Below are 52376 nucleotides of genomic sequence, written 5' to 3'. Positions count from 1 at the left end.
CCGGTGTGAGTTCGGGAATAAAGAATTGCTGATGAATCTACAAAGCTGTGAGTGGCTCGTGTTCTTGTGCCCAGCCAAGACTGCGGCAATATAATATAGGTTTGTAAAATTTATACAAAACTTTATATAACAGAAAGTATTTTTTAAATGTTTTAATATTTAGGATGCCAGGATGAAAATAGTTTAAAGGTAAAAAAAAAAAATTATACCCAGCGAATAGGGAGGCTGAAGCAGGAGGATACCTTCAGGCCAGAAATTCCAGACCAGATTGGGTAACATAGTGAGATCCCCCATCATAAAAAAAAAAACATTTTTTAAAGGAATTTATCAAAACAACACAATAAAACTACATCTATGTTATAAGATGGCATGTTATAGCAAGAATATATAGGCACAAAGTTATAAAATTTATTTTTTTCTTTTTTTGCAGTACTGGGGATAAAGTCATAAAACTTTTTCCAATATTTCTTTCTTTTTTTTTTTTTTTTAAAGAGAGAGTGAGAGGGGAGAGAGAGAGAGAGAATTTTTTTTTTTAATATTTATTTTTTAGTTCTCGGTGGACACAACATCTTTGTTGGTATGTGGTGCTGAGGATCGAACCCGGGCCACACGCATGCGAGGTGAGTGCACTACCGCTTGAGCCACATCCCCAGCCCCACCAATATTTCTTTCTTTCTGTACTAGGGAGTGAATGCAGGGATGCTTAACCACTGAGCATCCACTTAACTCCCCCTTTTTTAATATTTATTTTTTAGTTGTAGTTTGACACAATACCTTTATTTTATTTATTTATTTTTTATGTGGTGCTGAGGATTGAACTCAGGGCCTCACATGCGCTAGGTGAACACTCTACCACTGAGCCACTACCCTAGCACCCCAAGCCCTTTTTTGTGTTTTATTTAGAGACAGGGTCTCACTGAGTTGCTTAGGGCCTCGCCATTGCTGAGACTGGCTTAAAACTCAAAATCCTCCTGTCTCAGCCTCCCAAGCCACTGGGATTACAGGCGTGTGTCACCACACCCAGCTCAACTTGTATTTATTTCTTAAAACTATGCTATTTCACAAGTAATAGAAAAGATGGGTAAGCTTTCTGTCCTTAAGTAAGCATGTAATACCAGATTTATATATAACTGGTGTATGACTAAAACTGGCTTTTTATCCCCCACTGAATTTATTTGTTTGAATTTTATATGGATACAGACTGAAGAACCTTGATTTTATAAAAGACTTCACAGAGTAAGCTTGGTTAGAGACTATACTATGAAGACTTAACCATCATAATTAACTGTGTACTTTGGATTCCTCCAAAATACTGGCATTTCCTAGGTAAGGATGTATAGTTGCTATCTGGGCTTGAAGTAGAAAATTACAATTTGAAATACATGTTTATGCCAAGGAGTCAGAGGAATATTCTAGTGGGAAATGTCCAGGACCCCACTGACAGTCATCCCTGAATTTATCAATATTCAGAGAGAACCATGCTTTTTTTTTTTAAATATTTATTTATTTTTTTTAGGTGTAGATGGACACAACACAATGCCTTTATTTTTATGTGGTACTGAGGATTGAACCCGGGTCCCGCCCGTGCTAGGCAGAGCGCTCTACAGCTGAGCCACAATCCCAGCCCCTAGAACCACACTTCTTGTATTAGCGTATCTATCGATTGCTCATCTTTTTGTTACATACTGCCATATAGAATTATACTTTTCAATATTTTTTAAAAACAGCTTAGGCAAATTATTAAATATATATATATAATTGGAGTAAATAAATGCTGCCGGGCTGGGGATGTGGCTCAAGCGGTAGCGCGCTCGCCTGTCATGCGTGCGGCCAGGGTTCGATCCTCAGCACCACATACAATCAAACATTTTGTGTCCGCCAATAACTAAAGAATAAATATTAAAAAATTCTCTCTCTCTTTTTTCTCTTTTTTTCCCTCTCTTTTTTTTCTCTCTCTCTCTTAAAAAAAAAACAAAGATGTTGTATCCGCCGATAACTAAAAAATAAATATTAAAATTCTGTCTCTCTCAAAAAATAAAAAATAAAAATAAATACTGCCATTTCCTCTTCAAAATGTGCCTGTTGGCGCAAAAAAAAATTACTTTTCCAATTGAATTGCCATTATAAAATGTCATATTGGGCAAGATGCAATGGCATATGTCTGAAATCCCAGCAATTTGGGATTGAACTTGCAGGAGGATTGCAAGTTCAAGGTCAGCCTGGGCAATTTAGCAAGACTTTAAGCAACTTAGCAAGACCCTGTCTCAAAATAAAAAAGACCTTTGGGATGTAGCTCAATGGTAAAGCACCCCTGGGTTCAATACCCAGTACTAAAAAAATGTCATATTAGAGAGAGTGAGTAGAAAGGGATTGCTGATAAATTACTGTTTTTCTATGAAAATTCTGTTCTCACTAAGGTAGTTTCCAATAACAATACCTCTTAGAAGAATTCTACAATTTTAAAATGGGGAGGCATATTATCAATTTTCTAGTCTAACTCTTTCATCTGACAGAATAAACTAAAGCCCTAGAGTTTAAATGAAATATTGAAGGTCAGATAATTTGTTGACAAGATAACAGTGTTTTCTTCTTGTTCAGAACTTTATTTTGTTTTACTCTGATTATTTATTATTTATTTTAAAAAATTTATAGTACTGAAGATTGAACCCAGAGATACTCTACCACATACTACTTCCCCAGCCCCTTTTTATTTTGAGACGGAGTCTTGCTAAATTGCTGAGGCTGGCCTTGAATTTACAATCCTCATGCCTTAGCCTCCCAAGGCCCTGAGATTATAGGTGTGCGTCACCATACTTGGCATTATTATTTTTTAAGAGGTGGGAGTCTTACTTTGTTGCTCAGGCTGGCCCTGAACTCTTGGGCTCAAGCAATTCTCTTGCCTCAGCCTCCAGAACAGCTGAGATTATTGGAGTCACAGGCAACTTTGTCCAGGATTTAAAATGCAAGTTTTCCATTTTAATTGTAACATACAGTGTTTCAATTTTATTTCTTTTAAAAACATAGCAATTGAACACAATATTATTACAAAAACTATTAATATTTCTCCTTTATTTTTAAGATAGAAAGGAAAATCAAATGTAGAACAATTATGTTGGACTTTTCAAAGAATAGACACTACAGATTGGGGAACCAATTCTATCTTAATGCCAAAATGAGTAAATGAGCTTACTCAATCCTAATTGAACAGGGAAATATGTTGACAGTTTCCTTTTTTTATTTTCCCCCAAAAAAGGAACATTCAACAATCAAAAACAAAACCACTCACTTTGGGGTAAGAGACTTTTCCTAAATAAGGTAAGTACAGCCATTTTGTTTCAATAATTTATAATCAGGAATAAAGAATAAAAACTTTCTATCTATTTCAATTTTTAATTAAAAAGCTAGGGGCTCAGATGGCATGAGATAGGGAAGAAATAATAAATCTTAAAAACTCAAATGACAAATTTCTTCTGGCCAGAGAGTGAGACAAGGGAAACCACACAACCCCAGATTGTGAAATCTGTAAAAACACTGATAAGACAGGCAACTTGAACTTGCTCTTGAACTTAAAAGGGAACGCCTGTTTGTGGTGAAAGGAAAGAAGGTATTTCAGCTTCATGTGCAGTAGCATTTAGACCTAAGGAAAGGCTACCCAGATGGATTTCTGAGCAGTTTTCCACTTTAATGAGTCTACATTTCAACTTTCTGTATTCTCACCACGCTCTCTCTACAGCTCAAACACATACAGCATCTGCCAGCCATGCCCATGAATTCCTGATGTCCCAGTGAGTGCCTCTGCCTCTGCCTTTGCCTCACAAAGCCCCTTGTTTGCCAGGGGTTAACCATGTCCGGAAGGCTCTGGAAGAAGTCTGCTGGGCAGCAGGGCTGCTGTTGTTGATAAGAGGCCTCTTGTTGGACTGGAGACAGGAGCTGTGGGAAACCAGAAACAAAAAGGCTCAGATGGGAACAGCAGCAAAGGTCTCAACCACTGGTCAGACCAGGAAAAGGATTTGGAGTTCCTCCCTCCTCCCTGCCAGATTCCACAGCTGGGAAAAATGGACATCCCCCCCCCCTACAAACCCCACCCCAAGTAAATCCATTTGTTACCTTATCATCAAGTAAGAACGAGTCATCCATGAATTAATTAATACAATTATGCCAGTATGGTTGTAAACTACTCTGCTGGCACATAGAATCGTTTTACCTTTAATTGCCTGGATAAAACGTACAACTTGGCTGCGCACCTAACTTGAAGAGGAAATTAGGAAAGAATAGTTCCTCCCTGACATTCACGTCACTCCAGCCCATCCTATTTTAAAATCCTGTGCATTCTGGGTTTATTTTTAATTTCAAAAAACACATTTTAAATTAGGCTCTAAAGAAAGAAGCTTGTGTTTCTTATTCTTTTCAGAGCAGTCCAAGAAATGCTGCATCCGTGCATCTGAGAAATAAATAGGAAAACAAGCTCTCTTTTCATTTCATTTTTGAATCAATACCCAAAATAATGACCAGAAGCAAAAATCCACCGGTGCGTCAGCAAGCAGGATGCTCGGCCCTTCAGCTCCATTCTTCCCCTCTGAGCTGTTCTCCCGCAGGCTCCCGGCAGCAAATCCGGCCACTAGAGCAGATAGATAATGTAGGACAGAATGACCAAGCCTATGATGGCAAAGAACATCAGGATGAAAATATCCAGCATTGTGCAGTCCTAGGCCAAAAAGGCCTCTAGGTTCTGTGAAATGTGAGCTGGGAGCGCCAAGGTTGCGATCCGTGCAGAGAAATGGCTCCTCTTCCCTTGTTCCTGTCCCTTCCCCCTCCTGGGAACCTGAGACTAAGGGATGCTGTGGCTCCATCAGCAGTTTACACCCCCCCACACACACACACACCACAGTCAACCAATCACAAAGCCGGGGGGGGGGGGTGACCAGGGAACTGCTAGAATTAGACCAGGCAGAACTGAAGAGGCTCACTTTCTTCCCAGGAACCCAGACCCACTTTGTACAGAAATGCTAACTGCATTTAGATACATGGTATCTCTATGGAGCTTACCTGCTGGGGAGCCTGGAGGGGATAGGAACTTTCTCCAGATCACCTGAGAATGGATTCTCCTGCTTCCTTTTTTCCTCTCACATTTCTGGCAAATTATCTCAGAAAAATAATGGCTAGCAATGGGTGGTCCACTGACAAGTTCAGAAGGTCACCACAATGTGGATGGGACATGGACAATGGTCTCATGTGAGTCTCAGATGGCATCCCTAGGGATGGAGCTAGCTTTTGAGTCCTACACTGTGGCAGATACTGCACTGCAAGGTGTAATTTCAACCTGCTTCAAGTCTTTTATGCACAGCTGGGAGCTTCCCTGATGTTGAATAGTCTAGTAGCAGCAGGAGTGAGACTCACACCAGGCTCACAGACTACAGAGTCCACACTCTCCTCCCCAGACTGGTTGCTACTGGTTTGGGCAGTCCTTCGACCCTGACTGCTCATCCCCATTTGTGGTGCATTTTATTCACATGGCTCCATTTACAGGATGAACACGGGTCTCTCCATCTGTCCCTTTACTCCTGTGTCATTGCCACCGCTTTGTTTTCTCTTCAAAGCTCAACATGGTGTTATCCACAGAGAGGACACTGAAAAATTCTCAGGCTCATCCCTACGTAATAAGTGTCTAGAAAAGCAAATTCAAGTCATTTCTTCTGAAGGAAAAAGGATTAACGTATTATTATTGTTGTTGTTATTGTTTATTTTGATACTGGAGATTGATCTCAGGGGTATTCGACCACTGAACCACATCCCCAGCCCTATTTTGTATTTTATTTAGAAATAGGGTCTCACTGAGTTGCTCAGCACCTTGCTTTTGCTGAGGCTGGCTTTAAACTCACGATCTTCCTGTCTCAGCCAGTTATGACTTTTGTTGCTTTATGCCTTTTTATAACTTGATTTCCTATTAAAGTGTCCCTGGGGTATCTCTGAGGCCTACTCTCCAATTTTTCAAAAAGTTTGGGGGTTAAGACATTGGTAACCCCCCTCAGGAATTTAGGCTGCTTCCAAAAGGGGGTCTATTCCCATCTGGGGATGGATCTAGAAACTCCTCCTTGGAGGAGTTTGGCCCATTCCCAGGAGGCAGAGCACAGAGCCTCTGTGAGGATGAAAACAGCACTGATGCCTTCCAAAGCCTACAGCCTCCTTCATTCACTCTGAAGGTAAAACCTCCGGGGGAAGAACCAGGGGAGGGGGCGCTGCAGCTCTGCAGAGGGATCCAGCCAACAAACCAGACTTCCCAACTCATTTCCTCCTACTGGGAACGTATTAGGCAGCTACTTCATTTAGGGATGAGTATCAGTATTGCCTTTAATTGTAGCTCATGGGGCAGGGGCACAGTGTTCACCACCAGAGGCTGTGTGAGACCCAGCATCCCATCAAAGTAGTTACTTCCTTTACAGGCTCTAAGGAAGATCAAAGGAGAACATGCTAAAAATCACCTTCCTATGGCTCTGAGAAGAGGGCCTTGAGATGCTAGGCCACCTTAGTTTTATCCCAAGTCTTGTACCACCATGGGACAACCTCTGTCATTTTACTCTTCAAACCATGCTGAGGTCTTACCACCTCCTAGAACTAGAACTGCTCCAGGGCTCATTTGTTAGTTCAGTATTTGTTGAGCAGCTCCATGCGGGACCCTGGACTGGTACCAGGGATTGAAAGATGAATTTGACCCATTATCTGTCCGGAGGGTCACTGGCTGGTGGGGAGACAGTCATCACTAAGGAAGCTGGACAGTATGAGGAGGAAACCAAGAGCTCAGGCAGTGTCACCACGTCAGGTAGAGAGGGATGAGTGGAAAAGCCAGGAGTAGGCTGGGAAGAAGAAAATTCTCCACAGCAGGAAGCAGATGCCAGAGCCTGCGTGGGTAGCAAACTGCCCCTTGGCTTCCAGATAGTCCTTCTCTCCCTACGGGCCAGCAGGAATCCCAGAGGGCACAGGGGCCAATGGCCCCAAGCTCATAGGACACACACACCAGCACCTCAGAGCCAAAGACGAAACCAAATCCGCAGGTAAAAATTATACTTTTATTTGAGTCACCAGGAGAAAGTTTCACTTGTGGTTCAAGTCAAATGTTCAGAATCACAACAGGCCAGAAAGATTTGATCCCAAGCACAAGCCCATGAGGGAGGGGACCAAATAGACCCAAAAGACAACAACCCCATATAAAAAGATGAGTGGTTTCACACACACGCACGCATACACACACACAAACAAACAGATGAAATGCTTGGACAGGCGAATTTCACAGGGTCACTTGTTTCTTTTTAAATACGGGTTTGTGGGGTGGTGATTTGTTTTGTTCCAGCTATTTAAAAAAGGCCCAAAAGTGCATATCTGAAGGGAAAAAGGCAGAAATGAAGCAATAAAGGAGTTTTCCCTGGAGGGATGGGGCGGGGGAGGCAGGAAGCACTGTTGGAAGAATCCACACTTCCCACAGTGGGCTTTTGGGCACAGTAGGATTGGTCCACAAAACTGATGTTCCCAGGTATTATCTTTCCTGGATTAGACTGGCTACAAGACCTCTGTGAAGGTCAAAGATCAGGGGCTCAGCGCAGCCCTTGGGGTTCTGTGCTCTTCTAAGGGTGGAAGGTTCTGGGAAGGAACATAGGCTCTAACTACTCTGGGTCCCCTCAGCACCAGTATGAGAGTGCCTCCTCTCTCTGGGGGTGTGTGAGAAAGCATCCCCTATTTTTAGGACTTCAGATGGGAAGAATAGGAGCTGGCTTGCCTTGTTTTGGAAGTCCAGCTAAGTGAAATAGGCTGCTGGCTCCTCTTGAGGGAGGTGGCACCCCCTCCCAACCACAGTCCCTGCAACAGGATGTGTCCCTGACCTCTGGTCCCCAGATCCACATTGTGCTTTGAAATCAAGAGAAAACAGAGTGGATCAGCACCACCCCCAAGGCTGCTCCCCAATATTCTTCCTCTGTCCAGCTTGTCCCCAAATCCCCCAAAAGGACACTCCACCTGCCCTTACTTAAATGACACAGAAAGGAAAAGGAACGGGTCAGGCAGGGGCTCCTTCCAGCTGCTTGTCAACCTCTGATCTGGACTACATGTTCCCAAATCAAATGTGAGCCACTGACAGGACACTCATGCAGACCTGATTGCTTAATAAGCTACCATCCTGGGGTCCTCGCCCTCACCTGCAGGGCTCAAGTGTGCAATAGGGCAAGATGCCACCTGAGGGGCTGGGGGTGTGGCTCAGTGGTAGAGCACTTGCCTAACATTTAAGAAGCCCTGGGTTCCATCCCAGCCCTGGGAGGGGGGAAAAAAAAAGTCAGCTGCAGGGCCTGATCAGACTAAGGGTGACAATGTGGGGAGGGGGAGACACACAGGGAGGTGACAAGAAAACCCAGAGATGAATAAAGCCAGGGGAGGGGTATCCCGACCCTCACCCAGAGAAGGAACTTTGATGTAGCACCGTCTTGCCCTTCCTCCTCCCAGAGCCTGTGCTTCCAGTTTTGGAGCCCTGGGACCCTCTGTTGCTTCCAGTAGACACAGGGGGAGGCTTGAGGGGAGACTGAGGCACCACAGTGAGTGACCAAGAACCTTCTGGTGCCCTACTCAGCAGCTCCAGGCACAGGGAGAGAAGAGGCCCACACCAAGTCTTCGCCTTTCTCAACCCAGCGGACAACAGGCCCAGCAGCAGCCCCCAACTCCACAACCACCCACACGGTTGCTCTTCACCCTGAAAAGGGGGCATGGAGTCTCCTCATTCAGATAGGAGGAAGGAGGGCTTCCACCGCAGAGAGAACCTAAAGAGCTTCTCTCCACCAGGGTCCTCCCTCTCACTGTCGGTTTAAGGAAAACATCAGGGGCAGAGGGCTCTGCCCCCTCCCCCCTCTTTCTCTCTCTCTTTCTCTCTCTCACACACACACACACACACACACACACACACACACGCAAACACACACATATACCTTGCACACAAGCCCAGACACCAGCAGACATACACCTGGTTCCTCCTGTCACCTTTACATTTTCCTGTTACAGTCATCTGCACACACGCTAGCTTGGGTCCCAGCAAGCCAAGCTGTGGAGACAGAGCTGGCTTTGCACAGCTCCAGGCCCACTTGGCACAGAGCAGGACAGGGGAGGCTATGGGGGCCCCAGACCTCTACCCATGAGGAGGGAAGAGCATGGCTAACCCAGAGCCCAGGGGAGGTCTCCACGCCCTCAGCACAGCTTCCAGCCTGGGAGGCAAAGGAGTCCCTGGAGAATGGGGGTGGAAGTGGGGTAAAAGGGAATGCCCTGCTCCCCTCCTTCCTGCGGCTGCCCCTAAAGCTAAGAAAGGCAAGAGCTTCACCCAAGCTGTGCTTCCTGGGGGCTCTTGGTCTGCCTGCCCCCCCAGGTGTGGGGGTCACAGTGCAGGGAGTACATGGGGAGGCAGAGGGGAGGGAGGGAGGTCCCTTGGTGAGTTAGCAGCCCCCACATTGAGAGAGGGGTAAAGCCCCCATCCTGGTCCCACACACAGCGGAGCCCCACCCCACCCCAGGGATGTATAGAGTCCTGCCTGGGGGTCCTGGGCATGTGGGGCTCACCTGGCACTGGAATGTCTGGGTGTGTGAGGAGCTGGGCAGGGGGTGTCCGAGGGGTCAGAGAGAGGGGAGGCTAAGCCGGGGGCCACAGAGGTCTCTGGTTCCAGCCTGCCCAGCCCGTGGACCTTGCCCTCCCCCAGAGTGGCCATGCCGGTTCCATCCAGAGAGAAACCAGAAAGTCAGACAAGGGGAAACCTGCCAGAGGAAGGAGCCCGCGAAAGTGGCAGAACAAGGCTTCAGTTGGCAAAAAAAAAAAAAAAAAAAAAAAGCTGGAGGAGGGATGGGAATAAACAAGCCATCGCAGATCTTAAGAAACAGAGACACTGAAGGGTGGATGGGTCACGCCCCGGGACGGATGCGATGTCATGGAATGCACTGAAGACTGGGTGGGGAGGGCACCGCGGGGCTCAGATGGCCTCCACGTAGTTGGCCGGCAGCATCCCCGTGTCGCCGGTGCGCTCCACGGTCCCATACATCCAGCCGTCGTCGATCTGCTGCACGTTGACGATGGTGTCCCCATCCTGGAAGGAGACCTCGTCCTCGTCGGCGGCGCTGTAGTCGTACACCGCACGGTACCGCTTCTAGGGGTGGGGGTGCACAGTCAGCCCGGCCGGGCCAGCGGGCTCTCGCCCCGGTTTCTTTCTTTTTTGCTGGGACTAGAACCCAGGGCCTCGCAAATGCCCGGGGAGCGCTCCACCCTGAGCTTGCTCCTGACAGCTGTACCTCCAAGTGACTCTCCAGGACTCCTGAGCACACCCAAGAAAGCAGTCACCCAAGAGATGGAGGACCTGGGCTGTGATCTGCCATCATTTTTCTTGTGTCCTACTTTCTGAAAGTTCCCCCCCACCAGCCTTTTTTTTTTTTTTTATTTTTTTAGGGGCTGGGGTTGTGGCTCAGGGACAGAGCGCTCATCTCCCACGTGGGAGACCCTGGGTTCAATCCTCAGCACCACATAAAAAAATAAATAAGTAAAATAAAGGTATTGTGTCCAACTACAACCAAAAAATAAATATTTAAAAAAAACTTTTTTACGTGGTGCTGAGGATTGAACCCGAGCCCCAGGCCAGTGCTCTAATGCTAAGCCACGACCCCAGCCCGAGTTCCTGCCCTTTATGGATGTACTTGGCACTGACTAAAGGCCAGGCACAGGGCAGGCTGGGGATACATTCACCCACCTTGCCTCCCCCACCAGGGATGCAGGAAGATCTCAAAGACAAGATGTGGAGATTGTGTTTAAAATTTTGACCAAAAATAAAATAAAATGTGACAATGGCTATTCACTACTATTTGGATTATTATAAGCACCAATGGTTTCCTTTTGACGCCATGACTAGACTGGTTTTACTCCCAAGTTGGGAACAAAAACCTTTCCTTGAGGGAAAAATCTTGAGTGGTCATGAAATGTGTATCACGCTCCACCTTCCAAACCTCAGTCACAACCTGTGTAAACCCCATCATAGATGATCCCTGACGTGACATCTATCCGTGGTAGATGGCCATCTAAATTCCTTGGTTCTCACTGTACCCTGTCCAGGGGCTTCAAAAAACAAAGTTTGAAATCTATAACCCCACAGGATTAGAGGCCACACCCCTCACAAGGTGAGGTGGACTCTTATCACTAACTCTACCTCTATCTCAGGCCAAAGTTGCTGCCATCTAAGATCATGTCCTGCAACTGCCTCCCAACTTGCCTCTCTGCTTCACCCTCAGTGCTCAACTGCTCACTTCCCATACAGGCGCCACCGCGATCTTTTAAGAGCATTATGTCAGGCCAGGCCTGGTGGCAGGTGCCTATAGTCCCAGATCCTTGGGAGGCTGAGGCAGGAGGACTGCTTGAGTCCAGGAGTTTGTGGCCAGTAAGACCTTGTCTCAAAAAGTAAAAAAGGGTAGCTGGGGGTGGTGATGCACCTCTACAATCCCAGTGGCTTGGGAGGCTGAGGCAGGAGGATCACAAGTTCAAAGTCAGCCTCAGCAACTTAGAAGACCCTATCTCAAAATAAAGGACCGGAGATGTGGCTCATAGGTTAAGTGCCCCTGGGTTCAACTCCTAGAACTAAAAGTAAAAAGGACAAGCAAACCCCGTCAGTCTGCACAGACTGCCAGTCACCAAGGCCCTCCTGTGGCCTACGAGTACCTCTAGGTCTGACCTCACCTACCCTCCTCCGTCTCTAGTCGCCTCAGCCCTCCTGATGGCCCTTGAAATGTGGTCATGAAATGTGTATCAGGCTCCACCTTCCAAACGTCCTTGAACTTCATAGGGCGTTCCTACCTTGGGAACTTTGCACTTGCTGTTCTCCCTGTGCCATTCACCCCTCCACTTTATTGAGGACTTTGCTCAAATGTCACTTTTTTATTTTTAGTTGTAGATGGACACAATACCTTTATTTTGTTTATTTAGTTTTTTTATGTGGTGCTGGGGATCAAACCCAGTGCCTCATGCATGCTAGGCAAGTGCTCAACCACTGAGCCACAACCCCAGCCCTCAAATGTCACATCTTGACCCTGCTGCTCCCTGTCCCTTACCCAGCTGTCTATCTTCATAGCATATGCCAGACAGTGATCAGGCCTGACATTATTTACCTACTTCGTGATTGCTTTCTTGCTGGAATATAAGCTCCTAGAGGGTGGGAAGGTGGTGGAATCACTCATGTCCTGTATCTGAAGGACTGGCTGGTCATCTGAAACCTTATCCTTCAGATGACCTCTAACCCAACCCCCATGGCAATAACACATCCTTGCGTATGTCCAGGACAAGAGGCTCCTGGAAGTCACTTGTCTCAGGCTATTTTATTTCTCGGCATATCTGTCTTTCTCACTTTGATATAATCTGCTTTGAATTCCCAGGCACTCAGAGCACGGGGTCACTCAGAGGTGGACCACAGGTGTGCTATGCAGCAGGACTTACAGGTGAGCCTCGTCCTCTCTAAGGACTGGTTAGCAGGGCCTGCCCACCTTTCTACCTGTGCTTATTTGTTTATTCAGCAAAAAGGATGAGCTCTGCTCTGGGCCTGACTCAGAATAAGTGGACCAAAGGACACTCCCTGCCTACATGGGAACACAGAGAACTTACTAAACAGAGAACTCTTAAATTTGGAAAAAGTGCTCTGAAGGAAACCAGTGGGGCATACAATGTCATGGAGACCCATCTGTCATGGGATGGTGTGACAGAGCCCTTAGAGCCCTTAGAGGCAGGGATTAGCTGAGCAGAAGGACATGGAGGGATCAACCCATGAGAAGCAGGGCCCAGGTCTGGAAGGCCCCAAGCAGAAAGGTGCTTTGTGTGTACCCACAGAGCCAGAGCAGGGAAATGGCCAGGACAAGAGGAGTGACTTGGCTGACACACTAGGGCCAGGACCCAGGGCCCCAATCAGTCAGACCTGGCCCCGTCCACCGCACTTCCTCTCAGTAAGGCTGAGACCCCTGCTTCCTACACAGGGTCAGAGGTCAGGAGAAGCCATGGCCTATGTCCAGGAGGCCTTCCCAGGGGCGCCAGTCCCTCTGGGGGTCTGTCCACCTAGTCAGGGCTACTCACCCCGCCCCCGCCTGGGGCGCTGCGCTGTATGGAGACTGGGGCTGCAGGCTCCTTGTAGCCACCGTAGGCTGGGGTGGCCTGCTGCTGCTGGGGCTGCTGGTAGACTGGAAGGTGGGAGAGAGGACTCAGAAAGTGATCTGCGAGACCCAGCCCTTCCCAGGTCCCCTTGTGGGGCCAATGTCACCGCCCCATCCCCAACCCCTCAGCTGCTCTGCCTGTGGAGGGATTCCCCAGCAGGGTCTGTGTGTCCTCTCAAGCTGGGGGATGCCCTCCTGATCCCCGGCCCAGCTCAGGCCTGACCCCAGCGCTGTGGGTGGGACCTGGGGTTTGTGCCTGTGTGTGCGCAAATGGCTCTCCTTCAGCCCCCTCCTGGCTCTTGGGCCTGGCTGCACAGGCCCACACCCACCAGGGGCGCTGGTCGGGACGTGGTGAGGTGGCTGCTGCTGCTCCTGAGGCCGCCGGTAGCTGCTGCTGTCCTGGGCGTCCCTGCGCTCTGGCTCCAGGCCCTCACCCCCACTGGGGCCCATGCGGCTCTTCTCAAACTCCTCATGGTACTTTATCTGCAAGGGGCAGAGGCACCAGGTGAGCGCTCCTGCAGCAGGGAGCTAGCCAGGATCCTGCTGCCACAGACCCTGAGAGGAGAGCGGAGCGCAGGCACGAGCCAGCGGTCCCAGTTGTTTGGGAGACTAAGGCAGCAGGATCACCTGAGCCCAGGAGTTCAAGGCCAGCCTGGGCAACATAGTGAGACCCCATCTCAACAAAGATCCTGGGCTGGGAGGCTCCCTGAGGACTCCAGGCAGGCAGAGCACATCTCCATGCATTTGGACACACCTGTAAAATGGGTCACTGGTGTCTAGCTTAGAAGCTGGAGATGTAAGAACAGGGCCGTGGAAGTGACAGCATCAGATGAATGTGAACGGTTATTTGTATGTGCCTGGGGCAGGGACTGGGCCTTCCCTGCTTCCATCCTGGTCAACAATAGCAGCCACCTCTGTTTATTGAGCTCTTACTATGTGCCAGGCACTGTGCTAGGTATTCTATGTCACAGGCTACTCTTCATCTGATCAGCACCTCACAGGAGTCTGTTGATCCCTTCCCGCCAAAAGGCTTCAACAGGAGACTGCTGCTGTTCACGTGGTGGTTTTATTTCACTCCTTTATTTAGTTGTACTGGGGATCAAACCCAGGGCCTCCACACTCTAGGCAAGTGCTCAGCCATGATCTCCAGCTTCATACAGACTTTTTTTTTTTAACACAATCCTCTCAAACTATGTGTATTTTATCAATGACACAAAAATATCACTTTTCAATATGGAAAGTGCAGTGTAAAACACACCCAAAACACAAACAGCAAAAGCAGGAGATGCAGAAGCAACAGACCCAGGAGCGCTCGGGTTTTCTGGCCCCTCATGAGACACTCACTCACTCTGGAGACCCCGAGGGGAGAAGCTCGACCAAGGGGAGGTGCCGAGACCCAGACTTTGAGCGCTCTGTGAGAGCTGGGCTGGCCTCAGGGTGGGGAGAAAGTGGGACAGAGAGTGACAGGTCGAACAGCCCACCCCCACTCCCAGGGGAAACTCAGAAAGCAGGGAAAGCAGGACAGAGGGACAGCCAGAGAGAGGCACAAGCCCTGTCCCAGGGAGTCCTGGGCCCAGAATTCCCTGTCGGCCTTGGGCATCTGACTGGAGGCCGGCCCTCACTTCCTGCTCACCAGGACCCTGTCCTGCCTCTTCCTGTTCCTGGGAATGGTGGGAGTGGGGGGACAGGGCAAAGAGTCAGGCAAAGCCTGTTTCCTGGAGCAGAAGGGAAGGGCCCGAGGTCCTGGGCCCTGAGTGTCCTGTCCAGGCCTGCCCCATGCTGACGCAGTCCAGGGCCCCCTTTGGCCAGGCTTTCTCTGCTGGCTCCTCTCGCCCTTGGCATTAGTTGAGTCGAGGGCAAGAGCTGACACTTGGCGGGGCAGACCCCAGAGCCAGGGCCCGCTGGAGACCCCTGGGCCACTTCTACTGGCTAAAGAACTGTTACCTACTGCAGGCCGCACCAGGAAGGCGTGCGGGAGGGATCTGGTCTGGAGGCAGAAAGCAGCTCATTTAGGAGTTTGGGTCAGAACCAGCCCTTCCTTTCCCTGTCCCCTCCCTTCATGGCAAAGGAGGGAGCCACACCCAATCGGCAAAGCAAGCCAAGCCCTGCCCAATGCAGGCACCACCTGTTCCCATCCATACCAACAACCTGCGCGTCTGCAAGCTCTTCAGAGTTCACAAAAGCTCTTTGTACATTACCTTCCCTGACCCTGACAATGATCACCCTAAAAAATAAACTGGACACAGATACTTGAGTTTCCATTTTACAGAAGAGGAAAATGAGGCTCAGAGACACATGACTTCCAGAGATGGTGACACGAGGACAAAATCCTAGGCAGGCAGACTCTTCCCTGATAACAGGCACAGGAGCAGGGTGACCACATACTGCCTGCCCCTAGTTCCAGCTCCTGTCTACTGTCCAGGAACCAAATATGAAGGCCACTGCTTTCAGCAGGGCGTGATCCCAGCAACTTGGGAGTTCAAGGCCAGCCTGGGCAATTTAGCAAGATCCTGTTTCAAAATAAAAAAGGCTGAGGACATAGTTCCATGTCACAGCACCCTGGGTTCATCCCCCATTAAAAAAAAAAAAAAAAGAAAGAAAACAGAATACCCCTTTTCATTTTCAAAAGGGGTGATAATCATAGGGCCACCCTAACTTGGAGGGGACTCCAGGCGTGCAGATCAGGAGAGATAGCGCAGAGGAAGCCTCTTCCTCCACCTCCCTCCACAGCAAATGAGGAACCTGTGTCCTTGCTTTGCTGACCACCGGATGGGTGTTAAGCGCATCCAAGCACCGAAAGGTGAGAGCACATCCGGAGGCGAGGACCCTCCAGAGTCGCCCAGGAGGCTGGCAGATCCCTGCTCCCAGCTCAGCACATTCCTGATTTTCTTAGAGACCTGACTGAGGGTTGCCAGAGCCCAGGACCACCAGCAGAGCCCCGGGGCAAGCTGTCCTGGGCCCCCCTGGAGGAGGCCCGCTCCAACTGTGCCGGGAGGCCCAAGTGCACATGGTGCTGAACCCTGGGCCCCTGCTGGCCAGGACTTCAGGGAGAGTAGGTAGGGTCCCCTCCAAAGCCCTGCCAGCTGATGTTCCGTTTTCTGAAGCCCCTGCTTCCTGATTGTGGTGGAAAGAACCAGAGCGTGACTCCCCACACGTTCCTCCCCACATGATTCTTCACACGGCTGAGGAGGGCTCTGAGCGGAATAACCAACTCACCAGCCAAGGTCTCTCTTTAAAAATAACGACGCCTCTCACCCGCCAAGGTCCTGTTTTGTGTCCTTATAGGCACCACTCCCTTCCCTTCCTCAGCCAGACCAAGAAGAATATATCATTATCACCCCCATTGACAGATGGGGAAACCAAGGCTGAAGAGGACGGTGAAGTCAGCCTCCAGCTCGGACTTGAGAGTCTTAGTTCTCAAGCACCACCCCGTTTCAGACACAGTATTTTACTTTTAAAACACATAAACCTGGGGCTGGGGATGTGGCTCAAGCGGTAGCGCGCTCGCCTGGCATGCGTGCGGCCCGGGTTCGATCCTCAGCACCACATACCAACAAAGATGTTGTGTCCGCAAAGAACTAAGAAATAAATATTAAAAAAATTCTCTCTCTCTCTCTCTCTCTCTTTGAAAGAAAAAAAAAAAAAACCACATAAACCTGGACTCAACTTCATCAGTAGTCAGGGAAATGCAAGTTCAAATATAGCGAGACACACTCAAAACGGCTAAAATGGAAAAGCCTGAGGATATGGGACAGGAAAACTCAACACTGCTTGTGGGAAAATGGTAACTCAGCACAATCACCTGGAAAATAGCTCAGCATCACATGGAAAGCTGAAGGGACATATACTCTGAGACCTAGCAATCTCACTCCACAGAAGCACCAGAAGAGAGGATGTCCACTGGACTTAGAAACAATCCAAGTGTCCATCAAGAACAGAATCAATAATATGCAGTGTGATCACCCAATGGAATACTATGCAGCAACAAAAAAGCGATGAACTAGGACTACATGCAAACATGTAGATGAAACTTCAAACCCAGTGTTGTGCAAAAGAACCAAGATATACACATAACACACACATACCATACTGTATGTTCAAAATTAGAAAAGCCAGGGCTGGGGTTGTAGCTCAGTGATAGAGTGCTTGCCTCTCAGGTGTGAGGCACTGGGTTTGATCCTCAGCACCACATAAAAAATAAACAAAATAAAGATATTAAAAAAAATAGGAAAAGCCAAATAACAGTATGTAAACATATGCATATACTATAGTTATACATTAAAAACTATAGAGAAAAAGAAAGTATATTAAAATCAAATTAACAGGCTGGGGAACTAGCTCAGTTGGTAGAGTGTTTGCCTCATATGCACAAAGCCCTGGGTTCAATCCTCAGCAACACACACACACAAAATCAAATTAGCAAGGCATGGTGATGCATGTCTGTAATCCTAGCAGCTCAGGAGGCTGAGGCAGGAGGATCTCAGCAATAGCAAGACACTATGCAACTCAGTGAGACCCTGTCTCTAGATAATAATACAAAATAGTGCTGAAGATGTGGCTCAGTGGGCGAATGCCCCTGAGTCCAATCCCTGGTACCCACCCACCCCCAAAAATTCAAATTAGAGGATTACCCAGCAAGCCTGCTCTGAACCATTTGACTCTGGGAATGAAACTTGACTACTGATTAGCCAAACTCTGAAGACTGACACTAATTTACTGAACACAAAATGCTAATTCTTTTTTGGCTAACAGAAATGCAGAGAAATCTGCCTGTAGCCAAGATAACTTCAAAGTTGATGGTTTTATTGTCCTATCGGACATTGACCAGGTGCAGCTCGAGATACACTCTCCAGCCCCTTGCCATCTGCCACCTGTGTTGTCCACCCAGAATCTCCAGCTAGTTAATATTTAACTAGGCTGAGGCAGATGCTTGCTACACTCTGGTCCTTAACACTCTAAAATTATTTGGGCAGAGGCCTGGAAATGGAATGTTCTGTTTCTTGGTTTGCATCAGGAGAAAGCAGGTGTTTGGGGGCTGGAGTTATAGCTCAGGGGTAGGAGGCCTGCCTAGCACGCATGAGGCCCTGGGTTCAATTCTCAGCATGTGTGTATGTGTGCGTGCAAGTGAACCCACACCCAAAGTATTTACTTACATACACAGTAAGTATTTACTGTGTTGCTATGCTGTTATAGTTTTAAAAAAGAGAAACTGAAAGTAACCAAAGTATATACAGAGAATCAATATGTAAGTACACATGTCAGTGAATAAAAGCAGAGGCTTCCATAAGGGGCTCCAGTAACAAGTTTCCGGGGGTTTTAGATGCAGTAAGCCCTTGGAGCTCAGGCCACTGCAATGCTTAGCCCACACCGACAGCACTGGGCCGGCCCTCTTAGCCCTCTAGATTCCTTTAATGAGGACAGAATTACCACAGATGCATCACTTACTGGCATCTCTCCTGGTAACAGGGCTGAAGTTACAGCTCAATGGTAGAACTCTCACTTTGCATGCACAAGGCCCTGGGTTCCATCCCCAGCACCACCAAAAAAAAAAAAAAAAAACAAAAACCCTCATACCTTCTTAGCATTAGATAATGGCCAATTTCAGCCAAACTCTGCTCTACTTTCCTTCTTTAGTATAAAAAGCAGACAAGTCTGCCTTTGAAGTATTATTATCAACATTTGTCCTTGACATCTTCCTCACAATCAGCTTTCAAGGTAGGGCCAATTATTCCAGCATTAACAGATGAGGAAACTGAGCAACCCACCCAGTGGCAAAAGCGGGATTCCAGCCCTTGGGTTCTCCCTCCCCAGTACCTTGCCTCTTTGTGGTTTTTTTTTTTTGTTGTTGTTGTTGTTGTTTTGTTTTTGTACCAGGGATTGAACTCAGGGGCACTTAACCACTGAGCCACATCCCCAGCCCTGTTTTGTATTTTATTTAGAGACAGGGTCTCACTGAGTTGCTTAGCATCTCGCCATTGCTGAGGCTGGCTTTGAACTCATGATCCTCCTGTCTCAGTCTCCCCGAGCTGCTGGGATGACAGGCGTGAGCCACCAAGCCTGGCGCCTCTTTGTGGTTCTAAGGACAAATGCACACAGCCAAAGCAATAATTCCCCAGACCAGACACTTGTTTCCACAATGCTCTGGCTTGGGACTGGGATGTAACTCAGTGGTGGAGCACGTGCCTAGCAAGAGCAAGGGGCTTGGGTTCCATTCCCAGCACTAAAAAAATCAAAACAAAACAAAACCTCATGCTGGTAAAACCGGTAGCTGCAGAACATGACTCTAGTAGGACAAGTCTTCATCTCTTTGCAAGATGGCCTGACCTTCAGAAACAATAAGGTCATCTGAAGCTAATCTGGGAAGGGACAGGTCACAGACAGGAAAGCTATTTTGGAAACAAAAGGTGTGGCTCTGAACACCATCTTTCCCAAAATTCCTCTGGGGGTTGGCACAAGATAGCAGTGGTTCTGAGTGAGGTTTAAATTTCTCTTGAGGTTTTAGGCCAAGTCAGTTCTGGCATCTTCTGATTAGGGGGTGGTGAAGCTTACTTTATCATTTTAAATGACAGCTCTCAATTTTAGCAGGCCATGTGCGGTGGCGCACACCTGTTATCCCAGCAACTCAGGAGGCTGAGGCTGGAGGATCACAAGTACAAAGCCAGCCTGAGTAATTTAGTGAGATCCTGACTCTAAACAAAAAATACAAAGGGATGGGATGTGGCTCAGAGGTAAAGCACCTGTGGGTTCAATCCCCAGTACCAAAACATAAAAATGAAACTTCAGAGAGCACCACTATAACCCAAGGAAATGTGTCTAAAAACTGATTCCTGGGATCCAGAGAGGAGGAGGCCGGGCAAGGAGGCCAAGAGTTTGCATTTTCACTAAATGCCCGGATGCTCATAGTTGAGACACACACTTGACAGTCTTTAATTGCATTCACTAAAACCAAGAATCTTCACAGCCTTGTGGTTACACTTCAGGGATTCCAGCTAAAACTGCTAAAGCAACCACCAGGTCAGGTCACCTCCCCCACCTCAGAGCAGAGGACAATCAGCTAATTGCAGCCTGTGGTTGCTGATAAGATGGTTATCTCCTAGTGTGGATGTCTTGGCCGACACCTCAGACTTTAACACCTACAGTAATGGGGGCAGGCCAGCAGGTAGAATAGGCTGGGTGTGGAATATTCTGGAAGCCTTCCAGATAGGGTGGCAGGGACAAATGGGCCTGTTTGTCTCCTCTCCTCCAAAGCGCACGGATGAATGAAAGGTGCTGTGGGGCTGGGATTGCAGGCTGGGAACAAGCAACAGAGGTCTGGGGAGGAAGCTCAGCAGCAGAGTGTTTGCAGAGGCCTTGGTGTGATCCCCAGAACCATAAATACATAGATAAATAAATACACAAAATTAAACACAGGGCCGCCCACAATGAAAAGCCCCAGGAGACCAGCTCTGTGAACTGTCCAGGTCGTCCCACTACCCAAGGCCATGTCCACCTTCCCCACTTTGCACACTGAGGGCTCTGAGCTCTAAGACACAGAACCTTGTCACCCTTTGGGGGACCTAGGCCAGAAGGGAGGCTCCAGGGAAGGTGCCAGCACTAGCATAGAAAGGGGTACATAATGGCCCACCTGTCCCCAACATGGCCATGTTCAGAGAGAGGCCCCTGGGAAGTACTGGATCATGAATGCTCCACCTCATGGATGGATCAATCCATTGATGGAGTCATAGCTAAATGGACTCCTGGGAGGTGACCCTGCAGGAGGTGGGGCCTAACGGAAGGGAACAGGTCTTTGGGGGCATGCTCTTGGGGACCACATCTTATTCTGGCCCCATTCTTCTCCTCTCTCTGCTTCACCACAAGCCAAGCAGTTCTGCTTCACCACACAGTCCCCACCGTGATGTTCTGGCCCACTACAAGCCCACAGCGAGGGGCCAGGATCTCATCGGAAACCGAGAGTCAAAATAAATCCTTCTTCCTTTAAGTTGATTTTCTCAGGTATTTTGTCACAGTACCGGAAAGCTGACCTTAATACAGGGCAACTGTGGGAGCAAAGAAGGATGAGAGTCCTCTAAGCCGTGCCCTCTCTAGCCAAAGGGAAACACCCCATTTCCTCAGAACACCAATTTCAAACTGCAGGTCAATGATTTTGTTGTGAGACTCATTTAGTAAGTCTCCACTCAGCATCTTTACAAAATAAAGGAACAGAAAATATCTGAATGAGCCCTCCATATAGTAAAATACTCATTCATGAAAGTTTTTTCCTCTTGTTTTTTTCCTTTGCAGTACTAAGGATCGAACACAGGGTGTTCCACCACTGAGCTGTATCTCCAGCTTTTCTTATTTTGAGACAGAGTCTTGCTATGTTGCTCAGGCTGGCCCCAAACTTGTGATCCTTCTGCCTTCATGACATGAAGAACTACAAAGTCTTTTCTATGCTGCAGTGCTGGGGACCTAACCCAGGGCTTTGTGTGTGCCAGGCAGGTGTTCTACCACTGCACCCCAACCCTGTTCATGGAAGTTTTGTTTTGTTTTGGTTTTGGTACTAGGGATTCAACCCAGGGGCACTCAACCACTGAGCCACATCCCCAGCCCTTTTTAAAAATTTTTATTTAGAGACAGGGCCTCGGTAAATCGCTGAGGCTGGCTCTGAACTCATGATCCTCCTGCCTCAGCCTCCCAAGCTGCTGGGATTACAAGCGTGCACCACCACCCCCGGCTTCATGGAAGTTTTGATTATGTTTCCTTGCTAAAAAAAAAAAAAAAAATGCATGCCTGGTTAGTGGATCCAGATGTAAAATATATTTCTTATCACGTGGAACTCAAAGTTTGAAAGCCACTGTCTTGGGCGTGGCTGGCTTTGTTAGCTGCCCTGTGCTGGAAATCCGCTTGACCCATGGCTGTAGCCCTCTCCAAGTACTGCCCAGCCAACTTCCAGAAGGAGTGCCCTGCCAAGGAGGCCCGATGGGAGGATGGAGAAGGCTGTGGAGCCCAGCTGGGTGGGCCATCTGAAACTAGGGCCCTTCCCCAGTCCCTCAGCCCACAGTCACACAGACAACTGGACAGAAGACAACGGCCAGCCTAATCCTTCATTTACAGAACCTTGGAGCCCGGGCTGGCTGGGCACGCCCTTCGGCTCGGGGTACCACAGGGCCCTGTGCACGAGCTTCTGCTTCTGTAGTTGTGGTTTAGAGCAGCACCCGATTCTCCACAAGCCCCAAATAAGGTCCCCCACAAGCCCAGAGCTGCTGCTGGTCTGTGGCTCTGTCAGGAAGGAAACTGAGGCCTATTCTCTGGCCCCAGGTGCTAGAAGGGCACACGATGTGGGGACCGTAGATCCACTGCCTGCTCTCCACACCCACCTGTGCTGCAGCCAGGCCCCAGTGACCAGCTCAAGCCCAGGAGGGCCCAGGCTGGGGCTGCGGGACCAGTGGGCGAAGCTGGCTGGGGTTTTTACACAGGAAGGAAGAACAAGCCGAGGTGGGAGGAGGCGAGGGAGGGCGGAAATGATTGCAATGTCAGCACCCAGAGGCAGACAGGAGGAGGCCAGGCCTCCCTGCCCCCACCCCCAGTTTTGACCTTTGTGCTAAGACAAAGCATCAGGTCTTCACCCTGACACCCACCATACCCAGAAAAGAAAAGACAGCTCAGGGTGGGAGAGGACGCGTCCCCCATCATCGTTCCTACAAAAGGGCACCTCTTCGAGGAGGAAACACTGTGTGGGCCCAGTGTGGCAACAGGGGGTCTGGGGCACATAGAGCAAAGGCACCTGGGAAGCCCACCCCTGCCCTGCCCTCTGCGCGGGCAGCCACCAGCCAGACCTGCCGGGGAGGAGCCATGCAGGGAGCTGGTCCCATTCATGTCAGCCAGGCTGGGCGGGAGGGGACAAGGAAGGGCAACAGGCAGCGTGGGCCCAAGGGCGGGGGGGGGGGGGGGGGGCAGGCTCACGTTGCTGATCTGGTCCTGGGTCTTCTTGATTCTCTGGAGTTCAGGTGTGTCTGCCACCACGCTGAAGCCTTTGCCCTTGTTCTTCTCAAACTCCTCCTTGTAGCGCACCTGGGGACCAGCGAGACAAAGAGGGACTAGGGTCAGGCAGGGGAGCAGAGAGCGCCCAGCTGGAGGCCCCTGTGAAACAGCACCATCAGGAGATGGAGACAGGGCCCAGAGAAAGATCCCAGCCAGAAATGCCTGGTGCTGAGCAGACGCCTTGGCTAGCAAGCGACAATAACCCACTAACATTTCCCCAGCACGTTCTGAGATGGGCACCATGCTAAGTGCCTCACATAAACTCTCTCATTTAAGTCCTAACCACATATATACTATTAGCCCCATTTTACAGATAAGGAAACTAAGCCATCAAAAGGCACCTCGGCAGCCATCTGTTCCCCTGCCTGAGGTCATACAGCTTAGCTGCAAAGATCTAGTCACCAGGCCTCACCTGTCTGCCTTCTAACCCTCTCTAGCAGCCCCTCCTACCCGAAGCTATTATAGAAAGCTTTTCGTTTTGTTTTTCATATTGGGATTAAACCCAGGGACACTTTACCACTGAGTTACATCCCCAGCTTTTTTTTTCAATTTTGAAACCGGGTCACACTAAGTTGTTTGGAGCTTAGCTAAACTGCTGAGGTTGGCCTTGAACTTACAATCCTCCTGCTTCAGCCTCCTGAGTCACTGGGCTGACAGGTGTTGCCACTGCGCCCAGCAGAAAGAAGGTTCTTTCATGCGCTCCTAGGACTGCCCACCCTAACCTAGCCAGGAGGTAGCCCTACCCACCAAGAGCCAGGGGTAGTTTTGAAGTGACTGAGTGAGTGAGGGCCGTGCCAAAGGACAATGCTGGTGCCTAGAAGGGAGGGTAATGAGACAGCTAGAGGGGAGGCCTCATCGATCAAACTTTCTGGGGAAGAATCCAACCACCCTCTGTTGCCTTCCTTTTGTGAGAATTCTACGGAAAAGTCAAGTACTACAGGAACTCAAGACAGACATTACAAAGGACTCCCAAGCTAGGCATGGTGCTATGTGCCTTTAGTCCCAGTTACTCAGGAGGCTGAGGCAGGAGGATCACTTGAGCCCAGGAGACCAAGACCTACCTGGGTTGTTACCCTGTAACAAAAAAATAAAACAGAAAAAAGAAAAGAAAAAGAAAAAAAAGCAAGAAAGCAAGCAGAACTTCTCTGAAACTAAAGAAATTGAAATATGAGGAACAGCTTGTCCTCCCTGGGGGCTTTGAAGAGCAAAACTGAGGCTGGGAAATACTCGTGGGACAGGGAATGTTCTCCTTGGCTTCCAGAGACTCCCTGTCCACCTCGGCAGCCATCTGTTCCAGACCCCGCCAGCTGCCTGGATTCCCTCCATGGGGGCCGCACCGTCCTGAGACAGGTCAGCCCAGGACATGAGGCCCAGGACTTTGGGAGTTTCCAGAATGACAAGCCCAAGCAGCTCCCAGGCTTGGAGTCACCGACTGCCACAGCAGTGAGCTGCTACTCGTGACATGTAACCAGTCCCCACCCTCCTCTTCGTAGCCCCAGGAGCCAGAGGTCCTGGTTTGGGGTTCTTCTTCCTCCTTTGTTCTGAGGCAGATCAAAATGAAAGGCATAGCCAGGCATAGTGGCTCCACCTGGGAGGCTGAAGCAGGAGGATCCCAAGTTCAAGGCCAGCCTCAGCAATTTAGTGGGGCCCTAAGCAACATAGCAAGACCCTGTCTCTAAATAAACTACAAAAAAAGGCTGCGGATGTGGCTCAGTGCCCCTGGGCTCAATCCCAGTACCAAGGGAAAAAAAAAAAGAAAGAAAGAAAGGCCAAGGGGTGGGACTCGGTTCCCATCCGACCAGAACTTATTGCAAGGAGCTATGGCCTTCCCACCCAGAACCTGTCCAACATCAGCTCTTCCGGGAGAACCTGGGTCTGCATAGTGGGGGACCCCTGAAGAAGGAGGACATCAGAGAACGGAAGGAACCTGAAGACAGAAAAACGTAGCTCTAGACGGAGAAGCCCTGAATCTAAGGCCTCTGATCTCATTTCCCGCCTCATGTGTAAAAAGAGCCATTAGAGGAATGGGTTAAAACGTGGGGTAGGGCCTTCCCATCAGACTGCGCTGGTACTGACAGGCTCAGAATTCCTTCTGCTAAGTGATCTTGGGACAATGACTTAACCTCCCAAGCCTCGGTTTCCACATCTGTATAATGGTGACAATCGTTCCAGTCATTCGGACAGCGGCTCCACGGACCAGTGAGGGCGACTGTGAAAGTGCTTTGTCCATCCTGTCCTTCCTCTGTTTCCTGCCTTTGCAAGGGTCAGGCCCCTAATCCAGGGGAATAATCACCATGGTGACACTGCAATGACATCAGCTGGTTCCCAGGCTCAGAAACTGCTCTGCTCCTTACTGGGGAAGGATAATTCATGACTCTCCTAACATAGGAGGTCAGGCCGGGGGAGGGGTGGGCCTGGGGGAGCAGGGCTGAGAAGGGGGGGTCTGGGCTCAGAGCCGCTTTGCTGCAGGTCCCTACACAGGCTAATTCCCTTCTCTAGGCTTCCTGGATGGCTGGTCTCTAAAAGCCTCCCTCTCTGAAGTCTGTGACCACTTTTAAGCACCTTCAGGCCCCAACTAGAGAAATGATGTGGGCAAGATTCTCTTGAGGGGCCTTTTGGTGATGGAGGGAGTGGCAGAGGTGGGGCCAGGAGCATGAGGAGGCCCAGGCTCCCTCCTGGCCCACTCGGTCTGGAGTGACTCACCAGGATGTTAAGAGGTCCCTGGAGGGCAGAAAAGGGACCTGCCCAGGGTCACTGAACCCAGCTGTCATGGGGTCAGAGTGCAACTCAACACTTTGGGCCAGATGACTCCATCCCTGGTTGATGACTGCACCCTGACCTGGAAACTCCCATGGACGAGCTGGGACTGGTGCCCAAGGCTCCTGGTACCCACACACCACCACCTATGAAATCCTACCCTTTGGATGTAGGTTCTTAGTTATTCTCCTTGGATCTACCTTACGCATCACTCAACCCAGACAACAGCAGTACAAATCAGTGTTTGCTGAATGAATGATGAATGGATCGAACAGAGGCTTCATCTCTAAATAAACCAGCAACATATTTGGCAAAACAAAAAAACAAAACTGCTTAATGATCCAAAATAAGATCGTGGCTTTAAAAAGTGGGAACCCGGCCCCAGAGTACAGTGTGGGACTCTCACTGCATACTCCGCCCTCCTTGGTGGCATTCCCCATAACACCATGAAGGTAACAATGACAGGGAAAATGAAGAAACACTCTCTCCTCACCTTTCTCGGACCACAGGGATGCCTCCAGCCCAGCCCCACCCAACACCGCTGCCTCCCTCAGCTCAGGGTGGCGGGCGGCGGATGAGGAAGGTGGGGTCGGGGACCACTGCCAGCTCCACAGGACCACTCAGAGGGTCACTTCTGGACAGTTCTGTGGTTACCTCCCCCGCCGGGGAGGCTATAGGTGTCCCAGACACCCAAAGTGCCACTTTCAGGACCAATATAGACAAAAACAAGTTGAAATAGCTTGGGCAACTTCCCAGAGACAGGGCTGAGGCACAGGGAGGCCGGCCCAGGAAGGGACCCTGGGAAGACACTGGCTGACACCCTGATGGGGTGGAGCAGAGCAGGCAGAGGAGGCTCCCACTTCCCTTCCTGCCAGCCACAGGCAGCTGTAGCCAGCCCTGCCCCCACAGGACTGTCACCAACCCTGGCCTGGCTGGCTCAGCCCATCCAAGCCTCAGAGCAGCCTCAGAGTGTCAGGCCCAGCCCCTAGCTTCTAGGAAAACGGGTTTCTGTCCCCATTGTACTGGTGAAGGGGAGGAAAACACCTTTAGACCACAGAGTTTGTGGGTGGTAGGAGGAGAAAAGGTCCCTACCTCTCACACTGCCTACCCTACCCCTCAAGACCCCAACAAGCCCTCAGTGCAAAGCCCCAATTCCCCTGCCTCACACCTGGGGCATAAATGGAGGGGGAGGGGGAGGCTCCACTCAAGCCTGTTTCCCTCCTGCCCACCTGCCCCACTCCAAGCCTCCCTAAGTGCCTCTGTGAGACCACCAGGGGACCAAAGCTGCTTGGGCAGAGCCCAGGAATCTGCATTCCATAAAGCCCCCTACTACCTTTGTGGGCTGGCAACCTGGGGCTACATGTCACAGCAGTCAGTCCTGCAGAACTGATAAGAACAAAGCATGCCCGGGCCAGACCAGCTTGGCTCAAAATCTGCCTGACACTGGACTCTGGGCAAGTGATATGTCCTCTCTACAGCTCTGGGTCCCTGCCTGGACAATGGGGCGAAGTGCCCCTCCTTTGTCCCATGAAATGAGGTCAGGTGCACAGCCTGGCCCTCAGTGGACACCTAAGGGAAGAGTGGCCATTCTCCAGATTTCCCCAGCCTGCTGGGGACTCAGGAGGGGAGCCGCAGGGCAGGCCCCTGGAGCAGAGGGCATGCATGGAGCAGGAGGACTCCAACCCCTGTGCAGGGTGCTGGCCTCCCCTGTGAGGTGCAGAGCAGCCCTGACCACAGCAAGCCATGCCCAGCTCCTCACCCCTCCTGGAGGATACCCTGTCCTAGACCTGCCCCTCAGGGATCAACTTCCAGGGGCAAGAAGAGTGGCAACCCAGCCCTGGTGGGACTGAGGCTGAAGAATTTGAATTTCCCCTCCTGAGAGTGGGGGATGTGTGGAGTGTGTCCCCTTTACCTGGCCCCTATGCAAAGGCTCCCCCACCCCTGAACCTGCCTCTCCTCCCAGCACTGCTCCCTCTAGGCCCCTGTGATGCCCCTCTGCCTCTGGTCCGAGTGGCTTTCCAAGGGCTGGGGCGTCTGGGCAGGCGTCAGGGCCTAGTGAGGGTCTGGCCCAGGCAGCAGTGTTTCTGCCCCTGGCCCTCCTCAGCTGGCAGGGTACATCAGTCCCTGGCATTTATAGCTCTCCTGCCACAGCTGGGGTGGGATGGCAGATGTGAACTGCTGCTGAGGAACAAACCAGCTATCCCACTTGTTCCCCTCCACTGTGAGTCTAAAGACTGACCAGGGCTGCACATGGTCAAGGGACTAAACAAGGAGTAAAAAGACCAGAGGCCAAATCCTGGAATCCTACTACTGTGTGTGTTAACAGGCAAAGCCCTGTGGCACTCAGCCTCCATTCCTATCTGCAACATGGAGGTAACAGTACCCTTCCTAAGACAGGCGAGGTAACTCAAAGCATCTGCTAAGCTACCAAAGCTCTCAGCAGTGTCAGGGACTAAGATGGAGATGGCTCTCACAGAGTGCAGAGAAAACTGGAAAGACCAAACTGTGCTCAAAGCCACAGCCTCTATTTCCTCTTCCACACAGTGAGGTGCCCCTTTGACTGTGCAGGGCTGTTGTGAGCATTAAATGAGCTAATATGCTTTGGGCACTGAGCACTCAAGACTTTAGTGCTAATGCTGTTATTAGCACCCACTACCTGCTTGAGCTTAGCAAGTCCCTGAATGTCTCAAAGCCTCAGTCTCCTCATCTATAGGATGGGAAAAATAGCATTCTCCTCGCAGGGTTGCAGGGAGGAACTGGAGAACAGGTAAGGAAAGCCCTATCAGGTGTGGTCCTCCCTGATGGAAGCCAAGGAGGTCACATGAAGATCTGGCAGCAGGCCCAGCACGGTGGGCAAGGGGAACAGTTTCCCAGAGGGGGCGGGCTCCAGGGTGGTGGCAGGAGGCAGAGTGGCCCAGAGTCCAGCCTACGGAACCTCCTGGACAACACCAGCTCCCCAGCTACTCGGGAGGCTAGGACAGAAGGATCCCAAGTTTGATGCGAGCCTGGATTGTGTCTTAAAATAAAAACTGGACACTAGAAAGAGCAGTGGGGGTGGGTATCTCAGTGGTCAAGTGCTTATCTAGCATGCACAAGGTCCTGGGTTCAACCCTGGGTACAGTCCACTCCTGAGGAGCCAGGTACCAGCCTCCTCTGTGACCCAGGTGGGACTTCCCTGGGCACTCTGCACACATGGTAAATCCCCTTACTTCTCCCCTTACTTCTCTCATTTAATCCTTTAATCCTCACTGAAGCCCTGCCCTGCCTCCCACAGGCCACCCTTGTTCTAGGCAGGGTCTCAGGGTTCCAATCCCCTTGCTTTTAGCTCCGTGTCCCCTGAAGAGGGCGTTCTCCCAGGGCCAGGAAGCGTCTACTTCCCTACAGGAGGGCGGGGGCCTCCCCACACAGCTCAGGCAAGTTAGGCCTAAGGGGACAAAGGAGGACAGGCCCCTTCACACCTGCCCTCCAAGGAGACAAAGAAGGGATGTGGACGTCACTGCAGGACAGACCATGTAACCTCAGACTAGCACAGGCCTGGAGAGGCCAGTGCCCCTGTCTCCCCCAACCCTTCCTCTGTGGTGGGCACGAATGGAGAGGGGGCAAGGGGAACAGTTTCCCAGAGGGGGCAGGCTCCAGGGGCCCTGAAGCACAGTGGGGGACGCCCACACCTCTCCAGCCACTCAGGTAGGAAGGCGGCTCCCGCCCCTCTGATGAAACCAGGAAGCACCAGTAGCTGGCGGCCTGGGGGCAGGGAGTCTCAAGAGCTAGGATTTCAGCACCTTGTCCCTGCTGAGTAACCACAGGGGAAGGAACCCTTGCCAAACCAGGCTTATGACAGCTTTCCCCACCAGCTGCCGTGCAGGCCGGCCCCTCACCTGACTCTGGAGCTCGCTCTGTTGCTTGAGGCGGAGGTTTTCCGGAGTGTCGGCCACCATGGTAAAGGACTGCTTGGGGTAGTGTCTGCAGACAGAAAAAGCAGAGTCGGCATCACTCAGGGAAGGATAGGAACCCGGAATGGAGGCTCCATCTGATTCCTGGGCAGTCCCTGCCCCAGCCCCAGCAGCAGTTCAGCAGTGTCCCCTGCCATCACTGAGAGGCTGACTGCACTGAGAAGAAAGGGATCTCCAAAGAGGTGTCCGAAGGGCACTGTTGGGCAACTGAACTGGAGGATAGGTGAGAAGACCAGGAGGGGGCCAGAAAGGAGGTCACAGCCACCCTGGGTGGCGAGTGCTATCACTGTCCCCCTTTGACAGATTGGACAGCTCAGTCCAGAGAGGTTACACAATGTGGCCAAGGCTCATAGGAAGTGGTCAGATCCCTCAACGTGTTAAACTCCATTGTTCCATTTCCATACATGGGACAGATCATGGTCCTGGCCCCCAGAAAGAGCTGGTTTGGAGTTGGTGGCAGGAGGCAGGGTGGCCCAGACACCCCCATCCCACAGAGGAGGAAATAGCAAGCTGGCTCCAGACCCTTGCCACTCAGCGACCCCCATGGCCTGCATAAGGTCCTGGGTTATCAATCCTGGGTCCTGCCACTGGCGCACTAGGTGACCTTATTTTTTTTTTTTTTTTTTTTTTTTTTTTAGAGAGAGTGAGAGAGGAGAGAGAGAGAGAGAGAATTTTTAATTTTTTTAGTTCTCGGCGGACACAACATCTTTGTTGGTATGTGGTGCTGAGGATCGAACCCGGGTCGCACGCATGCCAGGCGAGCACGCTACCGCTTGAGCCACATCCCCAGCCCCAGGTGACCTTATTAATCAGTATTAACTTATCAATCACATGGCTAAATGGTCTTTCTCTGCTACTTCACAAGGGGAGGGAATTTGGGGTCTTTTATTCATTGATTTATTCCAAGCTCCCAGAATCATAGTCGGAGCTCAATAAATGCTTGTGGAATAAACAAGTATCCTACCAGGCACTGAAGCTCAGCCAGCACCAGAACTTGTTCTCCTGTATCATCCTGGGTCACTGCAAGGTCCCCCAAGGTCATTGTGGTGGGTGTGCTGTATGTGTGCTGGTATGTGAAATGGCTGGAGGTCCCAACCATTTCAGAAGCTAGTGAGTGGTTTCTCCAAGCAGGAACACCAGATCTAGCCATTTTTAGCTGTGGATGACCACATTCACCAGAACTGTGACCACTGCAGATTCCCTGACTCACAGGCTGTCCCAAGGTAAGAAAAAGATGGCTTTGCTGGGCATGGTGGCACACTCCTATAATCCCAGTGACTTGGGAGGCCGAGGCAGGAGAACCTCAAGTTCAAGGCTAGCCCCAACAACTTTGCAATACCCAACAACTTATAAGACCTCATCTCAAAATTAAAAAAAAATAAAATAAAAAGGTCTAGGAATATAGCTCAGTAGTAAAGTACACCTGGGTTCAATCTCTAGGACCAAAAAATAAAAAGGGTGGGGGGAGAGGGAGAGAGATGGATGGCCTCCAAGAATCTCCTCCCAGGCACGTCCTTCCTGAACTAGCCGACATGCCCAAGAGCTAGCTATGAGCTGCCACCTGCTCACGCTCTCACCAAACCTGGCTTGTTCTCCAGCCACTCACACCACCCTGAGCCACCCAAGAGCTACTAAGCACACGACCTCCCTCCCTCTTGTCCACCACCTGTGAAAGGCAGGACTCGGGGTAGAAAACTCAGTGAAGAAAGGAGCAACTAGAAAAGGCACAGCTCTGGGCTCTGGTCCTGCCACTGGTGCACTGGGTGACCGTGGCAAGCCCTTTTCCCCCCTAGGCTACTCAGTGTCACAGGCCTAGGTGATACTATCTGTGCTCTGCCCAGGTCCACCCAGCTTGAAGCTCCAGCACAGGGAGGAAGCAGGAGGAGAAAAGCAAACACAGGTGCCTGCAGCTGCCAACAGAGATGGCCTGTGGGCGAACACAGGTCTGAGGCAGGCCCAACCCCCCCCCCCCCCCCCCCCCCCCCCCCCCCGCTTGGCCCAGCTCCAGGCAGCCAGGCCACCCACAGCTCAGGAGCCCATTCAGAATTCCTGAGCAGTTCCAAGGCAGGGAGGATCAAGTGGGAGTCTATTCCTAGAGACTACAGGGAAAGGAACAGAAGGGATGGAAGTAGTATCTCTGGGGGGCCTCAGAGATGACCCTCCCCCACATGGGGGTGGGGGACATTCTGAAGGTATCATGGGCTGGGGGCCGTGGTGAGGAGAGCACTTTTGTCTCTGAATAGAGGAGCCAGGAGATGAGGGGGATACCTCTAGGCAGCTCTGGCCCAGATGTGAAGGGCGGATTCTGAGAACAAGTAGCATTAATGGGGGCAGGAAGGAAGCAGGCTGGGGGTCTGTGGGAACCAATCTGAAAACCCTGGGGTTTCCCATTTGCCTGAACATATAGGGTGAAAGCAGAGGGCCAGCTCCAGTGGCACAAAGACAGCCAGACACATGCATCTGACATGTCCCACCCTCTCCCCGATTCTGCAGCTCCGACACCCACTGCGTCCGCCTCCCACGCAGTGAACACACAGATGTGCCCTCTGCGGCAATGGCGTCTCCTGGACACCAAGGACACTAGTCCACAGTGGCAGCTGTCACCTCCTCTACCCACACTGCGTCCCTCCTCACCCTACACCCCACCAAAAGGTCTCAGGAGCCCCTCTCATATACAGCAAGGGCCTCAGATGGGTTGGTGGGTACCAGAGCTCAGGCCTCAGGGAATACTAATCCCATCAAAGACGCCTGGGAGGAGGGGGTCCGCCTGGGTTGACTTAATTTGGCAGAGATGGGGAAGGATTTTAATCCTGCATCAGATTACCTAGACTCAAGAGGAGCTCCAGAACCTTCAACCTCCTGCCCCAGCCCCAGGAGCCCAACCCCAGGCAGAGGAAGGGACAGGCACTGGGAGGGCTGAGTCCGGCCCCCATGTACCAGGACCTGCCTGGGTCACCCCGCTCCTCCCCGCAGCTCCCAGCCCTGGTGAGACAACCCTGCCTTCCGCTTCCCCTGCTCACTGCGCTTCAGGTTCCCATGGCAACCTCATCCTCAGCTCCAGGCAGGAGGGGAGCGGAGAGAGGTCTATGAGCATGGGGGCAGGGGAAGAGACAGACTGCAGGGTGTCCTCAACCCAGGAGAATTCCCGAGGGCAAAACCTGGAGACTGTGTGTACAGGGAATCCTTGCAGACAATTCAGGTGAGGAAGGGGGTAGCCCTGGTTTGTCTCTAGAGGGAGGGCTTAAAAACCACCAGCGCCGTGCCCCTCCCCCACAGGACCGGCTCTGACTAGGGCTCAACTGCTTTGACCTCTTTCCATAAACAATTGCTGGGAATGCTACCTTCTCCCTCGCTGGCATCCTCAGGTAGAACTCCACCTCCCAACTGCCCTCAGATCCCACTGGGAAGGGAGGTGTGTGGGTACTCGGGCAGTTCAGCTGCCAATGTGGGTTCTCAGGCAGAACCGGGCCGCCCACCCCAGCTGGAACCCAGCCCCACAACAGACTAGGCCATGGTGAGGAACGGAGGGGCAGGGTGAGGGGGGCCTTGGCACAGAGCTGAGGCCAGAGCACAGCTGTTCATTGTCCCTTTCTGAGCCAGCCTGGGCAGGTCCCTTTTTTTCTTTATTGGTATTGGGGATTGAATCCAGGGGCACTCAACCACAATCTACCCCCCTATCCTTTGTTATTTTTTGAGACAGGGTCTCACTAAATGGCTCAGGCTCGCCTCATATCTGTGATCCTCCTGCCTCAGCCTCCTGAGTCACTGTGACCACAGACTTAAAGCCACCATGTCCACTTGGGGGGGCTTCTTAATCATTCCCAGCAAGGGCCCTCTGCTGATGCTTCTCCACACTCCTCTTGCTCTCAGCAGCTCTTGAGAAGGCAGCCTGATAGGACAAAAGGCTGAGGAACCCAGGAAGGAATTTGGCATCCATGAGGACAAAACCGGGAAAAGCCTCTATTGGCAAAGAAGAGCTATGGGCAGCTATGGACTTCAAAGAATCCACAGGCACATGAAGCCGCTTTTCTATATGCTGTGTCTGTGCATTCTCTCCTGAAGCTCACCACCAAGCTTTAGGCTAGAAAAGGTAGTTGTCATGTGCCCATTTTATGGATGGAAAAACAGAGATTCACTGTCAAGAACCAGAGACTTGTCCATGCCTCTCCCACGCATTCTCCCAGTCCCACAGCGGCCCAGCCAACTAACTGCAGGTCTGAAGCAACCTCTGTCCCAGACCCCTGAGGACCTGAGTCACCTTCCTACTCCCAAGGAAGTGAGGGCAGGGAGAGTGCTGACAAGCTGCAAGATTTACAGGCTTCCAGGGGACAGGAAGGTGGCAGCCTCTCTCACCAGCCCCACCATTAGCCATACTCCAGAGGTAGAACAAGGACAGACCAGAGATCCCAAGAGCCCAGCTCCCTCTTTCTTGTGAAACCTCCCTTCCAGGCTTGGACTCCTTCAAAACCCACAGCTTTGTGTTCAAGGAGGAACAAAGATACATCAACAAAGCAACAAGGAGCTTTTGGTTTTACCCAAAGAAGAAGAAGGAAAAAAAAAAAAAAAAACCAGCCCAACATCCTGCCTCTGGTTAGAGCTGCTGATTCCAAAAACCCCTGCTGGGAACACTGCCCACAGACAGGCAGGGAGGGCTCTCACTAACCCAGTTTCTCCCCAGCCCCCCAAGCCTAAGTAGCCCAACTGGTGGGGATAGGAAGCAACAAGGAGTCATTGTTTGACCAGTGGGAAAAAATGAGCAGTCAAAAAGATCAAGGGTAGACTAGAAGAAGAACTTACCAGCCCTCTGGGATTACAGACAAAATGAATAAGAAGAAAACAAAGCCTGCACCTGCCACTGTTGGCTAAACCTAAAGAGAAATGATTGAGGTGAAAAAGACATGGAAATGATGCTCAGTTTCTTCATCTGTAAAAATGGGGGTGTTGAAAGCAAAGTGACCCCCAAGCTTCCTTAAGGTCTGATATCAGAGTTCAGGGATTTGGGCATCGAGGTGAGGGAGCTGCCTGAAGGCTGTGTCTGGCCACCTTGGTTGCCCATTTGGACTCACCTCCTCCACCCCAACACACACCACACATGCCCCTCCCACGCCAGTGCTGCCTTTGGCTCCCTGAGACACCTGACCCAATTTTCCCAGCAAAGCAGAGAATTCTGGGGAGGCAGGAAAGCCTCAGGCCCCAGGCCTGGGTTTATCCAACACTGCTCACCCCTTAAAAGCTGCTGGGATTAGAGAGAATTTGCTAGAATTTAAACACTGACCTTGCCCTACTCCTGCCCAAGGCCTGAGGAAAGGGCAGCAGCATAGTCCCTGGTTTCCCAGAATCAGGGACATCTCCACCCCCCCAGCTCCTCACAACACAGATAAAATAAACTAAAGGATAAACCCCAGGAGTCTGCAGCCCGTGAAGGGACAGGTGCAACTGAGTGCCCCTTGCCCTCCCCAGGCCGTGCACAGCCCTTACTGGACACCCCAAATGCTGGTTCTCCAGACCTAAAGCCCAGCCTCTGCTCTGCAGTTCCCCAAGGAAGAGGGAACAGGCAGTTTTTCTGCATCCACACCCCCAGCCTGGTTTCAAAATCATTTGCATGGAGACAAAGAAGCAGGTTTGTATGGAGCCAGGGTATTGGAAAATCCAGTTTGCAAAACAAACAATCAAGGAGTACAAATATTTCCCTAACCAAAAGAGCAGACTCGCCACACCCACCTAGAAGACTCAAAAAAGGGTTCCATGAACAGTTCCTGGGCTACCTTGCAAAAGCAGGAGGGTAGCCTCGACCTTGCCACAGAGATGCCAGTGTGGCTGCTGCCCAGATGTGAGAAGCAGATGCAGCCTGCTCACTCAGCGCCCAGTGTGTGTGTGTCTGGGGGTGCCCCAAGCACCCAAGTTACTGGGCACCTGGGTAACTGCACATACATGGGAGCCACGGTACCAGGCAGCTGCCCAAGAGCTCTGGCCTGTGTCCATACCCTTGCCTCTCCCCAAAACCAGCCTAACGCAAGGAGGGAAAGAGAAGCAGCCTCTGTGCTGCTTACAGTCACTGTCCAGAACTTCAATCTTGGTCTTGAGAGTCCTCACAGAAGGACAGACAAATGAGACAGCTCGCTTCTGTCTTGATGCCCTGCCCCTGCCCCCACGTGTAGGGGGCGGTCAGGGACAGACCCAATATTGAGACCTCCCTGTCAACCACACTCACACCCTCGCTCACTGGGTGGGCCCAGCTACCTGGCAAAATGCCAAGAGACACCATCTGCCCTTTTGGGTCCTACATGGGGCTTAGCCCAGCAGGGCATGGGATGCTTCACAGAAGGAAGCTGAGCCACGCTAAGCTGTGGTCCACAAAGTCCAGCCAGCACAGGAATGGGGAAGCTACCCTCAGAAACCCCAGGATGCAGAAATCTGAATGTCACTGAAGGCTGGGGCCAAAGGCAGGCAGGTTTAGGGTCCAGCATCCCTGGATAGGAATTTTAACTATGGAGAAACCGAGGCTCCCGGGTGCAGAGGATGGACACCCACATAGGGCTTGCTGGCCCAGATGTGGCTGAGGCTGAGGAACAGAGGGAGCATCTGAGTTTTGGGCAAGGTGCTACTTCAGCAGGAGCAAGCACATCTGCCACGCCTCCCCTCTCATCCAGGGTCCTTCCCAGCCAACACCTAACTGGTCCAGGGGTCAAAGGTTAACTGCATGCAAAGCTAGGACTGTAAAGGCTAGAAAGGGGAGGGGAGGGGAACAACCCCTCTTTGGCTGGTTGCCAGGAGAGAGAGAGGAGAACTTCTACCATTTAGGGAGGAAGGCTACATCTTCTGCCTCTCCCAGCACCCCCAACCCCTGCAGGAACCCCCAAACCCACTTGCTGCTAGCCTCCCCAGAAGACTGGGAGAAAAGTAAACCAGACCTTTGACACTAAGCTAAGAAAATGCAGAGAAAATAAGGTCAAACCTTTGATTTCTTTCTCCAACTTCCAAAGCTCAGAGTTTTAAGCTGCTGGAATCTAGAAGAGATGTGAAGCATCGGCACCTGCTACTGAACTTCTGCCCAGGAGTGGAGGCCTCGCCTCGAAGCTGCCCCAAAAAAAGGCTCCTGAGTCCAGTCGGAAGTGGTCCAGCAGCCAGCAGCCAAGGAGTTAAGTGCCCTGGCTTTTCTGAACCCCACCCCACTCCCCAAAGGAGGGAGGAAGTGGCAGAGAATCAGGGCTTGTGTGAGCCCTTAAGAATTTGAAGAATGTCCCTTTTCCCTTGGGGCTGGGAGGGGATGGTGGGGGTTAGAGGAACAGAAGTCAGAAGAGAGGGGCAGCTGCAGGAGGAGCCAGCGTGGAGCTGTGGCCCTTCCTCTGCACCAGGGAAGCTGCCCAAGGCTCTTGCCCTTCAGGGAGAGCTGATGCTTAGATGCCCCTTGGGCTTGACATTTTTTCAGAAATTGGTTTCCTAGCATCTGGCCCAGGTTGACACAGAGAATCAGGTAAGAAATAAATGTCCAATGAATGTGCAAAACCCCAAAGAGACAGGCAGTGGTATTAGGAGGGGACTGGGAATGTGCTAGAAGGGAGACAGTCCCTCCAAGGGGTTTAAGCTCCCAATCAACCCTTTTTAGACAAGTCCCAAATTTCCCTTCCTGGGTGAACTTCAGCTGCAAAGAGCCTCCTGACTGAGAATTTAAAACCAGAAGTCTAAAACGCCCATGTATTTAGACATGTAATGAAGTATGTGTGATTTTTTTTTCCTGCTTAAAAAACTTTAAAAACCAAAACTGGACTAAAATGAGATCTTACATTTATAGAATACTGATCTTTCCACCCACTTGCAGGCAATATGACCTTCTGAAGCTCCCATGTGCCATGGACCTGACACTGAGTTTGCACTTGCTACTTAAGAGGTCACCTTGACAATGGAGGGTTGGGGCACTGTGCAGCTGCTTGAGATGGACCAGGCAGTGTTCCTCCCAGGTGAGAGACAACTGCCTCTCAACTTCCACCTCTGCCTCCAGCAGGCAAATTAATTACATTCAGAAAAGCAGTGTCCAAGGGTCTACCAAGCTAGGCTGGAAAGAGATCTGCCTAGGCCAGGCCATACCCTGATTCTCGTCCCCACTTCTCAGAAACAAACTCTAGGGCTGGGAGCCAGGGTCAACAGAGTATAAAAGGGACACCAGAGCTGGGGATATAGCTCAGTTGGTAGGGTGCTTGCCTCCAATGCACAAGGCCCTGGGTTCAATCTCCAGCACCATAAAAAAAAGGAGGGGGGACACTGATGAAAGGAGCCCCCAAAAGCCTATTAAGTGCTCAGATGAGAAAAGAAGCCTGTCAATTACTGGGCAGGTCACTTAATCACTGGATCCCTCGTTTTAAAAATAAAATTTTTATTTATTAATTTACTTATTTGTTAAGAGATAAGAGCTCACTATGTTGCTCAGGTGGCCTCAAACTCCTGGGTTCAAGTAATCTCCTGCCTTATCCACCAAGTGACTGGAAACCCAGGTGCTTGCCACCATGCCCAACTGGATCCCTATCTTGCAGCAGGGTACAATGGGAAAAGCATGTTTGTTTTACTGCCCAGAACTGGATACGAACTAACCTCTAAGTAGCCTCTAAGGAACCTCTAAGTAGCACACTTGTCATCCTAGCTATTCAGGAGACTGAGGCAGGAGGATTGCCAAGTTCAAGGTTAGCCTCAGCAACTTAGCAAGACCTCGTCTTAAAATCTAAAAATAAAGGGCTAGGGGTGTAAATCAGTGGTAGAGCACCCCTGTGTTAAAACCCCAGTACCACCAAAAAATAAAAATAACAAAAAATAAGAGGAAGAACCCTTGCCTCACCATCTGTTGCGAGGATACAATGTGATCACAATGTATCGTGCCAGGTATGAAAGGGCTGGCAATGTCACCTGGTAGTTGTCAGAAGGGAAGGAAGAACCCAAGGGGGAGTGAAGCGCCCACCCAGTTCCTGCCCCCTGCAAGACTCACGCGTTGCAGTAGGGCTTCTTCTCATAGCCCTTGTAGTTCTTCATGTTCAGTGTCATCTTGCAGGTCTCGCAATGGAAGCATGCTTTATGCCAGAACTGGGGGGAGACAGAGGGAGGACACCCATCAGATACCAGGACTGTGGGCAGGGGGCTTGGAAGGCAGGGATACTCAGGGACTCTCCATCCCAGGGAAATGTCCTAAGCCCACAGCTGTGGAGAACTTGGAATCACCCCTGGTGGGCTGGGGGCATCTCAGGTCACAGGTTCTGGTGGCTGATGACACTCCCTTCTCCACCCCACCCTCTACCAGGCAGCCACTGGAGTTCTGCAGGAGGGCAAGCCTGAAGGTGAGGGTGGCAGCAGCCCCCAGAAGCGTCAGAAGGTCAGTTCTACCTCCCAGACCACTCCTCCTGCTCTAGAGCTAGAAAGGCCTCCTTGCTTATGCAAAGTGGCACTTGGGTTGCTAAGCAGCAGCTCTGAACAGGAAGGGGCAGCTCCTCTAGCTTCACAAGGCCTGGAGATGGGCCCACCCCCCCCCCCCCCATGAGCCCATGCACACAGGCCGAGAGCCCTGATACTCTTAGCTCCCATACACATGTGCACCCCCCTGTCCCCCCCCACAGACACCCTCCCTGTGATGCTCCAGCTCTGGTGTATCCCACTTCTGTGGGTCTCCTCCCCATGAGAAGAGCCCCAGGCTCTAGGGAGTACACCCACACCCTGTCTACCCTCCCTCATCCCTCTCCCACCCAGCTGGAGAACAGGTAGGGGAGCACCCAGCAGCTAGTCTCCCACTGAAGCACTCAAGTCTTGGAGGTGAACTCCCCAAAGCAGATATCAAGGCTCCACCTGCAAGCTATATGACCTTGGGCAGCGCCCTGCACCTCAGAGTCATTTCTGTGTCTGTAGAATGCATATAAAAACACCTATCCATCCTGGTACTGTTAAGGTTTAATGAGAAATTATCTGCAAAACCCTTAGCACAGCATTGAGTCCCCTCAGGACTCAATGTTGGATGCTGGGCACAGCAGGGATGAACCTCTTTGGAGGTTTGGGGACGAAGGCAGGCTACTACTGTGCCCAAACATAGCTCCAATGCATGTGTGTGCAAATGAGCGGAAAAAAAAAAAAAAAAAAACCCAGAGGCCTGGAACTGAGCCACCAGGACTAATTCAGGGTAGCTGATGGAGGAGACCGAGTAGAAAGCAATAAAGGAAGTGACCGCATCCATGAGAAGTGGTACTATACTGGCAAACCCATGCAAACGAGATGCACCTTAACCCTGGCAGCCCAGGATGTGGCCCCAGGATCAGCACTAACCAGGGCTTCAGCTATTAAGACCCCAGAATCCAGGCTGTCTGGATGACCTGGCTGGCCTGTCCCTGCCCCAATTCCTAGCAGTCAAAGGAGACATTCCTGACCCTCAAAGGAGGAGTCCAGAAGCCAAGGAGGGGCCAGGGGACTTCAAAAGTGCCCTGTGCCCAGCCACAGAGCTGACAGAGCTCCCTGGCTGTCCATCAAGGGATTCCCCTGCAAGGCAAGCTTTTCAAAAGATGCTTTTAAGACACCTGGAGGAGGGGACAGAAGAAAGGAAAGCTGAGAAGCTGGGATTCAATCTCCCCTACCATGACGCACTTTAACCAGAGATAATTTCAGGGGGTAACCACCCTCTAATGGGGTACTTTCCCTATCAAGAAGATCCAAAGGAAAAGTCTAATGATGGAATATTAAGCAAATGATAGGAGAACCACTCTTTGGGAAGAAGGCCAGTTGCATTCTGGAAGTAAAGGGATGACTGGCCTGAGCCCACCCCCAACCCCAACCTAAGCTTATCTCAGAAACCCTCTCCCGGGCTGGGAATGTGGCTCAGGCGGTAGTGCGCTTGTCTGGCATGCGTGCAGCCCGGGTTCGATCCTCAGCACCACATACCAACAAAGATGTTGTGTCCGCCGAGAACTAAAAAATAAATATTAAAAATTCTCTCTCTCTCTCTCTCTCCTCTCTCACTCTCTCTTTAAAAAAAAAAATTAAAAAAAAGGAACCCCTCTCCCATGCCACCCCCGCCTCCACCAACAGCATCTTCCATTCTCTCCAAAGTGCATACCCCAACACACACAGACCTCCAGAAAACTGGGTGGTCTCTGCCTCCATAAGCCCCCAAAGTGAGAGCCCCACTGTCTTTCCCAATAACTGCAAGGCATTGGCAGAGTGCCCCAGCACTGTCACCACCCAGTCTGCTGGCCTCTGCCTGCTCGGCAGCACATGCCCCTGCCTGGGCCCCGGCCTCCCCCACCCCCACAGGGGCCTGCCAGGAAAAACATTCTCCGGAATCCAGACCATGACCCACTTTCACACACACATACACGCAGGAATACACACTGTCCTGAGGCTGGGGACCTCCAAGGCTGTCTCCTGAATGACGCAGGGGAGACAAGGGAAAAGAGACAGACACCCCTACTCTAGCAGATGGCGAAGCCCCCACCCTGAAGCCAAGCCCTGTTGGGAAGCAGGAGAGAGTAGAGCACCAGGCTGGAGGTACAGGACCAATAACCCCCAATCCAGAATTCCCCCAAATCCCTCCAGGCCATGACGGGGAGGAAGAGGGCTCCTGTACAAGAGACAGCTCATTCCCACCAGCAGTCCTGCTCACCCCATGCCCCTACTCCCACAAAGACCTCTTGCTCTCAGCGAGATAATCAGAGGCTGGGGCAGGCCATCACCTGTCCCCTTATAGAGGGCTTAGAAACAGTAATGGAAACCAGAATGGACTGCATACCTGCAGGACAGTTACTGAGCTCAGTCTCCATATCTGCAAAGTGGAGCTGAAAATATTCTCCCTGAGGCACCGTGGCAGGGAATGAGGTTTGCCAGGGTCCACTTCACGGGATGCCCAGTACCCTCGCTGCTGCATGTCACTCCTCTCCCTCTTCTTGGAAGAGGGCCATAAGATTCAAGAAAATCCAGCAGCTCCTGCCACTGTGTCCTCTTTGGAGAACAGGAAATGGCCAGACACTCAACTCCTGGGAGCCAGGCCTGGGCTGAGCACGAAAATCCAAAGAGGAAAGAAACCCCATCCTGTCTCAATGGGGTCAGTGGCCCTATCTGCCTCCTGACTCTGCCCCAGAAGCCCTGTCCCAAAGCAAGACCCCCTTGCTAGCAAAGACTTCAGGGAAGCAATCCCGGCACTCGGGGGAGCAAAGTGCACCTCAAGGCAGCTACTCTCATGCAGCCAACTGTGGCAAAGTCCACGGTTTCTGTTCACAGAAACCAGGCAGCCCTTGACCAAACTCTGGCGCCAAGAAGCCACTCTGCCAGATCCCAGGCCACGGAGGAGGGCCACCTCAGCTTTCCCTTACTCACCTGCAACCTCCTCTACAGAAACCCACTCTACAGAAAGGCAAACAGAGACTGGTGGGCACAGAAGCCCTGCAAGGATCCCTCTCAGTTGGGCTACCTGGGCCAGCCCAGTCCTTCCAAGGCTCTGGAAGTGGGTGTGGAGAGCTCCAGGTCACTGCACCTACACCTGGCACCTTGCCTTTTGAACTCCAGGCTGCCTGGGGTGGAATGACTCAGGGTTGGAGTATGAGATCTTCTCCTCCTTTCCTGTTGCCCAGGGTTATAGTTTTTGCTCTCCACCAGGGGCAGCATCAGCTCTACCCTGTCCAGGTTACCAACCCAGGCTAATGGCTTAAAGGTGTGGATCTTTCCTGAATCTCCACCAATATTATTATTATTCCTTATACCCCAGTTTCCCCACCCCCATCCCACAAGATCCCAGATCTGTAGGTGGAAGTGGGGGATTAGGGAGGGCTATGACTCATCTTTGGCACTAATAAGAGTGCGTAAATAAAAAATACTTTTTGCATGGGCTGGGGTTGTGGCTAGGTGGTAGAGTGCTTGCCTAGCATGTGTGAGGCACTGTGTTCAATTCTCAGTATGACAGATAAATAAATGAATAAAATAAAGGTCTATCAACATCTAAAAAAAAATTTTTAAATAAATACTTTTTGCAAATACACCAGCAGAAAGAACTTTGGATGTGAATTCCAACTTTGGCTAAAAGCAAAGGGGCAAGCCACATCAACTATCTGAGCCTCTGTTTATAGATTCATTATTCCCAGGAACAATCACTGATGTCTGGCGAGGCAGCTACATATTCTGAGCCCAGAACACTACAGTAAGCAGGAGCTATTATGAATGAATGATTGCAAGGTGATCATGGGGTATTCTAAGCTTTGGCTAGGAAACTGAAACAAGGACTTCTGCCTTGTGGAGGGTGGAGGAAGAGCTCTGATAACCAGCGGGTAGGGAGCCCACCCTAAAGGGGGATTCCAGAGGAAGTGGCAGCAGATCAATTCTCTAACCTTCCTGAATGTCTCCACCTGTTTTAAGAAGCCAGGGGAAGCGAGCCAGTCATGGGAGAGGGACATAACAAGATACTTGACGATACAGGTACCCAGATATAAAGTAGGTATACAAAGTAGGTGTTCAATAAATATTTGTTGAATGAATGAGCAAATGAGGTCACCCTGTTTCTCCCCCAGTTCTAATCCCAGAAATCCTCTGGGGAAACAAATCCCGACCTCCTTCCTCAAACACTGTCATCAGCAATACATGTTTATCCAGCATGCAGAGCACCCTGGGTAATGCAGGTTGGGGGCAGGGTGGCCTTCTCCTTGAGCCTTACCCACCTATGCCTTTGGGAGATAAGGCTCAAGGAGAAAAGACTTAACACCAAGGACACAGCTTGTGCTTTAGCCATTTGGTGTGCTACATGTCACCAGAGACTGTAGTGAACCAGGCCAATCTAAGTTGACTGACCATTATTGGGAATGGGAAGCGTTGGGTAGTTGGTTAGTAACAATGCCTGTGGGACTGAACATTTCTTACTCCCAAGTCTCAGCCCAGCATTATCCAGGTGCTTGAAGGAAGCTGGTTCTCCAGGTACCTTTTCTTACTGGAGCGGGTAGGGAAGAATAAGCCTGAATATTTCAGGCCTCTGACTCAGTGCAGGAGGAAAGGAGGACAAGGTCTTTCCAGAGCTACTTCCTTTAGGGACAGTTCTCAAAACAGGGAGGAATCACCCCATCCTACTTTCCACAGCAACCCCCTCCAGAACATCCTCTTCCAGCTGGGACTCAAGAACTACTAGGGAGGGTCCCTTGCAGTATCCCTGCCTCCTCCCCTGACACACAGCACTAAAGGACTTTTTATATATCTGGTACTGGGGATTGAGCTCAGGAGTACTCTAACACTCTAACACTAAGCAATATCCCCAATCATTTTTATTTTTTATTTCGAGGCAGGGTCTTCCTAAGATGTCCAGACTGACCTTGAATTTGCAATCTCCTGCCTTAGTCTCCTGAGTACTTGGGATTATAGGCATGTGTCACTGCAAGGGGCACTGATGGTCTTTATAAGGCAAGTGAGTGTAGGGCTAGACAGAAAAGGTAGGGAGGGGACTGTTATGGTGGCCAGCACTTGTAATCAGCCTATAATCCTAGCTATTTGCAAGGCTGAGACAGGAGGATCACAAATTCAAGGCCAGCCTTAGCAACTTAAGGAAACCCTGTCTCAAAATACAAAATAAAGGGGTTGGGGTTGTGGCTCAGTGGTAGAGCACTTGCCTTAGCATGTGTGAGGCACTGGGTTAGATTCTCAGCACCACACATAAATAAATAAAGGTCCACCAACAACTAATAAAGTATTTTTTTAAAAAAATACAAAATAAAAAGGGCTGAGGATGTAGCTTCTACTTACTGCAGTGTTCTGGGCTCACTGGCAAAGCATCCCTATGTTCAATTCCAATATCATGTGGGGGAAAAACGCTCCTTCCAGAAACTAGTGAACTGCCCACCTCCAAGGTCACAACATAGTCATACTCACACACCCTATAAGGCCCAGAGCCATTCATTAAGCTAGTGGGAGCAGACCTAGAACCAGGACCAAGTCTTCCAACTTCCAGGCTAGCAATCCTTTCATCCTATATTGCCTCTGAAGGTGAGCACTGTCTCCTCCCAATTCATCACTGTGGACAGGAAGAGGAGCCCAGAAAACTGCAGATGCAGGAGCCAAAATCCCTGCCATCAGGGAGGTCAAAATCCATGTGCAAGGTCAGATAAGTTGTCAAGGGAATGTTTCCCCATCTAGAAGCTCCAGGCTCATGTCCTGCCCTCCAGAGACTGACCCAATCATCCAGCAGATCTGCAACTTCTCTCTTGCCCACAATATCCTCTCCTCCTGCCAGTCAAGCACTGAAGGGGTAAGGAAACAGCAGCAGTCCTCTAAGTCCCTTCCCTACAAGAGCAAGTTCAAATGTGTTTCAGAATCTCTAACCCCACCTCTTCATCCTGACTCAGGGGCCAAAGGTCACTGAGGAATGGCAACCCCAAGGGGGCAAGGAGAGACAAACTATCCAATGAACTAACCTTTCCCAAACAAAACCTGCACCTTTCTTGTATGTAGTTCCCCCCACCCCACTCCTGCCAGTTAGGATAGAAAAGAGGAACTATTTAGACTTGGAGCCACCTTGGGATGGTGGGTGCAAAGCACAACGAGGAGGGGACCAAAACTGAGACCTTTCTTCCAGACCACGGAGGGGACTCAAGGAAGGGCAGGCTTACCTTAGGATCTTAAGAGCTTAACAAGAGGGCAGGATCCTACCCCAAACTGTGCTGGAAACACCCAGTTCTGCTCTCCACCCCCCTCTAAAAGTATAATGGCAACCAGATGAACGAGTCCAGCTTGGGCGGGGGGTGGGGGGGAGGGAGACGCCTAAGGGCCCCAGGGACAGCGAATTTCCAGAAGGCCACCCTCCCCTCCCCCCCAACACCTCCCCCTTTTCTCGGCTTCCCCAGAACTCAACCAACCCCACCCTCCATTGGAGAAACCTGCTTTGAAAAGTTAGCTCTTTGTTCTACACGCCGATCTTCAGACAGAGCACAATTTCAGGAGATCTCTGCAAAGAGTCCCCCACCCACCCTACCCTAGCACCGACCCCGCCCGGTTCGGGCTGCACTGCCCAGCATCAGGAGTTGGCTTGTAATTCGAGGTGGGGGCTGGGAAGATGTGAAGGAGGACTGGCTGGTCCCTTAACCACAGAACCACCAAGGGGGGGCTCCAGGTCGTTCCAAAAAGGGGTTCTCGAGGCAGGGCTCGGGTCCTCACCCGAAGCCCCCTTCCCAGAGGCGACCTTCGCCAGGCGATCGTCCGCGCTGGGGGCCTCCAGGCCAGGAAGCCGGGGCGCGGGTGGCCAGAGCAGCAGGTTTCGCCGGCCCCCGGCCGCCGCCCCGCCCCCGCCGCCCCCTCCCCCCAGCGCCCCGCGCTTCCGCGTACTTGGCGCTCGGCGCGGCTGGGAGAGGGAGCGGCCGTCTGCTCTCACTCTCCTGGCCCTGGGGGGCGGGACTGCACCTCTAACCTTCCCCGCACACACACACCCCGGGCCTGGCTTCCTTGTGTTGTCCCAGCCCCTGGTCACAGAGACCACCCTTCTCCAGCAGTGGCTGCCCGCCTCGTCCTGGATCTCCCAGCTCCCAGACCCCAAGGGGTCCGTCCCCACACCCAATGACACCGCCCACCCTCCTTCCCTTCCCCAGGGATCGCGGGGATGAGGCGGCAAGACCCAGCCCCTCTCTCCTCCCCCTCCTCCGATCGTAGCTTGGGGTTGCCTAGACGCGTCTCCGAGTCCCGGAACTCACCTTATCCAGACAGTTCACCTTCTCCGTGGGGTACACGATCTTGCCGCACCGGGCACAGTTGGGGTTCATGGCTCCGGAAAAGACTGGGGCGGGGATGCCCGAGCTCAAGCACGTTCTCTCCCGCGGCGGGCTGGCGGGAGGCGGCCGCGGCTGCACTATACTGGCGGCGGCGACGGCGGCTGGAGCTGGGGAACTGGCCTCCGCCTCCGCCCTCCTTCCCCTAATAAACACAGCGGGGAGGAGGGGCTGCACCGGGGCGGGGACGCGCCTCGGGCGCGGACAGGGGCGCGCGCGACGAGGCGCGCTCCCCGGGCGACGTGGGGCTGCGCGGGGGCGGGTTCCGGGGCGGGCTGTGGGACCCGGGTGCCAGAGCCCCAGCTCTCCCAGGCAGACGGTGCGCTTTGCCCAGGGCCTTTCCCGCGCTGGAGGCGGTGTCGAGCCAGGCTGGCAGCAAATCTGGAGTGCCCAGGCTCCGAGGGACTGGCGAACCCCTTTCACCCGTCGAGGGCGGGGTTGGAACACTCCTGAACGCCCAAGCAGATTCTCCAGATTCAGGGACTTTCCTTCCTACCAGTGGGTGAACCTGCAGCCTGAACCGGAACCCCGCTTCCCCGCCCCCGCAGTTAGCTCCCTTCCCGCCCACGTCCTTTCCCACATTTGTGGGGCGGAACCTGTCCTTTGCCACTAGACTCAGAGCCTCGGGATCGAGGCTAGATCTTCGTCTCCGCGCTTTTGCGGTGCAGCTTTCCCCAGGGTTCCTCGGATTCAGGCACCTTCTGCTTTCAACTTGGTCCCTTTCCTCCTTAATCCGTTTCTCCTTACTCTTAGTTCTTACCTGCGTAGCAGCTGCAACACTGTTTTAGCACCCAAAAGAGCCACCTCCAACCGCAGGAGCGGCACGGGGGTATAGCTCAGTGGTAGAGCATTTGACTGCAGATCAAGAGGTCCCTGGTTCAAATCCGGGTGCCCCCTTGGTGTGGTTTTTCTCCTCTGTGTAATGAGCATAATTCCTTTTTTCATTCTCAATTCACATTTTAACGTTGTATCCTAGGTTATAAGAAAACAAAAACGGGGGCGGGGTGAGTCCCTTCCTCGTTTTCCAACCTTAGCAGAAAGCTTTCTGTTTTGCTTTGTGTCCACCGGAAGGTGGTGGTGTGGGTTGAGTGCACTATCAGATACAAAAGATGCACGTCCCCATACTGGCGACAGAGGTGGGATTTCTGCCGCCACCACCACAGGTCTATCAGGCACTTCAGGACGCTGGGTTCGGGGTACAGGATGACTACCCCAAGTTGTCGTTCGTATCCGATGGGGGTAGGGGTGGGTCAAAGAGGGAAACCCACAGGCACAACCCTTTCCAACTTCAACTTTTTCCTTTTTTCTTCTTTATTTTATATTATTATTTTTATTGTTTGTTTTGTTCGACTTCATTACCATTGGACATGGACATGTTGTGTTCACCCTTCCCTATTGCTCATGACAGAGAGAGACTGAAGACATTTCAGGAACAGTAAAATAACCAATACATGCCTATCAGTTTACTTTAATGTACAAAAATTAAGTTACCCCGTTGCAAACCATAGAAATGAATGCATGCAGCAAAATTATCCTGAGGACTTGTTTCTGATTCTTAGAGCTGGAATGGGATCCAGAGAATTAGCTTTTCCAGTAATTTCCCAGGTGATGCTGGTGATACTGGTTCCCCGAACACACTTTGAAGAACAGTGGACTGATACTACCGGTTATCTAGCTTCAAATTCTAAAGATGTGAACAGATATCTGCTGGCTGTGTGCCCATGTCATTTTGAAGTTGGAGAAAAATGATAAGTTTGAGGGAGAATCAAGGGCGTCCCTTCCACTAGGTTTTACCCCAAAAAAGGAAAAAATAAGGGAGACAAGCAGAGGCATGTAGCTTGAGTCAGGGGGAAACTGTGATATTTTAAACCCGGAATCTGATTGTGTCTTCCCTAGGGACCTAGGGAAATACTTGGGCACATTTTTCCCCCAGTTCCCATTACAGTGAGCTGCTGGGCTGGACAAGGAGATAAGTAAGAGCCATGGTGCAAAACCCAGGCTGCAGAAATAGCTAACCAGCATTTTTCCCCTTTCCCAGACACCAACCCCTGAACATGGCACCTGTAGATTATCAAGCCAAGGCCCTGCCTTTGTGCTAATATAAAGAAGGGAAGTTACTCACTTTTAACCTGTCATCTCTGTACTATGACCCCTTAAACTTGGCCAGAATATAAGCTTTCTGAACCTGGATTCATCCTTAGTCTTTTCAACCAGGTTATGAACTAGGCAAAATAATACTGCTGTGACCCTAACATGCCTTTTTTTATTTTTTAAAACCCCAAATCAAATTATAATTAACAATAATCAGTGGGTTAGTGAATAATTTCTAAGATGATAATAACTCAGAGCCTTGCCTCTCTACCTATTGAGGGTGCAGGTGGGCTTTTTATAAATAGGGTGGAAGACTCAAACCTACTACAGCTACCTCTGTGTTGCTGCTAGTTCTTAGACGCCAGGAACCAGGTGGGAAAATTATGCTAGTGGAAGAGTCAAAGGACATTTTTCAGAAGTTTTGGATCCAGAAATACCCTAGTGACTGGTTATCTGAGTCACCTGTGAAAAATAGTAAAGTACTGGCAAGGGGGCACCCGGATTTGAACCGGGGACCTCTTGATCTGCAGTCAAATGCTCTACCACTGAGCTATACCCCCTCTGCTGGCAACTCCTGTGAATTCTTTTTACTTGGACTATCAAGTTTTCATGCTGAAAGTCACTTATCTATTCAAAATTAAGACATTTTTGCTAAATGACATTGAATTTACCAATGAGAGAGGCACAAATGAAAAAAAAAAAACATGTTTGAAAACATGTAAACGTAGGTTTTTTTCTGGGCTCAGTTCTTTGTTCATAACACCACTCATTTCTTTTCCCTCACAAGTCAGAGAATAACCTCTTGCAAAACTGGAGAGGGAAACTTTTCCCTAAAAGGAATACAAATAATAACTAAAAAGACACCTCCACTGAGGCCTTCTGGGTGTACAAGCTGTTGGTCCCCCCCCCCTTATTTTTTTAATGGAGCACTCACTGTACAGAACAAACTTTCAACAGAAAGATACGGAGTTTCTAACTCACTGAGTTTACAATCTATTGGGGACAGACTGGAAATAAACGCACAAGTGAATAAACAAGGAAATAGAGCAGTGATAAAGGAAATTATTGAAATAAAGACCAAAATGTAATTAAGGAGGTACTGGGGGTTATTTCAAGTTGGACAGCCATGGAAGGCTTATTTTCTCCCCTTTTCTTGAGGAATGAACCCAGTGCCTTAGGTACACATGCTAGGGAAGGACTTTTACCAATAAACTACATTCCCAGCCCCATGGAATCCCCCCCCCTTTTTTAATATATATATTTTTAGTTATACATGGATGCAATATCTTTATTTTGTTTATTTATTTTTAGATGGTGCTGAGGATCAAACCTAGTGCCTCACACATGTGAGCATTCTACCACTGAGCCACAACCCCAGCCCCACAGAAGGCCTTTTTGAGCAGATAAATTGGCAGTTCAAACCTGAATGACATGTAGAAAGCAGCCATTTGGCAATCTATGGGGGAAAGGTACTGAAGGTGAAAGAAATGGCTACTACAACATCCCTGAGGCTTGAGGAAGTTGGACCATGGGAGAGCAATTCGAGAGAGCTCGAGAAATAGCCAGGGGTGAGTGACCCAGCTTTGTAATTCCAGCAACTCAGAAGACTGAGGCAAAAGGATCACAAGATCCTGGGCCAGCCCCAGAAATTTAGCAAGATCCTGTCTCAAAATAAGCACATCACGGAGGAACTGAGTGGTAGAGCAAATCTGATCACCTCACAGCCAGAAGCACAAGAGAGAGGAACAAGCTCGGGTCTCACTATCCCCCTTATGGGCACATCCCCAGTGACCCAAAAACATCCCAGTAGGTCTCACTACCTCTTGATAGTACCACTCTGGGAAGAAACTGTTAACATATGGGCCTTTGGGGGGACTTTTAAGATCCATATTATAGCAATATCAATTATTTGGAAGCTAATTTTTAAATGTTGTCTTTTTCTGTTTTCACTGTTGGAGATCCACCAAACCTCTTGTTTCAGGTTCATGTGACTGTGAGGTTAAGAAACCCAACATCTGCAGAGTAGACTGACAGGATGGAGACCCAGAGAAGAGCTGCTGGGGATATACCTCTGTAATAAAGCATCCCTGGGTTCAATTCCTAGTACCAACAACAACAAAGAGAGAGAGAGAGAGACAGAGACAGAAACACCAAGTTTGTGTGGGCCCTGTTGGTCAATTAAGTTTGGATTTTATATGAAATGACAGTGTAGCTCAGTGGTGGAATGCTTGCTTAGCATGCAATGGAGACCCTGGATTCACTCCTTAGCATTGGGAGAAAAAAAAGAGTAGATCTCATGTTAGGTGTTCTTACCACATTAAAAAAGAGATAGTGGGTAGACATTGAGAGACCAGTTAGGAATCTATTGCAATGATGCAGGTGAAAGATGGTGTCAAGGTCTTAGACTTTGGTGTATGAATTTCCTGTTGCTGTAACAAATCACCACAATTTATTTGCTTAGCACAGCACAGATTTATTATCTTACAGTTCTGGAGGTCAAAATTTAAAAATTAGGGTTGGGGATATAGTTCAGTGGTAGAGCATGTGGCTAGTATGCACAAGTCCCTGGCTTTGATTCCCACTACCACCAAAAAATTATATTCCAAAATCAATTTCACTGGGCTAAAAATCATGGCATCCTCTCCCCCTGTGCCATCCTTACACCTCTCTGACTGACCTTCCTGCTTCCTCCTTATAAGGACCACTGTAATTATTTTGAGCTCACCTGGATAATCCAGGGTAATCTCCTCATCTCAAGATCTTTGATTTAATCACATCTGCAAGTCACACATTCACAAGTGGGTTCATAAGGTATTTGAGATAGGGACATTTTGGAGGGCTGTTATTTATTCTACCATAATTTGGAACAGCAGAGGTGGAAAAATATACAGGCATGCAGATTGCTCCTGGCAAGACAGCCTTATCATTTACTGTAGTTGGATGGCTCATGAAGGATGAGAGAAAGAATCAAGAATGATCGGTATTTTTTTATCTTTTACTATCTAGGGTAGTCATGTGTTTTCCTCAAATTAAAAATTTTTTTTTAAAGAGAGAGAGAGAATTTTTTTAATATTTATTTTTTAGCTCTCGGCGGACACAACATCTTTGTTGGTATGTGGTGCTGAGGATCGAACCCAGGCCGCGCACATGCCAAGCGAGCGCCCTTACCGCTTGAGCCACATCCCCAGCCCAAATTAAAAATTTTTTAAAGGGGGAAAAGTAGCCAGATGAATGAGAAGTTGTGCTCCATTTGTGTGCAATGTGTCAAAATGCATTCTACTGTTATTTATAACGAATTATAGTTATAATTTTGAAATTTTTTAAAAAGAGGGAGAAGGATAAATGTAGGGAAAGAAATCAAGAGTTTGTTTTTTTTTTTTTTTTTAAAGGAGAGGATGTAGCTCAGTGGTCGTGTCACCAGAGGAGGCCTCAGGAATTTCCAGAGAGGGGGGATCTCAACTCAGGACTAGTGGGGTTCTTGACATACATTATAGAACTAATTTTAATACTCCGTTATGCTGGGCATGGTGGTACATGCCTGTAATCCCAGTGGCTGGGGAGGCTGAGGCAGGAGGATCGCGAGTTCAAAGGCCAGCCTCAGCAATTTAGCAAAGCCCTAAGCAACT

General features: G+C 50.5%; 1 protein-coding gene across 1 annotated transcript; it reads right to left on the bottom strand.

Moving 5' to 3' along the window:
* Window positions 1-7044: 7044 nt before the first annotated feature.
* LASP1 (LIM and SH3 protein 1) lies at window positions 7045-47122 on the bottom strand. Its single transcript, XM_081271302.1, has 7 exons — window positions 46585-47122; window positions 38889-38983; window positions 29840-29924; window positions 23130-23237; window positions 13517-13670; window positions 13111-13214; window positions 7045-10159 (listed from the first exon to the last, which is right to left on the bottom strand). The coding sequence occupies exons 1-7, from the start codon at window positions 46651-46653 to the stop codon at window positions 9986-9988; spliced, it is 789 nt and encodes a 262-aa protein (XP_081127428.1). The 5' UTR covers window positions 46654-47122; the 3' UTR covers window positions 7045-9985.
* Between the last annotated feature and the right edge of the window lie 5254 nt (window positions 47123-52376).

Source organism: Spermophilus citellus (genome assembly GCF_964194105.1).
Source record: "Spermophilus citellus genome assembly, chromosome: 17".
Classification (NCBI taxonomy): Eukaryota; Metazoa; Chordata; class Mammalia; order Rodentia; family Sciuridae; genus Spermophilus; species Spermophilus citellus.
The sequence above is the reverse complement of the archived record's forward strand: the minus strand, read 5'-3'. Positions and strand labels throughout refer to the sequence as shown.

Bases quoted from the DNA above. Each gene is read 5' to 3' on its own strand.
- LASP1 (XM_081271302.1), bottom strand. From the start codon at position 46,653: ATGAACCCCAACTGTGCCCGGTGCGGCAAGATCGTGTACCCCACGGAG. The intron at 38,984-46,584 runs GTGAGTTCCGGG...GTCTCCCCCCAG, and splicing joins AGGTGAACTGTCTGGATAAG to TTCTGGCATAAAGCATGCTT. The intron at 23,238-29,839 runs GTGAGGGGCCGG...GCTGGTCCCCAG, and splicing joins AGAGCGAGCTCCAGAGTCAG to GTGCGCTACAAGGAGGAGTT.